Source organism: Humulus lupulus, chromosome 6 (assembly GCF_963169125.1).
Source record: "Humulus lupulus chromosome 6, drHumLupu1.1, whole genome shotgun sequence".
Taxonomy (NCBI): Eukaryota; Viridiplantae; Streptophyta; class Magnoliopsida; order Rosales; family Cannabaceae; genus Humulus; species Humulus lupulus.
In genome coordinates this window covers 10,763,790-10,835,878 of record NC_084798.1, presented here as the reverse complement: position 1 = coordinate 10,835,878, position 72,089 = coordinate 10,763,790, and the positions used below count along the sequence as shown (strand labels likewise).

Here is a 72,089-nt window from a genome sequence, read left to right as displayed (position 1 = left end):
GATCACTCTTTAGCATTATGAGTGCACACTCGTTTGGTAATGATATAATGATGCGAGCCAATGGCTTAGTCTAGATATCATGTTTGAATGGATCCATATTGGGAGTTATCGCCATGCTTTGTGAATCTCCAATGTCTCGTTATGTATCATATTTGTATGCTATCGATACGATATGATACATAATTGGTTTTATAGACATTTGTGGTTCTTGAGATTCTTGTGTATAGACACTATTGTTCAATGAGCACTTGGTTTAATTATGTAGTCTAAGTGGGAGAATGCTAGAATATTTTATATGGATTGACATAATTATACGTTGCTCACGTAGTGTCGTGATTAACACGTAAGGATAACTATATAATCGGTATTGCATGCTATTACCATCGGGCCATAATGGGATGGACATAATATACTGACACGCTCGGGGCCCATGGACACACTCTCAATGTCTTTAGGCCAGCCCATTGGGCCAGGACAACTAATCCTCTCATTGGGTATCTAGGCCCAATAAGCCCATTATGTTTTATAAAAGGGGGTTACACCTTTATTATGTGAAGGTAGACAATGGGTGTTTAGAGAAAAAAGAGAGAAAGAGGGTAGTGTTCATTCACACCCCAAGCGTCTATTTGATCTTTGATGTGCATGTGGGTGAATTGTGATGAGCATAATTATGGAGAATGATAGTTCATAGACTTGATCACAAAGGTATGTAAAGCTTTTCATCTTATTGTGTTTGATGCCTTAAATAAGATGATTCCATTATGCAATATTGAGCATGAATATGCTTGATCAATTATTGATTATTATTTGATGCTTAATTAATTTTCATCACTTGTTTAATGTTGGTTCAATGTATTCAAAATGATATATTTTTATACTTTTTTTTTGCTGTAAATATACTTAATATTTACAAAATTTTAGACTTTTATACCCAAATTTTATTTCGGTAAATGTACTTAATGTTTTTAAAATATTGTATTTTTATTTCCAAATTTTGTTTCGATAAATGTACTTAATATTTTTAAAATATTGTACTTTTATACCTATTTTTTATTATTTTGAGAAATAATAAAAAAAGGAAGGAAAAATATAAGTTTTTAATTATTTTTAAAATTTTATTTTTTTTATTCTTTCCCAAAATAACTATTTTATATTAAAAATTAATAAAAAATGATTTGAAATAATTAAAAATTTATACATTACCATCAATTTAAAATGTATGTTTTAATTATTTTGATTAATTTGAAAATCTTCAATGATTTTTTTTTATTATTTTGAGAAAGATTAAAGAATTAAGGATAATTTAAAATTTTAAAAATAACTAAAAATTTATATTTTCTTTCACTTTTTTATTCTTTATCAAAATAAATATAAAAGAGCAACATTTTAAAAATATTGGAATTATTTACTGCCAAAAAGAATTGGGTATAAAACATTTTGAGAACATTAAGTATATTTACTGCGAATTTTTTTTAGATATAGAAGTGCAATCTTTTAAAAATATTATGGTTTTTAACCCCAATTTACTCTGACATTGGTTAATAGTGTGTAGTTTAACCATGGTAGAGGTAACAAAAACTGTATTCAAATGAGAAAGATGATATCCATGGTTTAAATAATTTTGTTAATAAAAACAACAATAACAGAGATATGTTGATGGTCCAATTTTATTTATTATATCCGTATCAATTAAAGTGTCTTCGAGAGTCAATAAGTGATTCTTCTAGTCAACATTTTCATTCCTTCTTTAATTAAACTTTATTAAAAGAGAATATATATATGAGAATTTTTTTATAGGGGCTTCACTTTAAGCCTTACCGGTAGAGTTCTCAGTGTTCTCAACCCGTTAACATTTTTCAGCGCGATTTTTTTTATGACCGTATATATTGTAGCTATTTAGAGCAACCTGCAAATTTTCAAAAAATTCTGAATAGTTTACGGTACCGAAAACTAGGTTCAAACATGTTGTTACACATGTGACTAATTTTTTTTATGCACATGGAAAACAACATGTTTGAACCTAGTTTTCGGTACTGTAAACTATTCGAAATTTTATGAAAATTTGCAAGATGCTCTAAATAGCTACAATATACATAGTCATAAAAAAAAAATCGCGCCGAAAACTGTTCACGGATTGAGAAACACTGAGAGTCCTACCGATAGGGCTTAAAGTGAAGCCCCTATAAAAAAATGTCCTATATATATTGTGGTGGGTCATGTCTTGATTGATTATAGTTTTCTTCGTTCTACATTTTCTCTTATATTATTTTATAATATAATATTATTGATTAAATAAATATTTATTTTGAAAGTGGGCATGTACATCCTAATAATATATAAAGGTTTCTATTAATTAAAAGAAATATATTTTTAAAAATTGTTGCATCAACCCAGTCATTGTAGTCCTCATGCACCTTTGTTGCTTTGGTATTTGGAAATTTGTCTCATTTTGCAATTTTAGGGTTTTACCAATTTGGAGCTTTTTGTTTATTTGGCATTGGAAATTTGTTTGTTATTTTTTGCAATGACTAGTAATAGAGATGTTCCCTTCAATTCATTAGTGTGAGGTTGGATGGGTGAAACTATTCGTATTGGACTTATGTGATGCAAATTTTTGTCAAAGGAAAAATATTTGGGGTTATGTTTATGGAATAGTGAATAAACATACAAGTGACAAAACTTATTATGTAACATCCCAAATTTTCTAATAGGGCTTAGTGCTTGGATTAGGGCCCGGGAGGCAATAATTGAGTTATTATGTGAATTATATTATAATATAATCATGCTTGTATGTTAGAGATATTAAATATGTGTATGTGGGCCCATTTCTTATAAGAAGGGTATACTAGTAATTTGAACCGTTTGGGGGTATAAATGAAAATATGTGTTTGTGTGATTGAGACCACATTATTATGTGGATATATTTGGGTTACTTGACGAGAGGCGATCCTGATGAGCAAGTTAGCAGAAAAGTCACAATAGGGTCTAAATACCCGGCTCGGGGTGAGCTTAGGGGTATTTTAGTAATTTAGTACATTATTGGGAATTAGGGGGTAATGAGAATTTATTGGTAACCGAGTGAGAATATTGGAAGCAGCGGGAATTGTAGAATGCAAATTGTGGATAGCGGGGTTTGAGGCAAAGGACAAAATTGCCCTTGTGAACATTTGAGGTATAAGCTAAGGGCAAGGGGGAAGATGGTCGTTTTCTCTTTACGTGTAAGGTAAGGTGAGCTGGGAATGTTTGAGAAGGTTAAGGAAATTGAAAAGAAAAGGATTCAGTAGCTCACTCTTGCTCTCTCACGTTCTCTTTATGCTTCATGAATGTTTGAGTGGTTTTTGGAAAAAGTGAAGAGTAAAGCTTGGGAAATCAAGGTGTTAGGCTTGGGGAAAATCAGAGGCTAGGTTCAAGAGTTTCATCACAGTTAAGGTAAGAGTTCTGAATTGAAATTGTTTGGTTAGCTTTACTGAATATTTAGAGTAAAGATGTCTATGCATGCTTGATAATTGAGAGGATGGGTTTGGTAAGTTTGATGAGTTTTATTGTGATAATTAGTTGAGTTTTATTGGTGAGAATGAGTGTATAAGTTGTGGGAATTGAATTGGAGGTGTGGGATGAATTTCGTTAAGTTTTGGCTAGGTTCGGTTGAAGAGAAACCTAGGAATTTTTGGGTTCCTGGTGGTGAGCCGTGGCCTGCAAGAGGAATTTCGAGCCAGCAGGGCTCGGAGGCAGGGGCGGCCCGTGGCGCCTCGGGGGCGCGCCGCGGTGCGCGTTGGATTCTAGGGAGGCCGAGCCTCTGGATTTAGAGGCGGGCCGCGGCTCGGGTGTGAGGGGTCGCAGCCCTTAAGGGGAATTTTGGCTTAAATGGGATTTTTAGATTGGGAACTTAACCATTTGGGCTCGGGATCGATCCTACTTCCTTGTTAAGTGGAATTCGATGTCCCAGAGGCTAAGATTTGGTTTGGAAGCTTTTATTTACCTGTGGTTAATGGAACTTCCTTATTACGGTTGTGACTCGGTTTACGCTAAAGGCTTGAATCGGGGATCGTACTCAGAGGGTTGTCGCTAATAACATGAATACAGACTAAAGGTAAGAAAACTGCACCTGCTATGTGAATGCATGTATAGAGCTTAGTCAAGGTGATGAACATGATTATAATTATGTTTGTGAATATCAGATTAGGTATGTTGTAACGTGCATAATTGTGATTGTGCTTATGACTGCTATGTGAATGTATTATAATGCATTGTGATTGTTGATAAGTATGCTATATGAAACATGTGACTATCTGTTATGACTGTGAAGCATAGTTTATAAACTAGAGTATTATTAGGATGTTGAGTGGGGATCAACTTATTAGTTGAGAATGTGATGGACTCTGGGAGACTCACCTTATAAGTTGAGTGTCCCAAAGTTTCAACTTATAAGTTGGAGGCACGTGGTGGCTTGACTTATAAGTCAAGGGTTTAAAGAACTTAGTTTATAAGCTAAGATTGGCACAATGCACGTGGAGTTTAGGCCACCTTGGCTGGGCCACCCTGGGAGTGCGACATATGCTCGACTAGCTCGGATGTCAACAACTTGAAAGAAAGTGTGACATGCACTTGTGTGACTCTATGGTCTCCAATTGGGTTTAATGAATGCACCGGTTTTAGTTATTACGGTTTGATGGTTGTTTATTCAGTGAACTATTGAATATGTTTTCTTGCTGAGTCTTCTGGCTCACAGGTGCTTTGTGGTGCAGGTAAAGGTAAAGAGAAGCTCAATGTAATGCCCTGGTTACCCCAGAACAGTTACGATGAACCAAAAATTTGACTCATTGCCCGAGTCCTTTGGTTAAAAACGTGTTCTAAGTGTTATTAACAGGCTAAGGTGAAAACCAATAAAAAGGAAATGATATGTTTTATTTGATACATAAAACTGTTCATGGGCCCACAAGAACATTTACAAGTTATTTACAACTTAAAAAGGTCATTACTGTTCCAAAATTACAAACCCGCCGACCTAAGCGGCAAAAATTAGGGTAAACCCCCTAGTTCCTCTGAGAATAATTAGGCTAATCGAGGTTTTAAGGCAAATGTGTAATAAAACCATAAACAGAGTCATAAACTTTGAAAATAATTCCATTTACTGAAAAATCATAAAATGTTTAACATTTGGGATCCCAAAATACTATTTATAAATATTTACAACTCAAAATATACTTTAAGTCGACTATACAACAAAATAGGGTTCTTTACGAACAACTTCCAAAAATACCCTTGGCCGTGGCAGCCAGGCAGACCAGACATGTACGCGCTGCGTCACGCTCTCCATACTCATGGTCGGTTGACTTTCTCCTTGCCCTTACTTGCACCACAGAGCACCTTGCACCACAGAGCACCCATGAGCTGAAGCCCAGCAAGAAAACTCCACATAAACAGTTAACATACGCATATGAACCATTTAGCATATAACCAATCTGTCAACAAGCTAAACACATACGGCCATGCCCTATCAGGCGCTTTACCAAGCCCTGAGTTGCAGTCTACACCCTAAGGGTATCCCAGGTATCCTTCAGGGCCTTACCCTGGCAGCTCGCGCTCCGCATGCTAAACGCTGCTCCCAGCCCCTTGCCGTTCTCGGCCTTTGCTGTTCCCGACCCTAGCTGATTTTTCACATATATGCATACATAGCATAATTAAAACGTAACTTAAACATATACTAACATAATCAATGGGCCACACCCAACACATAATCATATAGGGTTGTGCCCTGCAACACAACTATGGGGCCTCGCCCTCCTCTATGGGTACAACAGCTTTCTTACCTGTGTCCCGAGCTTCTTGAGCACTGAACCCTCAAGCACGGTCCTCTAATCCGAGCCTCACTGAGACTCTAGTCACAACACACACAAATAACACTCCCATTACTAATCATTTCAAAAACATCTTCCGGAACCAAACCCGAGCTCTCGGGACCTCCCGGATCCCCACACAAGGTGGCGGAAGCGTCCCCCGAGCCCCCTGGGCAAAAGCCTAAAAACTGAAATTTCCCCCTGCCCAGAAATGGCCTAGCGCCACAGCACTATCCCTTAAGGGCCGCGGCGCCCCTTCGTAAACCCAGAAATCTGGGTTTTTCCCCAACATTTTCCCGAGCCAAAACCCTCCCAAATCAATACCAATGCATACCTAAGTCCCAAATTCAATCCAAAATCCTATATAAACCATATAACAACTCAGAAACATCAACAACAAGCCTAAACACACAATCAAACCCATAATTCACAAATTGGTTTAAAACTTTATAAAACTTAAACCAGAACTTGTAAAACTTAAACCATCCCTCAGAATTCTTAAACCACACCAGCAATCAACCAAACAGAGATGCATGAAACCCTTACCTCAAGTACAAATTCGTCCCTGAGCCTCCTCCAAATCCAACTCCAAGCCAATTCCTCTTGTTCCCCAAACTGAATTCCCACACTAACCAGCCACAAACCAACTTTCAGCTTCCATTAACAATCTTTAAAAATTAAGCTTAGAAACTCAAAGAAACCAGAGATGAACTCTTTACCTCTGACCTTACCACACCTTTGAGCTAACTTTCCTAGCCACAGCAGCCAAATTCCTCCAATTCACTAGCCCAAAATCCTCAAAACTCAGCAAGTTCTCAATCACCAAGGAGAGAAAAGAGAAATCGCATGGGAGAGAGAGTGGCTGAGAAGTTCTATTTCTTTTCTTTCCTTTGCCTTTTCTAAACTGTTCCAACATTTCCTCAATCCCTATCTCTACATAACCAGCTGCCAAAAGACCCAATTACCCCTTAAGTTACCCCAAGTCCTCATATACCACCAAGGGCGATTTAGTCTTTTAACACATCCCGCTAAATCCTCAAGTGTGCCTAAAAATCCCCATTTTAATCCCGACATGTCTAAACTATTTCTATTGCTAATCGCTACTCAATAATTCCCGATCACTTAATAATATACCCAAAATACCCCTAGGCTCCTTCCAAGCCGAGTATTGGACCCCATTGAGACTTTCTCGCTAAACAGCTCCCTAGGACTGTCTCGGAACGTGCATCACAAATATATCACCATTATATCACATTTATGCCATCAACAGGCTAAAATTACAAATATGCCCCTGACAACCAGATGGGGCCCACATGCATATTTACTCACCTAAACATGCATTCTAACCACATATTCATTAAATTCACATAAATTAATACAGTATAACAATTATTGCCCTCCAGGCACACTAATCAAGGCTCCAAAACTTATTAGCAAATTTGGGTCGCTACATTTATATAGTTCATACTTTCATAAATCATCATACTATAAAGATATAATCATAATCATGCTCATAACAGTTTATACATGCATATAACCAAACATGTATCATGACCAAAACCAGATCATATCACTACACCAAAATACCCCTTTTGTGTCAATCAAATGCATTAATCAATGTAGTTAACTGACACGATTGACCGAGATTTAGCATTTGTGGTAGTTGGACACTGTCACAAATGAAATGGTATTTGCATCAGTTGTAACACTAGCGCGTTATTGGGGATCGTTTGCGTAAGCGGCCAAGTGCCGCTATTAAGGGGAGCGTTGGCGTTAGTGGGGCATGGTCATAAACCTCGTCATTTGCGTCAGTGCTCCACTAACACAAATGCATTTATATTAAAAAAATATGGGTCGAAGCCCATTTCATTTCTAACCTAATTTTGATATTCTCACATACTCAGTCGCCTCTTCTAATTTCTCTCTATCTCAACTTCTCTCTTTTCTCTCATTTTCCCATCTTTCTTCTCTCTTTCTCTCCCATGTCGTCTCTACCTCATGGCCTCTCTTTCTCACTAACGGTGGGGTTTCGGAAACCAAGCGAACGACTTGACGGCAGGGACAAAGTAATTTCTTTTTGATTGAATTGAGTGAAGAAATGAGTTCCAATAACTCCAATGAACAAAGTAAATATACCCAATACAAGAATAGGAAATAGCATAGTATTGTCTGACTCATAAGGATACGAAAAATTGTTTTTAGTACCAAAATTTGGAATAGTAGTAATAAAAGGCACCCCCATACGTCTTACATTCGTATTAATACAATATTTTTTTCATATATAAAAAAAGAAGTCTTTTCATTATCATTCATTGTTAATAAAGTAAAATATATCAATTAATTATTTGATTACATTTATATATATATATGGTTTCAAAAATAATTTATAATGTTTAATTAATAACATCGTTCTCAAGTAATGTTTTGGACTCGGATGTTCAAACAAATCCTTAAACATTCTCATTGTGTAGTATCCACATGCCACATTGTTTGGTTGGTGTGGACGCTAATTATTTAAAAGTATAACTAATTCATTATTAAAAAATGTGTACATATTATTCTACTTAGTAATTATAAAATTTCAATAATTTAAGTTGCAATTACTTATGTGAGGTTGCTTAATGCATAGATTATCAGGGATCTCGACATTAGGAAGGTTCATAGAGAAAAAAATATTGAAAGCATTGACGATCACTGATACAATCTCCTCACGATTATTAAGATACGAGTTCACCAAATCACAACAATAAGCGTGATATGTGCATAAAACTGTCGCATACATTTTTTTCTATGTGAATAACATGTAAATTGTGGCGTATAAGTAAGAAAGACCAATATTGAAATTCGAAGAAAATGGATTTCTTTTTATAACACTCTTTCGGCTCCTCCACAACCTTAGCCTTTCGACTATGTTTCATCTTTGTAAGTGTGCGAACTTTAGGCTTCCCTAACTTGAACCCAATTTTAGACATCTTCTCAAGTACTTGGATCCCATTGAAAGGCTTAGGAGCCTCCTCAAACTCTTGTTCACCATTGAATGCCTTTTTCCAAGTCCGAAGTTTATGCATATTAGGCTAGAACTTCCTATGTCCCATATAACATATTTTTCGAGATTGTTTTAAGTATTCAGAACATGTTTTTTCTTCACAAACGGGGCAAGCCTTATATCCTTTCACATTAAACCCAGATAAATTTTCATAAGCAGGAAAGTCATTAATTGTCTACAACAAGACTGCACTAAGATTAAATTATTCCTGCCTCCTCACTCCTTTTGGTGTACTTGGCAGAGTTGGAGCAATAGGAGCTATCTCCCCATGGTAATACCAAATTGTGTAACTCTTATCGATCTCATTGAAATATAAGTGTTCTTTGATCTTTTTAAGATTCATATTTTTAACATTTCCACACTTATGACATGGACAAGTAGTAAATTTTGGGTCTTTCACATTTTTCGAACAAAACTTCATGAACAAATCGACCCTGTTCCTATATTCTGCAGATAACCTATTCGCTAACATCCATTTTCTATCCATATATTCTCCTATGTCTATGAAAAATAAAAGAAACAACACTAAATAAGCACATGATAGAGCTTATGCCTATATAAAGCTAATTGTTTGTAAATTTGGGCAGCACTCCCCCTATATTATTAACCTAACCATCTATCGATTTAATTAAACCAATGAAGCAAGCACAACACAATTTAAATACAAGAAAATAATACATAATCCTTGATAAAATCGGGCAGCATTTCCCTTATAATAACGATCTAACCATCTGCATATGAATAGCAAAACAAACAATCCAAACAACATAAAATAAGTTTATTCCTTATAGCTCTGCAACACACAACCAAATTTCTCAGAACCTACTTCATTAAAACACACAAGTTATCACCGCAACACACAATTTTAATCTCAGAACCTACTTCACTATGGATGAATATTGAAGATATTTAAACTCCTCTTACATTTGTTCAATAATATTAAAAGTATAGGTAAGAGAATATATATGTACCTTTTGCAATTAATAATCCAAGCTAGCAAATTTACTTCACTTAGCAATCCACTTTGCTATTAAATCCAATTTATTTAGAAACTTAATTACTTCAAATGTGTGCTTAAGTAGAAATTTTGAGGCAAAAAGCACCCTAAAATCTCACTCCAACAAAGCCACAACCTACAACATTAAATTAATTAATATATAGAATATTACTAAACAAATATCACCAAACATTTAACAATAACTTATTCTTGTAATTTTAGAAACTTAATTACCTCAAATGTGAGTTTGAAATAGAAATTTTGAGGCATAAAATCTCACTCCAACAAAACATAAACCTACAAAATTAAAATTAGTTAATAAATAAATGATTACTAAACAAATAAAAAAAATCCAATGAGCCACTAATTAACCTAAACAAAAAATGTGGTATATATAGAGCTTACACTTATAAACTCTTTCAAAAACATACAACTTTTCATATATCTCTAATTTTTTAAATTATTTAATAAATTTATTTTAACATAACTATATATAATCCACTACAAAAATATTTAGTATATATTACATTAAAGAATAGCATATATTTAGAAGTGCTATTATTAAGTGGGAGATTAAAAGCACACGGATCTGAATAATGGGGGATTAAAAACACACAGATCTGAATAAGACATATTTTGGCGCCATATGACTAAAACTCAGGCGCCAAAATGAATTTCTGCCAAATTCCCTTTCTCTCAGCCTTTCTCTAAGTTACCCTTTCTCTCAGCCTCCATCTCTCACTCACGAAGTGTAGTGACCCACTAATCTAGACTCTTGGACCATTATCGAACTATACATACAAATTCTTACTAAAACATACATTTGCGAAAATACCATAATTTATTATAAACTTGTAGAAACAAAGGTTACTTTCATAAAATTAAGTAGGATATGGGTACCCATTGTCTTTAAAACAAAAATAACTTAAAGTGAAAAGAGTTACATAGAAAATGCGGAAAATACATGTAAAACCATAAAAAAAGGTAAAATGAGACTACATCCTCGAATTGAATAACGCTCGGCCCCTTGACTCCATTCACCATCGATACACATCCTCTAAGCGTCACGAATCTTACCGCCTCTAAAGCTATTTTCCTGCACATAAAACAGAAAGGAATGAGCCTAATGCCCAGCAAGGAAAATCTAACACATAATCATAAACATAAATTTCATAATAAACGGAAAGACATATCATAACACTTAATACATACACTTATTATAATGGCCATTATTACTTGGGGTCCCATAGACTAAACAAGCTTATGCCCATGAGATCAGTGGGGTCCTACTAGCTAAGTAGGCATATGCCCAAAATCTTTTTGGGGTCTTGTTAGTCAAATACGGCATAAGCCCAAGCCTACAAACATACACATTCATAACATATTCATAACATATCATATTTCATAACATAATACATAAGATAACATAAGCAATACACATATAGATTCTATCCTATTTTCCTTACCAAAGTTACCGGGATATGATGGACTGAGTTGGGACTTTTGGAACACTCCTAAAACCATATGAGAAAGAGTGAGTCTTATGAAGAAGAAGAAATGAAAATGAATAGGAAGACTAAACCATTGAGAAATATGCTTACCACAACTTATGTGCTTAAGAACTTGGATTCCCTAACCAAAATAAGAATGAGGTTAGGGGACTGAGTAGAAGGCTTTGAGAAAGAAAATAACATGAAACAAATGAAATAGAGTTTCGGGTTTACCTCAAAGACTTGCAAGACCAATCTAACCACAATCGAAATACTAAAGAACCTTACTTCCCAAAGTGTTTGATAAGCTAAAGATGATTAAGCTTATGAATTTCCCACCCAAGTGTTTAACTCTCACACTCTCCTAGCACTTGCAGCTTCTGAACTTAGAGTAAAAGGTGAATAATGGCTGGGTACTAGGTCCTATTTATAGAGTTTGGGAATGAAAGTATCTTGATTTTACTTGAATAAAAATAATGGCTTTTTAGGTGAAAATAATTTGAATAATCGTTCAGCAGAGGCTGAAGACTCGTTCAAAGGATGCTGGACTTATGAAGGAGTTTGAATGGCTGAAAGGAAATGAATTCAAAAACATTTGAAATTACACTGAAGGAGGCGATATATCGCCCCCTGTAGGCGATATATCGCCTGGGCCAGTATGCCCGAGGCTCCCGTGCATCATCTCGTGTTTTCCGTATCTACGTGCTGCGATATATCGCCCCCTATAGCTGCGATATATCGGCATACGCTGATTAATTAAACACGAAATTACACATTTTTAGCTAAGTTTGAATGGAGTAAACAGCCTTGACTAAGCCCTCAACGTATTCAAAGCTGCTGACTGACCCTATAACATTCAAACTTTACTCCTTATTAATTTTAATCCTCAAAAATACTTAATCCTTAATCACCATTCATAACATGTGCTTAAAATCCTATTGGTTGATATCTAAACCTTATAGTATAATAAATATAATCCTTAATATCAGTCACATTAATCAAACCTTAGGTTAACTTAATATTCTTAACTATAGATTAAACTTAGAAAATCTATAAGTACTACTATGAGTGTCCAAATAATTCCCGGTTTGAACCAAAAATCCACAGTAACAAAGATAATACTATACATACTATAATACTACTAAATAGTTAGCTAAGTAAAGTTCTTGGACTCTACACGAAGACTCACTCCGCCCTCTCCGCCCTCACCGCCCTCACGAAGTCTCTCCGCCCTCAACTCATCTCTGCCTCACGAAGACTCGCTCCAGAGTGGAGCTCTTTCTCCGCCTCACGAAGTCACGCTCCAGAGTGGAGCTTCTCTACCTCACGAGTTCTCTGACTCACGCCCACTATCTCAGGTTTGTTTCTCTCATCCCTGATAATACAAATTGTTGGCTGAATGTTGTAGATTGATATGATAAAAAACCCATCTTTGATAAAAACTAGATTGATATGCAATTTTAGATATTGTTATGTTCAATGTTCAAGAGAAACAGCTATGAAGATTATAAGTCAAGAGCTAAAAAAGATGTAGAGATCGAGTCATTTGAACTTGCAGTCTTGCAGGTCCCGTAGCTTGCTCTTGCAGGTCAGCCCTCTCTTTGTACCAAGTTCTCCTTTGCTCTATCAATGGAGGAGCCTCTTCTGTTATGAGAAATACCTCAAACCCACCAGCTGTTTCACTCATTCTCAGGTACACAAATTAGGCACCTTTACTGTTTTCATGTTTCTTTTGCTTAATTAACTTCTTTTATGTTTTTTTTTTTACTTTGTTCACATTTTTCTTTGGTGTTGTAAATCTTGTATATGATAGAATACAGTCTTACTTGAATGGAAAAAGAAATTGCACTCTTGTAAATGAATCAGGTGGTCTCAGAATTTAGTAGCGTGTCGTACTTGCTTTGCTATATGATGACTGATCATATGATGGTATTCTTAAATTAGGTTTTTCTTGTTTGACCTTTTTAAATCTGGTCTAGATGAAAAATGGTCTCTTTTCATTTCCAGATCATAATAAAATATTAAGATGTGATCTAACAATTCAGTCTTTTGCTAAAACAGGGGAAGGTTTATGCTTAAAGTATGTATTAAATCTGTGTTGGTACATGCACCTCATAAATGTATACATGATATTCTAGTGTAAGGCATGTGTGCATGGGTTCTTGGTTTCCTTTAAGTCTGATATCTACAACTAATCAATAATATTAATGACCACATAATGCCAACAAATGTATGCATAAACAATAACCAGGCAATTAAAATATAACTATATGCTCCTTGTGGTGTTATTATATAGGAAGGAACACTAGTCAATACCCATTTCTTGTTTTCTATTATTATGTTCTTCTCTATCCTTTGACCAGGTGGCTCTGGCTATTGCAAATACGGTTGGAGCAAGTATGCTGCTCCATCTGTGCGCTCTGCTACTTTCTTGGTCACCTTTTAACTACCAGCTTCAAAGTTTCATCATTCATTCATTCATTAACCACAACTGTGTGTAATCCCAATTGTCACTTTCTCATATGCAGGAATTTGGTAACATTGAGTCTCCAATGTATACCAGACTTAGACAGTTTTTTTCCACTATTTATAGCAGGTAGCTCTTCTCTTTTCTTTGCTTTGGCTTTAATGAAATGAACTTCTTTACTCACATATGTATATTTGATATGTCTTTTACAGGATGCAGGTAAGAGCACCATCACAACCAGTGGTTGTGTCTATACCAATATTGCATTATGATGGTTAGCTTCTATATATTCATTGCCTTTTCTGTAATTTAGATAGTTCAATTTTTTTTGAAGTTTGGTCGTGTAATTCCTTAGTGAGACACTTGAAAATTGTGTGTTTTTCTTGTTTGAGACACTTTTTGTCCTTATGATGTGGTTTCTGTCTTTTTATTGCAGATACTGAATTTGCAAAAGCATCAAGACGGCAACTCAAGGAAGCTATATATACAACACTATTTAACATGCATGTTCCTGCTGTTTGTACAATTAATCAGGTAAATTTCGCTAATCCTTAACTTGCCGCTGCTGTTTAATATTCTAAAATATTTAATACTAAAAGAAATAAGAGTAATTTTTTATTTTTTTAAAACTAGGATTCCGCTAACAATTGCTATGTAGGTATCCAAGAGAAACTTAAACCTCATACCTTGTGATATAGCAAGCCATATGCCTTATCATTTGAGCTACCCTTCTTTGGTAAAGAATTAAGATTAGTTTGTTTCATGCAAAAATGACATTTAGCATCGGATATAGATTTCGAGGCCTTGATCCAATTTTCATTCTTCATTTTCCTTTTGTAAAGAAAGCTTCTGTGACTTGAGTGGTTGACAATCCTGAACAGGCACCAAATTTACTTATTAACACTATGAGCTGAGATGCTTTATGTACTTATGCTTGTTTATGAGTAATTTGGACCTTTTGCTTTTGGCTTAAAATGTTCGATTGATTCTTTGATAGATGTTTTTTATTTGTAAGATCTTATCCATTTTCTGTTTTTGAAAATGTAGGCAACTTTAGCTTTGTATGCTGCTAGAAGAACTTCAGGAATTGTTGTAAATATTGTGTTTCAAGTCACATCAGTTGTTCCAAGTAAGGAGTGATAGTTTCTCTTTTTATCTTTTATATGCTTTATGCTTCCTTAAACTATCAACAAGGTTTCATTTACCTATGATATATACTGATTAGCCCTGCAGTATAAGTTACAGTTTTAACTTTCCATGCAGCCTTGCTGCTTTTATTCTTCTTTTTTCATTTTCATTCTATGGATTTTCCAGTGCTTTCTTTTATATCATATCTTGGTTGCATTCAATGTTTGGGGATCTGAAATATACTATTTTCTTTTCTTTTTCGGCTTCTAGTTTTACATGGTAAAGTAATGCGCAAAGTGGGTGTGGAGGTTGTGGGACTGGGAGCACTAAAACTTACCGGGTTTCTTAAGGAGTTGATGCAGCAGAACAATATTAGTTTTGAATCGCTGTACACCGTTCGCACTTTGAAAGAGGTACAAGTCTTGCTTGTTTCTTGAGTGCAGAATATTGTTGTTGAATGTTTATCCTCATTTTTCCTGACTGTAGTTATTCTGTTTTAATACTATCAGCTTTGCACCCTCAAAGAAAATATTTTGCTCATGGTACATTAAACTACTAATACCATTAGTATCCTGTGTTTTAGTGGAATGTTTCAATTTTGTTTTCTACTGCTCTTCTCTCTCATTTTTGTAAGGAGACCTTGCTGAAGCTGAGTTCTATTTATGACCTTATTTCTATACATAATCTATGTTATGTTGCCTATGATTATGAGGCTGAGCTACTCAAAGATACACGAGCATCATCTGACGCAGCTGGAGAAGGTCAGTTCACTCTTTCAAAAGAGCGGTTTCAAACAGGAGAAATCTTATTCCAGCCACGAATGGCAGGAGTGTAAGTTCTGGAACTTATAATATTTATTGCTTCACGAGCACTGTCAGGAAAGTTCCAACTGTGTGGATGCATGTGAGTGTGTGTGTGTGTGCTGCAAGGATATTAAAACTTCTACCATATAATTCATCGAAAAAGATGTCTAGAAATGCTTTATGTCTTGATTCTAGGCTTTAAAAATGTGACAAGAATACAGTTCTTCTAAGAGAATATAATTGAGACTTCATGAAAGTATAGTGTTTAAATTGTGAAAAACATATGAATAATATGCATATAATCAGGTAGTTGTTTCATTATTCTTCTGCAAATTTGGTACAGCTAATCTTGTTTTTCACTAGAATTGGAACTCTATAATATTGTAGTTTTTGTAAGTTACTATTATGTCTAGAATAAGGATAGTGGTATTTGTATATCTCATGTATTAATGACCACATAATGCCAACAAATGTATTCATAAATAATAACCTGGCAATTAAAATATAACAAGTTACAGGAGTCTACTTGACACATGTTTATCTTATAAACCAGAAGTACAGTTGATGAATTTATAAGTTACTAATTTTCTCTCGACAACCTTTTGTTTCTTGCTAACTTACATGCAGTAAAACACTTTACTTGAACCTGGTTAGGCCATTGTAACCCATGAACACTATTTATGTCTTCCCAAGTTGGTATCCTAGTGCAATATGAACCTTAATTTCAGGCCATCAAACAATGAAACCATTTGAACAATTTCATAAATTTCAAGTCAAATTCTTTAACTTAATTCCACCAAATAGAAAACCCAACATCATGATTGCTTCAGATCTCAGGAACCATGTAGAATAAACCAATAGCTATCTATACAAGCAAAATTTATAACTAAGAATTGAAACTCATTTAAAAAAAATATATACATATAGACAAATGCATATACCTGTTAAGGGTCATTGTAGCCAAGAAAAACTTGGAAAACATCACTGTCAAGAGGCATGTCTACTGTTTTATGACCTTTCCTAACAAAAGTGCTTGTTTCACTTCCATTACAGATCAAGGAACCAACAAAAAACTGGTACTAAAATAAAGTAACACACTATTGAAGAATATTGAGTATTATATTTTAAAATAAGAAGAATATTCAGCAAAATACGAATAAACAAAATTAAATATCAACAGCTTGAATGAAAGAGCTTACACTCTAATGTTCTACCAAGGCTATTGTTAGGGAAACTCTTTTATGTCATTAAAAAAAAAGAAAGAGAAGAAAAACTCTAGTATTTTTTAATCAGGTAAGTGATCAAATAATGATAGAATTTTTTAAATAACCCAATAAAAATGACAATACTGTCAAAGCATGTATATGGAAAGGTTCACAACACACCAACTTATAACTATCAAATTGATTCAAACGAACATTATTTGAAACTGGCATGATGGATGGTGAAATTGAAAGCATTTAATCATAACTTTTACAAATGAAAATGGGTGGTTAAAAGAAGACATTACACTGTAAAATAAGCATACAGACAAGCTCTGAAATAATTTGGTACCAAATAAATATAAAAGCTCCTCCTAGCTATGTTAAAAAGATAGTATTCTAATTATTTAAAACTAAGTATGTATTAGGATTATATTAATTTCATGACAGGTTGATAATGCAATTACAGAGCACATATAATCCAAAAACGTAGAAAATGCAGTACTTTCTCAAAACTTTTTTAATTAATATCATAAAAACTAAGAAAAGAATTAATGGACACCATGGTGCTTAAATATCTCACATACACATCACTTTGAGTAAATGAATAGTTTAGTTCAATAGTTGGCCATTATGTTTGTGTGTGTGTATATATATAAGCAAACCATAATGACATGGCCACTCTGAGCATATAACCATTGAATTCATCACTTTAATTTTTTGTCTACCGTTTTTGTCCATATAAATTGGCATAAAACAATTCAGTAAATGTTAGAGTCAGCACACTTGGAGCAAGCCAATGAAACCAATATATAATTAAGCAGCATCACAAAAGAGAATATACGTATATAACTAAGTTAGACTGAAACCAAATAAATTTAGGATGTTTATAACTAAGTTAGAGGTAACAAATAAAACCACTAACTAGATGAATCAATAGCACTAAGAAGAAACAGAAGAAAGGTTAGTCATAATATACCATAGATAGTACCTAGTCTCAATAGCACCATAAACTAGCAACCTGTCTTTCCAGACTTGTACAAGAATCCCAAAACACAACACTCAGCACAAACACTCAACATTTTGCTACTTTTCCCAGATCCCCATCCAAAGAACTAATAAAATAGAGAGGATAACTCCAAAAAAATTATAATTTTAATCTCATATAATGGCATGGAAGCCAGCTACTAATATATTCAAGAAAAATTATTTATTTGCTATGATTTTTCTTGAATATATTACACATTTTTATTTTTATATATAGGTCATTTGATCGTAAAAAAATCGTGTAACGACATTGTTTCTAAACCATGAATTATAATCTAATGTTTAAGATTAAAATATTCCTTTACTTCTTGAATAAATAAAAATTATTTATTTTTAGGCTTTAAATGATCTTCCTATATATATTGACAATAATAAATAAATGAGGAGCACTTGTTAATTTAAAACTCATTATAGCAACAGTGTATTCCATCTAGTATTACAATTTATTACTGACAAGTCTAAAAACCAGCAATCTTACCAAATAGAGTTGATAGGCTGAGGAAGTGGTAAAGGTCATGAAAAGTTAATACAAAATAATATGTATCTTTAATCTTAATTTATAGGAATGCTGATCTAGACTAAACCCAACTTTGGGTCTTTCTTTTTCTTTTTTTTAAGGGGAACCCAACTTTGGGTCTGCTTTACACTAAACATGTATAGAAATCATCCACTGAACAGTTTAAACAGTAAGAAAAATAGTAAGAAAAATCTCTTCAGATTCTGAAAACAGTAAGAAAAATAGAAAGCCCAATATTTCAATGCAATATCACTCTTGTAAAGTTTAAACCCATCCACTGAATAGTTAAGCCTTATTCTGATTGGTCATATTCCAACTTTTATTTTTGGTTGTTTGAGCTTGCTTGCCATGTTGTTTAGTTTTTTAGTTTATCATACATGCTTGTTTAATATCTATTGACAAATTTTAATTTTGTATTAATCTTTTAAGTAATGATTATATTCTTTAGGTTGGGGATTGAATTGGCAAGGAGCATTGCAAAGGTAATTTGCAAGAGGTACGGAATTTGTTCTTTTAACTCTTATTATTAATATCTTTAAAATGTTAGAGGAGTTTGAATATCTTAAATATCCATCAATAGAGAAGTAGGTTCTGAGATTAAAATTGTGTGCTGCGGTGATAACGGAAGGTTGAAAACTTGTGTGTATTAGAGAAGTAGGTTCTGGAAAATTTGTTTGTGCGCTGCGGTGATATAAGGAATAAAACTTATTGTGTGTTGTTTGAATTTTTTGACTTGGTATTGATAGATGGTTAGGTAAGCTTTTATATGTATAGATTAGATTTTTCATTATATGTATAGATTAAATTTTTCATTTAGTCATATTGTTTTCATTATTTCCATATGTATAGATTAGATTTAATTGCCACAACCCAAGCTAAAATCTTGTCTTTGATCCAAACCCAATTAGTTAGTGGCTACCATTTTAGAATCTGATTTTTAAATTAAAAACAACACTAGAATCTCTTGAAAGCTTAATGAAACTAAAGTACTAGAAATCAGTAATAGATTTAGACCAAGAAATCTTTAGTGGGACTAAGAATCATGGTACTAGAAAATCAAGTAACTGCTATAACATACAATTAAAAATCTCAGCACTAGAACAATCAAAACCATTTGAGCAATAAGGAATGAATTTTAATAGGTAAAAAAAGAAAAAGAGAATATATAAACTTTAGAATGAATGAATCACTAAGATGATCTTATCATTGATTCACTATAGCATCTGGTTATCATTATAGCATATATATAATTAGTCATCATGATTTGTCCTACACGTGATGCATAAATTAAAGCAAGGATTTTGGAATGATTATTCATTGGAATTTAGAGTGTCCCACTAAAACAATTCCAATTAGTACTAATATTCTAAGAAAAAATTTACATTCTCGATTTCATCCCTAAGAACATCATGCTTAAGTGAATGGCTGAGGTTGTGGTGCCACTTAACTACATTGAAAAGAAATGGTGCTTCGAAACAAAACAAAATAGCCCAACTCAACATAATATAAAAACAACATTTAACTTTTATTAATTCTTTGATCATTGAACCGCCAAAAAATTCAACCCATAAAAAAGGTAAAAAGCGAATTAGCACATAAGCACTTAATCATATCATCTCATGGTTCGACCATTTTACAATTTGTGCTTTTAGTCACTTCAATCTTACAGTTAAGCATGATATATAATTGATGGGGGATGCCAATTTTAGAGTGAAACTGCCAATATGATATGATAACTCAGTTCGAAGTTTTGTCTTCTACTATATAACCTAAATCTTTATTTTTTTAAGGTGTCATTTTAAAGAGATAGCTTTAAGGTGGTCTGTAACTTCAACAACAGTAGTCATCACAATTTAAAACTGGTTTCCAAATGAAACATTAATAATAAAACACTTGGTTTATTCAAAAGAAAAAAAAAACACTTGGGATGTGTCTCCAGGTCTAGGTGTTGGGTTGCATGTGGTAACCCTAATAGAAACAATAAAACATAATATACATTTATATTAGAAATTGAATATTGTAAAATTTGTCATTAATTTAAAAATTCTAAGCATTTTTTGGAGGAAAAAAAATGCAATATGCACTGTTTGATGTTTTTGGAAAAAAAATGAATTAATTTATAAATTCTAAGATTTATTTGCATTTTTTGGTTGAAAATGGAGTGATTATGTAACAGAATTAACGAACTAAGATGAGTACTTCTTCTAAACTCTTAAACACACCCAGTAAAGCTAAACTGGTCACAAACAACCTCAACTATCGAATGAATCCCTCGGCCTAGTGAAAACTGAATTCTGTCTTCTCTTTGATGTAGAAGAGAAGAAAAGAGAAGAGGAAAACATAGTGTTTCTTGACTTTTCTTTGTCAGTTTTTCTTTTTTTAATTTTCCTCCCAATTTTTAATGACTAAATAAATGAGTTTGGAGAAAACCTCTTCCGTAGAAGATTTCATTATTTTTTTTCTCACTATTTTTTATATTTTTTTCAACACTATTTATATTGCCACATTAGCTTTAATAGTTGATCATAAAACACATAAAATACTTTTCTTAACAAAATATTTCTAAAGAGTAATAAGTGTAATTTGACTCGTAATAATTAGCATCAAAATAGGCAAATTCTACTCGTTCTAAATTTGTTTAACGATTTATTGGTTGACAAATTTTGTTTTGTTTTAAAGGTTAAAAACAGAGTAACAAAGTAGGTGTTATTGTACTATTGTATACGTATTAGTACTTGTTAGAAAAAAAAAATCATATAATTCAAAAAGTGATATATGTTATAACACTATTTATCATTTTTAATTGTTTACTGGCCCACTTATGGTACTATATTTGAAAGACAAAATGCAACACATGGAGCAACTCATTGTTTCTTTAATGAAAAATCAAGTAAGTATTTTGATGCTGAAACTATATTTTCATGTGGCTGAATTGCAATAATAACTAAGATTCATGTTTAATTTTTTGGTTAGTCTTTACTTTTGTATTTTTTTTAATTTTGATGTTGAATTCATGTCTTTCTATCTTACTTGTAAATAGAATACATCTACTCAGAGTGAGGAGCAATCAAATGTCAATGTTCAATCAAATTCTCATGTTCATTCCACTCAGGTAATTATGATACTAATTATATGAAAATGATAAAATCTAAAACATATAATATTCAATATAAAATCATTTACTGCTGCTGAATTTGTTATATTGATATATTGTTAGAGTGTCAAGAACCACACATTTGGCTCAAAATGTAAAATATTAGATTGGATTGGATCTGGAAAAATTATTACAGAAGGTTATTTTATCTCAAGTGACCCAAAGGATGAGGTTCACCATGTTCCTCTTGGGCCTAGTGCTATGAAAGTGGGGATAGATCTTGTGAGAAAGAATGATGCATTTCTGTGGAGGCCTTCAACAATTATGTCTACTATAGAAGATGCTGTAGGTAGTATAATTGCATGGCCAGCTGATAAAGTTATAATTAGGTAATTAACTTTTTTTATGTACTCTTTTAGTTTACTATAAATTTAAGTTGAAGCATTACTTATTTAAATTTTGTTGTAGTTAAACAAATGAACTCACAACAAAGACAAGTGCACAAAGGATGATGAATTGAAGGATGGAGCAAGTTTTACGCATGGTTTACTTTTGTGTATCTTGTAATGTTTCTATTTTTCATTTTTGAAGTAAAAATTATTCAAGATTATAAAACTTTATTATGTTATGCTTTCAAACTTAAGTTAGAACTAAGATCTCATGAAGTAGACACATTCATGGTTTGAATTAGTTATTGTTTAATGTAATACTTATGGTTTATCAATCTATTGAGAATTACATTTTATGATTAATTTTGAATTTTTTTTTATCAAAATACAATAATGAAAATCTTTTAATTAAAAAAAAAACCATATAAGTATGCTTGTCAAAATAAAATTTAAAGTTTTATTACTATATGTTATGATTTAAAAACATATTATAAGTGTAAAAAATCGTTATGGTTTATATAATATAACAAACTAAAAATGTTATCAAAATAATCAAATGTAACAGTTGAAAAGTGTTATGAAAAAAGTACAAATTAAACCTCAAATTATAACCAAAAACTCTATCTAAATGTTATTATTTGAATATTATAGCACCTAAAAATGTGTTATTGAATAGTTTAAGACAACACCGAACATAACATTCAAAAACTGTTATAGAAAAGACTGGACTTTTAATAACAGGGGCTATGCTAGCATTTTCAGAAGTGCTATCAATAGTCCCGGTTAGAAGTTTTTAAGTGTTATGAATACTGTTTTTTCTTGTAGTGATCAACCTAGCTAGAATGTTAATAAAAAAATTAATATATATATGCAAATATACATATATATACTTGAATCAAATCTATATAATGTGATATGTAAAATTAAAATTATTTTCTACATTGTCAACCAAGTTATTTTCTAAGAAACACACTCAAAATCTACTAATAATCAAAACTAATAAAGAATAATCTCACTAAATATCATTTTAACAATGATTTATACTTATAATTTTAAAATTTTGCCTCAAATGTGTGCTTCAAATTGAAATTTTGAATCAAAATCTCAAGTTGCACCATATATTCTCACTCCAAGAAAATCCAATAAATCCATTGAAAAAACTCATAATCATAAAAACCTTGCACAAAATCGCATATATATATATCATCTTGACACTAAACCCATGGTTATTGTTTTCAAGAAAAATTACCTCAAAACCTTGAAAATGGAGTGAATGTCGTAACTTTAAAGCCCTAAAATCGCCTGATTTTGCCCCAAAATCATCTCTCTGTAATCAAGGATGAAGAAGAGAAGAGAGAAGCTAAGGTGGCTCAGGTAAATACAGTGAGGAGATCCAACGTCTCCCACTGGGAGATGTGTCAGGTGTCCCACGTCTCCCAATGGGAGACGTTGGAAGTAATGTACTTCTAATGTCTCCCATTGGGAGGTGTGGGACACCTGGTATGTCTCCTAGTGAGAGCATTGGATCTCCTCCCTGCACCCGTGTTAGACCCTCATTTTTCAACGTCTTCCCACTGTTTTAATGAATTTAAGGTTCTCCTCCCTACACATGTGTTAGTCATTAATAAAAAATTCAATGTCTTCCACCATAAGACATTGAAAACACCTCCTAATTTTTAACATCTTAAATTTGTTGTAGTGACTTTTAGGTAGAGTGAGAGAAAGAAAAGAACATTTGGCAATTCAAAAAGAATATTGGAAGCCTTATTTATAGGAAAACTTTGAGTTACTATACTAAATAGTAACATGATAAAAATATCTAAAATATCAAGCATAGTAACTTGTTGAAGTCATCACTGCATCAGCATGTGAGAACCATGGGGTGGACCCCGTTGTGGGACCCTTGTGGACCCCACTATAGGACCCACTATGAATAGTGCCATGAATTGTCCCCGGTGAATGGTAACCAAAAAAATGAAAACTTCCCAATTTCTTATTTTATTTGGTTCAACATTTTTGGCTCACAAACCTTTCTAAAAGCATTTCTCGAACATCCATAAATTAATTATTCTCATATGTTAGTTACTTCAACAACTTAGCTGATAGAATATTGTTTACAACAGCTATATCCCCAACGGCTAGATTACTATTTCCAACAGTCGAATCACTCTTCAACAACGGCCATAAACGACTAGCTTTTTTGTCCTATAAATACTTGACCCTTCAACCATTTACTTGCAACAACTTCTTCATCTCTTACTCTTCTATATATATTCATCCTCCAATCATGAATATCTTTTTATTGCTCATAACTTTAGTGATTATTTGCTTGTACTTTGTATCATTCTATGGGCGTATTTTACTAATGAAGTGCCCATAGATATAATAATTGCGTTTTCATTAGTTATTCTTCAACTCTGCTTAATAGCTCTATCATTCGATTAAACATTGTATTGTACTCAAATGTATGAATAAAATAGCTTCTTTTTTTTATTTTATTGTTATAATGCATTTGTAGAAAGGAGTGAAAGTTACATAATTAGTCAAGCGCAAGAAACCATTTCAAATAAAATTCATATTAATAATTTTTCTCAAATTATTAAAATAGTGGAGGAAAAAAAATAAAATAATCAAAATATAACACCACAAAGGAGCGACCACTCAATCGATTACTTTTGTCTATCTGATAACACTACAAAAAACAAGGCCTATACCGAGAACAAATGTCATCGGTATAAGCCCAAATGTTCTCGGTATAGCCTATACCGAGACCATGTCGTAGGCAGAAAGTCCTCGGTACAGCCGCGTCGGTAGAACAAAACTTCTACCGACGACAATCAAGATGTTGTCGGTATAGGTTGTACCGAGGACAATGTCCTTGGTATAGAGTGAAAAATGTCCTCGGCACAACCACACCCAATTTGTCATCTTGATGGTATATAATGGTATATACTGAGGACAATGTCCTCGGTGTAGACTAAAGCAGAATTTTTTTTTATTTGTAATATTTATTCCCTTATTTATTTATTTAATTTAAATTAAATATAAAAAAATAGAATAAATTAAAACACTTATATTAAACATATAAATAAAAAAACATAAGAGTATGTTTGCTGAATCAAAATAAAGAGTTGTCTTAAACATGATAATGTAACAGTCCATTGTAATAAAATTCATACATAACTCCTACTGAGTCGGTGCTCCAACATCGGGATCATCGGGTGGTGGTGAGATCCCGGGGTGATACAATGAGTCCGGACATGCTCCTCTAACTGTCGAAGACGCTCTCTCATCTCAGACATCTCTTCATCTCTAGTTTGTGAAGGACGAAAATCAAATGGAGTTCGGTCCCTTATGTTAAGGATACGTCCATATCCTTTCTGGTGGCCCCGTCATTTTCCGAAGACAGTTTGTACCAAAGATATGTCTTCATCTTCAGGCGCACTCGAAACTGGTGTGGAACTCTCAGTATCAGTTGTCTATGTCTGCTGTGTGTCGCGATATGCACGCAATTCCTCCTATGATACAATGTATAATGTAATTATGTTTTGTAAACAAACAATTAAAATTTTGAAAAATGTTTAAAAAAACTTAACGTACCCAAGTATTTTTGGCTGTCTCTGTCACCCACCCTGTGCCTGATTTATGGTGAGTATCTATCCAGCTATCCGGGATGGGCTCAAGTTCCCCAGTCTCTAAATTGCTCTGTCACATACATATATTTTTATAAAATTAATAATTAAACATAAATAAGAAAAACAAATTAAAAAATAATTAATTAACTAACTTTTTTATAGCGCAGGGCTGGGATTGACTGAGAACCTCCATAGCTAAGCTCTTTCAGTTTCTTCCTATTTTCCTTGTTGACCACACAACGTTTCTGCAAAAAGTTATCGTTAGTAATATATTTAATTAAGATAGTTAAGTTTAGCAAGAAATTAATACCGTAATTTCTGGGCGTCGGAAAAATTCAATGGCTTTTTGCCACTGCGTATCCGTGCAACCACCATAACGATTTTGTGGACCATTAATCGTCAAATGCTCTTTAATATCGTACTTCCAGTCATAATACTTTTTAGCACACGAAGTATCAATGCCTCTCAAGATCCCAGGCATATGCCCTTCTCTATATCTAGTACGCCCAATATCAAACAAATCATCCTAATTTACAAACATTTATTAGTAAATATGATATATAACATAAAATGAGAATTAACATAAAAATACATAAACTACTTACTTCCAAATGTGCAAGTATTCTTTCTTTCGAGGCATTTGGTACTTTTGACCATTGAGGACAGTTCAGATCTGTGTACTGTCGAACAAGTAATCCGAGCTCTCTTGAGAAATTTGAGCTGTAATCTCCGATCTCTTTATATGTTCTCCCCCGCACATCCCACTTGAGAGGGAGAGGACGCCCCAACTGTTCCCTTTTTTCCCGCGTGTTCAATCCTTTATGGCGTCCACGTTTTTTTGGAGGCGCTATTGTATGCAAATTCAATATTTTAAAATTTATATGGATTAATTGTTAAAATTTAAGGAGTATATCAATGTGTAAAGTATTACCTCGTTCACAATCAGCTGGGATATCTGACGGTCCACGTGGAGGATCGCATCCTCCACCATCACCCCCGTGAGATCGAGCAATAACATCAGCCATATCTGTTAAATTAATCGATATTAAAATTACATTTATCGGTTAAAAATGACTATATAAAATTATTTATTGTTAAAAATAATTACTTCAACATATTATAAAATTACCACTTAATTATCACTATAATAATCTTCACTATCATCATCGGTTTCTATGTGTTCATCTTCCTCTTCATCATCTTCATATTCAACTTCCTCCTCCTCCACTTCCTCTTCCTCCTCCTCCTCTTCTTCTTCTTCCATTTCCTCCTCCCTCTCCTCCTCAATTGCAACATTATCTATCTCAACAAATTGTAATGGAGCCCCCATACGTTCAAAGATGATTTGTGGCAACGATCCAAGATCAACGAATAATTGGAAATTAGAGGAACTAGTGTCGTGCATAACATCTCCTTCTACATCCTCCGCTTGTTCTTCAACTAGTGGGATGTCCCACACATTTCTGTGATGCACTTCTTGGACGACTTTCCAATGAGATTTATTTTTAAGGTCTTCAATGTAGAAAACTTGGTTTGCCTGAGTTGCTAAGATAAATTTATCATCTTTGAAGGCCTTCGAACTGGTTTTGATACTCGTTATGTTTTGCTCAAACTTTAATCTTGAAGACCGATTAGTGTCAAACCATTTGCACTTAAATAATACAACAGAACAACCAGAAAGATATGACATCACTAAAACTTCTTCCAACTGGCCGTAATAAGTACCATTTTCGACACCCGCTACGGAGACTCCACTATTTTGAGTTTTGCGATTCTTGTCCCTGTCATAACACAAAAATATTTCTCCATTTACAACACACCCAGGGTACGACGCAACACGAGTTGAAGAACCGTTTGCTAAAGAGATTAATTCTTCATGTACTTCCAAAGATCCTGTTTGTCGAAGATGATAAATCTTATTATAAAACCAATTAGGAAATTCCTCTCTATGTAATTGGTCTAGGTTTTCAACACCTCTAGTCTGTAGAATTTCCCTATGCTCTCTGCAACAAACAAAAACAACCAATTTAAGAGCTACTAATAAGTGTTATAATAAATATGCAATGAAATGATGAACTACTTTAATTACTTACCGAAGATATGGCAAGATCTCATTGGAGTTGTTTAGAATATACCAATCCGCTTTTTTCTTCACTTCATCTTCCAAAATTTTCAAGGATTTCTTACCAATTGGACGGCCCTGAGATCGAAAGACTGACGTCTTTTTAAGTGATGGACCAACATCTACATTTCGGTCTGGACGATTGAACTTTGTCTCAACACCTTTCAAGTACATGGAGCAAAATGTTAATGCCTCATCAACCACATGTCCTTCTGCTATTGACCCCTCTGGACGTGCTTTATTACGGACATAATTCTTCAATTTTTTCATATACCTTTCAAAAGGATACATCCACCTCATGTGAACCGGTCCTCCAAGTATTGCTTCTTCCGATAAATGTATTAGTAGATGGACCATGATATCGAAAAAAGCAAGTGGGAAAATATTTTCTAACTTGCAAACAATCTCAACTATTGAAGTTTTGACTTTTTCTAAATCTGAGACTTTTAGAGTTCTCGCACAAATGAGCTTGAAGAAAGTGCATAACTCAATAATAGTTGTACTCATCGATTTCTCTAGGAATGCATGCACACCAACTGGCAAAAGGCGTTGCATAATGATGTGACAATCATGCGATTTCAAACCAGTGATCTTATTGTCATTATCAATCACATTTTTCCTTAGGTTAGATCCAAAACCATCTGGAAACTTCACTGATTTAAGAAATCGACAAAACTTTTGGCGATCTTCAACAGTGAAAGTGAATTTGGCCGCAGGCTTTTGTATCCGACCATTCAACTTCCTCAGCTGTAACTCTGGTCTCATTTTCATCTTCTCTAAGTCTTCTTTGGCACTAACTGTGTCTTTGGTCTTATTCTCCAGCCCAACTATTGTGCCTACTAAACTGTCGCACACATTTTTCTCAACATGCATAACATCTAGATTGTGTCGCAACATTATGTTGGCCCAATATGGGAGCTCAAAAAATATACTTTTTTTCCGCCAACCTACTTGCTCTTTTGTACGCTTTCTTTTTTGGCAGCCATAACTGACATGCTTACCAGGAAGAGAATCGGGTATAAAACTCATTTGTGTGAACATTTCTTGCATGGTTAATGGCTTTGGTGGTAATCTTTTTTCAACGACACCATATGTCTTCTTGTCCCTTCTAATGGCATGTTTGATTGGTAAAAAATGTCTATGACCATAAAAAGCAACCTTCTTTTGTAAACGAATAGATGGTGTTGCCACATTGCAAGTAGAGCAAGCATGATAACCATGGCCAGTCCATCCAGAAAGGCTACTCCTTGCTGGGTAATCGTTTATAGTCCACATCAAAGCTGCCCGAAGAGTGAAGAAACTGCCATCGACTGCATCTCGAGTCTGTACACCAGTCACCCATAATTCTTTTAACTCATCAATCAATGGTCTTAAGAAAACATCAAAATCTTTTCCTGGCGAATGAGGTCTCGAAATTAATAAGCTCAACATGAAATTAGTTTCTCTCATGCACAACCATGGTGGCAAGTTATATGTCGTCAACACTACCGGCCACATACTATAAGAAAGACTCATATTACCAAAGGGATTGAATCCATCTGTAGCCAATCCAAGCCGCACATTCCTGGGTTCCATTGCAAATGTTGGATTATTTCGGTCAAAGTCCTTCCAAGCTTTCCCATCAGCAGGATGACGCACTACAACAATATTTAGTATATATTACATTAAAGAATAGCATATATTTAGAAGTGCTATTATTGGTGGGGATTAAAAACACATGGAAGACATATTTTGGCGCCATATGAATAAAACTCAGGTGCCAAAATGAATTTTGTTTTGTTAGTCTCTCCCTAAATCTAAGTTACCCGAAAGATTTCTCTCAGCCTCCACCTCCGCCCTCTCCGCTCTCACGAAGACTCACTCCGCCCTCTCCGCCCTCACGAAGTCTCTCTCTCATCTCGTCTCTCCGCCCTCTCCGCCTCATGAAGTCTCTCTTTCGTCTCGTCTCTCCGCCTCACGAAGTCTTCTCAACTCATCTCTGCCTCACAAAGACTCGCTCCAGAGTGGAGCTCTTTCTCTGCCTCACGAAGTCACGCTCCAGAGTGGAGCTTCTCTACCTCACGCCCACTATCTCAGGTTCGTTTCTCTCATCCCTGATAATACAAATTGTTGGCTGAATGTTGTAGTTGGAGCTCAATTCTTTTCTTATTCATTCATGTTCTGCTTTTGTAATTTATCTATTAAGAAAACAAAAGGTGGGAAACTAAAGATCAATATTTTCTATATTTGTATTATGTATATGTGTATATATAAAATGACAACAAGGGGTTTAATTTGTGTGTCTGTTCTTCCTCTTTTTTAATAAATAATTTCTTTCGTTTGCCGTTGTTGTTGCAAGTGATATAACATTGGATTTTGTTTTCTTCCCACGATTCCAGTAAATATTTATACAGAACCAAAATGATTTGTGAGCTACAAGTTATAGGAAATTCAATTTCGATAGATCTATGTTACAAAGAGATAAGAGCTGTGTCTCATTTAATATTGACTTAATAAAAGTGTCAAGTTGTAATATTTCGTTGCAATGTATTGCCAATTGATTTTGTTTTTGCTGGGGGTACACACACCTTAAGCAATATATAGCTACATTCTACAAATTGAAATTTTCGTTGCTATGTAAAAAGACTTTGCGGTGAAATTCGATCTATTTCCTTATAAAGCTGCAAAGAAATTTTAGTTTCGGATAACATTACTGATCAACTATATAATGGGACTGGGTAATCATTTGTTTGTCAATAGGTACTTTATGTTAATACTTTGTGATGAAACTCTATCTAGATTTCTCATTTGAAGCTTAAGAGAGGCTTTAGTTTTTGACAAAATGATTCAGAATGTTATTTATTTTGAAGAAGATGGAACTTCAAAAGAAACTGGATATTTTGAAAGCATGAGCGGCTGGACAGTTGTGTCCTTTTCTGAAGTTGAGAGACTTGGTAAAGCATGTCCCATTCCACCAAGCCTACCCTCTAAGAATGAAGTTGCTGTTGTTATGTACACAAGTGGCAGTACAGGTCTGCCAAAGGTTGGTTTCCTGCTATTTGTTTCTTTTGTTATGTTTCCTGTTCTTTTGCTTGAGCAATAGTTAGTACTGATCCAAATGTATATTGAATGTTAGATTGTACAAATACATTGTATCTTAGTGCAACATGCATATTAATATTAATTTGTCTATGTGTGTGAATAAATATCTATCTAAATATATAGGGAGCTAGTTCGGCAGGGGTGTTTTCCCTATTGGCAGGGGTCAATTTTTTGTATGAAAAATGGTATTTGTTATTTATTTGACATTGATGCTTTATCGATAAAGTGATTTATTATGACTATTAGATTTAAATAAAATGGTCAAAATTGGTTTTCCTATTAATAGTGATAAAATAAAATTTCAATATGTAATGATTCCATATGTTTGTCTTTATCCATTGAAGAAGGCTTCTTTTGAGAAACTTGGTTGGAAGTGAATAATTACTGTACATTTTAGTTCAAGTAAAAATGTAATTTGGAGTTCTTCTTTACAAGTATATATTATGAATTGAATACCTGTTCAATCATCTTCTGAAAGTATTGAAACTTGAGCAATTAATTTGTAATGTCCAAGATTGCATGATGACATTTTTTGGTGTGACTGTCTAGGGTGTTATCATAACACATGGAAACATTGTAGCAACTGCTGCAGCAGTTATAACAGTCATTCCATAACTAAATAGCCAAGATGTCAATATCTGCATGGGGTAATTATTTCATATTCTTGAGATTTACAATAATTGAATTTGAGGTTTAACCTTGTTATTTAATACGATTAAAAGGTTAAATTATTGGATTGCAAACTCTACTAGATTAGTGTGTCCACATGTGAAGTTATATGTCATACTTATATGCACGCAATCACTCGTCCAAATTCATTTAGATGCTAATACTTCCATATTTAGTTCCATGCTAGACTAACTATGCACTGTGAAATTCTTGCAATGGGTCGTGTTATTTTTCATTTCATGTGTATCTATTGCTTATTATTGCATACTTTTCTTTTTGGTTGATTATGCTTAAATAGGGTTCCATGAATAACTTTTTTCTATACAAAAATTTGCTGTAAAATGAGATTGAGAATAATGGAAATCATCCATGATTTGATTGAGTTTGTGGTAATTCAAATATGCAACTTTATATATATTAAGAAGAGTGCAATCATTCTAATCCAATTGAGATTCTATGTTAAAACTCACTTCACACAAATCCTGACAAAGTAGTGACTTAAAACAATGTCTGCAATATTCTAATTTTTAGTTGTACTGTAGCGTATGTATTACATTTTAGTTGAGTCTCTCAATATAAGTAAGGTATAACTTTTCAATCTTCTTGAATTGATTCTAGTAATTGATGAATATTGAATCAGGTTTCTTGGCGATGCTAAAATATTCTGAATATTATTGAAATTTTATATTTCTTACTTCCTCTGTTTGCACTAAAGGGTGCTCAGCAAGAACCAACTTTCTGGATCAATTCTTAAGGAAATTGGGGAGCTCAGGGAGCTAGAGCTGTTGGATTTGAGGGATAACAACTTCAATGGAACAATTCCTGCTGAAATAGGCATGATGCAATCACTGAAATACTTGTGAGTGAGCTACTGCTTCTTTGGTCTGTCTTTTTTATGTACTTTATAGGTCACTGGAGCAATTTTGTTTTGTATCCTAGGTTTCTTTCTGACAATAGATTTGAAGGCAGCATTCCTCTAGATATTGGTAGGCTCAGCATGCTCTCTGAATTTGAGTTTGATGACTACCACCAATTCAAAGACTTTCCTGGAATTGACTACATGAACAGAAAGTTGGGACACTGGTAATACTCCATTTGTTTTTCTAATCTTTATTCTCCCGATAGCGACATAAATCTTTGGGCCAACTGATGACAGTCTTTTATTCTTGTTATGCAATAACAACAAATTTGGTTTCAATTTCCAACTAGTGCAGTCTTTAGCGTAGATACATGTGTATAATAATGGTGTTGCATGTCTGGGGTTTATGAAGCTTTCGCAGTACACTTTATTTATCATTCAGAATAGTAGACGAAAATAAGGATAGATTGATGATAGTTAATGTCATTTGCAGCTGCAAATAAAGGAAAATAGAGTACTAATCACATCCAAAGACATGAAAGTAAACTTTCATTGTAATTGAAGAGCCAAAAAAATTGAAGGTGACTTAAATGTAAAATGTGTTTAGTTCCATGGAACATCAAGTGTACTTGGATCTAGAAGAAAATATAGGTTTTTATGTCTTTGATGCCTTGATGTGATCTTAGGAGATAACTTCAATAATTTATGGGGTAGGGTGATGATTTTATATATAACTAACACCATTTTACTTGTATTAGTTTCTGATGCTTTTATGTATTTTATGAGCAGCATTTTCAAGAGACATTCCAACCACAACAATTTGGCTTCTTCTTTATTTAGTCCAATCAAAGTAGCTGTGACGCATTATCTGAATTTGCTAGAACTTCCATTGTATGGATTTCATATTATTTGTAACATCCTCATTTTGTATCTACATTGCTGTCATCAGTGCATTGAAATATTTGCTTTTTCTTTAAAGGTTTAATTCCGAAAAGGACTCTTTGCATAGCAGTATATCAGTTTCCTCCAAGTCTCATGCACTCCAAATTGGTCAGAAGTTTCTCAGTTTTGCACGCCGCAAGCTACTGGACCAAGCTAGTAATCTCCCAGCTGCACCTGCAGTTGGTGTTTCACCTCCTAGAAAAATCATTGCTCTTCCATTCACCCGAAGTAGTGGGGCTTTCCCAGCTGTACCGAAAGGAAAGAGGAAACGATTTCATGCCCCTGCACCACTTCCTTTGCCACCTACTCCTCCAATACACAATCCTTCGAATCCTTGAGGACATCATTCAAAACATGCAAATGAATTCCCCTTAAATTCAACAAATCATCCTTTGTCAGATGATTCTGAAAGCATTTGGAAGTATATAACTATTGCTGGAGGTCTGGCTGTCTTGCTTATTGTTGCTGCAGCAATGCTCTGCATGTGGCAAAGCAAAGCTGTGAAAACCATTGGTCCTTGGAAAACTGGACTTAGTGGACAGCTGCAGAAAGCATTTGTAACAGGTAGTTTTGCTATATTTTTATGTCAAAATTTTCTCTGTTTTTGACAAAATTTTACAAGATGGTGTTTGTGAGGCAGATGAAACTATATTTGGTGCGGTTTGCATACATATTCAATTATATTGAATTTGATCAGCCAGATCTTACATTAACCTTACATTTGGTATTTTTTATGCTCTGCAACTAGTTTTGTTTTATGTTTTTATGCTCTACATTTTTTATGCTTTTTATGCTCTTCAAAAATTAGAGTAAGCTAATCTCAACAGTATGGCTGTCTTCACCTTTCTGTGTCCTCACTGTAAGGTTGTCCCAAAGCTTCCCTTATCCATTATGTGGAAAAGTACTTTAATTTTCATATATAAGGCAATCCGTTTATGCGAGTATGTGATTTAGTAAAAGCAATGAACAGGCAAAGAACAAATGGAGAGATTGGATTTCTAGCAGAAGCAATGGATTACTGTCACATATATATTATGTTGTTAGCTGCTGTAGTGTACTGCATTTGGAGGAATTGAAATGGCTGTGTTTTTTATCATTGCTCTCGGTTTGCTTCTAGTTTAGCTGCTGAAGTTAAACTTTTATTGCATCATAGGCTTATCAGTATTAGCAAAAAGAAACTTTCTGCCCAGGATAATCGTTTACTAGCTCAGTTCACTATGTAATTGTTTAGAGTTCTGCTCTGTTTTTCCTTGTATTGGTTTTTCTTTTAGCTTACTGTGAGTTGTTTTTTGAGGCTTGCTGTTAGCCGTTGGTTGTTTGAGTTGGTTTAGTGTGTATCTTTGCTTGTTTGATTAATGAAGTTCATCCTTTCTTCTTGATAAAAAAAAAAGCATTGTAGTTCATCCTTTTTTGAGGCTTGCTGTTAGCCGTTGGTTGTTTGTTGCCCTTACTTCTTTTTTTTACAAATGGAACATGGTCTCTCTCTCTCTCTCTCTCTCTCTCTCTCTCTCTCTCTCTCTCTAAATATATGTATATAAATATATCTATCTCATCATATATCGTTCAAGATTCATCATCCTAGCCCTAGTCCTAACTCTTCATATGAGATTTTCTTTTATATATTTATTTTAGAGGTGACATTATTTTAGTGAAAGAATCCACTTTTACTATGCTCTTTATATGTCTGATACAGAAAACTCTCATGTTGGCTATGCTCATCTAAAAAATTGCTCGAATTGATTATCCAGTAGAATGGTGAGTTTTTTTTTTGCCTTCTAGGTCTGTTATTGGTTTTCTTCTTGTAACTGTGATGTTTGTTGAAACTATGCTGTTTCAATAAAAATGCCTGCTTTCATAAAGACTAAGATATATAATTTTCTATGTGTTCCTTTTTCTGTTTAGAGTTTTTATAGCTAATGTGCTACTACAGTATTTGGAAAGGAACCTATTTTGATTTCTTAACTCACTTTTATAATAAAGTATTCTAAGTAATCTATGTATAAATATATATCATAGGCTGCTGGAGTTGAATTCCCACCTCGAGAAGAGAGCAGTGTACCATTCTTTACTCCACCCCAGACCCAGCCAATAATTTCTCCGTTACTGAATACAATGATGCTGCTATTGAGGCCTCTTTACAGTCTGATGCTTCAGGCCTCAGGTACTGTCTCGACGACAACTGACTTTTGTTTGTCATAAACATTTATTCAAATTCTTGGTACTTATTAGGTTTTATTTTCTTATATTAAACACAAGATAGATGCAAAATAAATTTCTAGCAAAGACTAGTTTTTTTCTTATTAATAAATTGGGATATGATTCTCCTTCCACCCATGTTTTCCTGGACATGTTCAATCACCACCAAAGTATTACCTCATTAAATTATCATATTTTTTTCTTAGTTATTTAAATTAAGGGTGAGGAAATACCATTATATCACTACCACATCAAAAGTTGACGATTTTTTTATCTCAGTTGTAAACTTGAAAAACTTGGTTATGCATCTTGTGATCACTGCAAAATTGTTCCGTGCAATTAGCTTCCTATTCATTATCAAAGAATTCATATTGTAGCACTTTTTTTAAATTATCTTTATGAACATAGCTTAGCTATTAGACGAATTTATGTAATCGAGAGTTTTATTGTGGGTCAAATTTATATAATTCACGGCTCAAGTAAATGTCTGGGTGCATTGCACAAAAGAGAAAAAGTTAACTTTTCATTCCCCTGTGAGAAGTAAATGGCTGTTTCTATTTATTTCTTTCTCAATTTAGTTTTTCTGCTGCTTTTGCTGCCTCTTGTCGTTGTATTTAAGAGTTTTGTTGTTCTTTTTATTTTGTGAGCTCTAGTTTCCAAGGACTCTATAGTGGGTTTGGATAGTTTCTTGGTTGTAAGAGTTGTAATTTTTTTTAATGATGACTCCTAATTAAAGGTCGAATGATGTTGATAGTTTATTAATTGGTATGTAATTTTGCTTTCATTTTAGTGGCTTCATTGGATTTCAAATTGGAAGGAACTTTATTTGCAGCAGTTTGCAAGAGGTATGTTCTCTTTTATTTTTGTTAAAGTATTTTGCAAATGTTAGAGGAGTTTGAATATCTTAGATATTCATCCATAGTGAAGTAGGTCCTGAGATTATTATTATTGTGTGCTGCGGTGATAACGGAAGGTTGAGAACTTGTGTGTCTTAGTGAAGTAGGTTCTGAGAAATTTGTGTGCTGCAGCGAGATAAGGAAGAAAACTTGTGTGTTGTTTGAATATTTTGAATTGATAATGATTGATGGTTGGTTAATAAATATGGCTGAAATGTTTTCTGATTTTCTGTTAGTTATTTGATGTATATCTAATAAACTTCAAAAACTCACAGAAATTTGAAAGTAGAATCCAAACCCATGTGGGGAAATGTACTAGAATAATTATAAAAATAGCTTCTTGCAATTCAAAAACTTGGGTAATAAAATGTAAAACATTTTTTAGTGCAAGTCCAGTACATAAAATTTTTTAGTTTGAATATATACATCAAAAACCAAATACAAAAGAAAGAGTAACATCCCATTAACAAAAGAACTATTTATGAGAAAAGGAAAAAGAAAAAAAAACTCAATTGGAATATGATATAGGTTCTAGGAAACATGTAATTAGTAATAACCCCAAAAAAATTATACTACTCCTCTCAAGATGTATTGTAACTCACATGATATAGACAACAAAATTCTGAAACCTCAATGAAAAACATAATAACACCTTTAATATGCATATTTTTTAGGCAAACTTCCCCTTTTAACATTAGATGGATTTCTCCTCTTTACTCTACAAGAATGCTAGCCATTATGGGGAGAAAACATCTGACGCTGTTGTTTTCAGTGAAAAGAAAGAAACAGTTGCTTTGCCACTTCATTGAACTTCCAATGGAAAAAATAATAATTTCAAACTTTTAAACATGAAAAATGCAGCAGCAAAGTGTGTCTTGACTTTGCTGTGCTGACACCAATTAGCTAACTTAGTAGTTACTAATTTGATCGTTTCTGGCCAACAGAAATACAGCAGAATATTCCTAAAGAAAAGAAAGAATAGAATACAAAATTGAGTTTACAAGAACCTGTGCAATCATGTCCAAGAGAAAAGTCACTCAGTAATGATTTTAACACTAACTTATTTTTACACACCATTAAGACACAATGGCTCCAATATTCACATGTTATTAACTCTTATCGAAACCCCATGAGCACAGAAGATTAAAAAGTATCCCAAAAATCAGAATTTCCCTTAATTTTTGGGAAAAGTGGGGTAACAATGGCACACTTAAAAACTATGTTGTTGTAGAACCTAAACTCACCCTAGTTTAATAACCTGTAGCAATATGGAAGCACAGCCACAAATGGACTGAGCTTGAGACGCTCCGAAAGCAGCTCAGATAGATATCTGACACCACAAAACAAAAACAAAAACAGAGTTAAGATCGAGCTTTATATACAAAAATCATCATAACTCATACGATTCCCAATTAAATTATGCAAAACAAACAAACATTAATACTATATCAAAAAAAATATTATTAAGAATATAATATTTATATAACTAAATAGAAAGATTAGAGAGAGTCTCATAATAAATATATTTCTTCTATATAAAAAGTATACAAATAACTGAAGTTTTTTATTGTAGTTTTCCCCTGGTCAAGACAAGTCATTTTCACATGGTAGTTTAATGTTCTGTTTGTATCCCAGGAAACTAAACTTTTTATGGTATTCCAGTTTTTTTTTCCAATAAAATCTATGAAGAGAAGAGAATAAATGTTAGTGAACTGGTGTCATGGAATTTGGTTATGAGGTTGTTACCTTTGGAGTAAGATAATGAATAAGTTGCATTTTCAGCCCCATTTCGTATGGACAGATAGGAGCTTTTCTCAGTAATATTATATTTCTGTCTTATCTCTCTCTCTATATACTCATCAATGGGTTCTTACTCCTCAAACTACTACTCATCGTAAAACAATTAACGGTGTGGCCCATTAGCTCAAACTTTAACTTGATCTTCAATACATGTGCATAACAAGTATTGAGTGCAAATGGATCAAAATGATTATGACTATAATCATCTCTGCTGATAGTGTTGTGAATCCTTAATCAAATACAATTGATCAAATAGCTTAAGAATAATCTTATAGAACTTTAGACAAAGAAAATTAAAAAACAGAGGTGAGAAGAAGAAGAGAATTTGAATGAAATAGCCACTTTCTTTATTGTTGAATATCAATCCACATTACAATCTTGAAAGCCTTCTATATCAATTTGTTTACAAGATTACAGAGCTAATACAATGTAAATTGTCATTAAAAGTAACCTGTACAATGTAATGTCTATTTATAGACAATTATACTTAACTAACATTACTAAGAAGAGTAAAACAGTTAAGTTGTTAGTGACTGAAATGAACAGGTCACCATAGCTGACCGAACCAATTCCTACAGATAGTATTAGTAATTTTTAGAATAACCAGATACTGCAACATGTAGCAGCTTAAACTTTTCCTATATAGTAGTTCCTAGATGTTGCAATAGATCATTTCAATTATCAAGTGTAATTGCTCTGATACATGGGCATATGTTATTTGCAGTGCATATAAGTAGACTATTATGGATTTAATAAAAAGAAACCCATTATAATTCATATACATCTTAACCACTACAGTTGCATCACACCTTATATAGTCAGCTGCTAAAATACTAAAACCAAACTAAATCACACCTTTATAGTTCAGCAGAATATTCATCCATAGAAGAGAATCATCTGAGAGTCAAAGTAGAGTCCAAGCCTCACTATATTTAGGCACAAAGGAAAGAAAGAGAAAAACTGATAGTCACAATAGAATTAGAAATTTATATTAGAAAATAGAATCAAAATTATGATCCAAAAACATAAACATGAAGGAAACTGTCTGTCTATAACTGTGTACAAAAACCATTATCCCTTCTAATAGTACAAAGACTAGAACCAATATATAAAATGGTTCTGAACTGAACCGAGCATCTTGCTCTTTAAGAAACTTGTCTCCAAGCATCCGAGCAAGATTCAAGCCTGAAGAAGAGGCAAAAAGTGACTACTTCTTTACTTAAGATTATGGTAGTCCAAAAACAAAAAAATGAAGTTTAAGTACCGCATAGTCGTGTTTCCCCATCTCTCAGTGGCTCTCCTCTTTCTTCCATTCTCAGTCTTTCAGTATGACTAGCTACTCTATGGTCCTCCGTCATCTTAATCAGTTTCCCATTGGCATTGCTACAATTAAACATATTCAGTATAAATTATCATGCTGCTGGTATAAATTACAATGCAGGTACTTCTATAATTATATTTGGACCACATCTAATAAGAATTAAACAATAATAATTTTACAGAGATATATTTAAGGAAGACAAAAATAACATGATACGTGAAAGTAGTTACTAAACTGTATTAAAACATCATAAGTTCATTGTCATGATCATGTGTGCGTTAATGTGTTTCATCAATTGCTTAAGTTTATTTTGTCTGAGTTTGTGATTTATTTGAATTTCATTACTGGTTGGGTTGGTTCATGATATTTTAATTTTACAGAGATATATTTAAGGAAGACAAAAATAACATGATACGTACTTCATAACGCATGCCGAGTCCCCCACATTTGCACATTGTGCAAAGAAATTTTCAGCACCATCAGTCCATACCAGAAGCACTGTTGCAGTACAACCCTGGGTAAAACTAGTTATATTAGCACAAACTATAGCATTATCAACATTCTTCACTACACAAAATTATCAAAAAGATATCAAGTGGATATATGAATACACCATATATGTAATAATATATATTTATGTTTTTTTTATTTTCTGATTTTCTTGCTTGCTGTGCACATTTATAGGGGCGGTGACTTTCTTTTTAAATATAATTTGTACACACTAAAACAAGAGTTTCAAATAATAATAACAATACTAAAACGTATACATACATATGTATATGCTGCTAACATTGTCTTATCTTCTTCTCTGTTTTTCAAATAATAATAATAATGCAATACAGTTTTATGAGATTAGTTAATAGTAGTTTGAGTAGACAATTATTAAAAAAAAAAAATTAGAGCTCGGGTTGATTGTCTAAAAATTTGGATTTGTGAAATGTTTTATTCAATATCTATGTGTCTTTATGTGAAGCCCAATTAGTTGTGTTTCTTTTGGTTTGTGTGAATGAAGTTTATTTTTTCTTTATAGTGGTTATAGTTTAGGTATTTATTAAGATCTATTTGATATTTGATATTTTATTAACTAAAAATACCCAACTATTGTTGAAGCCATGTGAGTGTCATGGCCATTTTAATCTCTTGGGGATAAATATTCCCCTGTATTGGTTCTGTTTATATTTTTATCTCGTGAATTTACTTATGAATCTGTGAGCACCAATAATTTTTGTGTTGTAGATTGTATGGTTAACCTCATCTCTTTCTTGGCAGGTACCTCTCTATTATGATGGGATTGGGGGCATACGTTTGTCATTAAAACTTTCTGACTCTAGCCAAACACCTATAGAGGTATGGATTAGTTTGAGTTGTAGTATCAATTATAGTTGTTATTTCACTAATATCTGCATTAAAATCAATGGCTCTAGATGCAAAATATTAGATTGGATTGGATCTGGAGAAATTGTTGCAGAAGGTTATTTTATTTCAAGTGACCCAAAGGATGAGGTTCACCATGTTCCTCTTGGGCCTAGTGCTATGAAAGTAGGGATAGATCTTGTGAGAAAGAATGATGCATTTCTGTGGAGGCCTTCAACAGTTATGTCTACTATAGAAGATGCTATAGGTAGTATAATTGCATGGCCAGCTGATAAAGTTATAATTAGGTAATTAACTTTTTTTATGTACTCTTTTAGTTTACTATAACTTTAAGTTGAAGCATTAATTATTTAAATTTTGTTGTAGCTAAGCAAATGAACTCACAACAAAGACAAGTGCACAAAGGATGATGAATTGAAGGATGGAGCAAGTTTTACGCATGGTTTACTTTTGTGTATCTTGTAATGTTTCTATTTTTCATTTTTGAAGTAAAAATTGTTCAAGATTATATAACTTTATTATGTTATGCTTTCAAACTTAAGTTAGAACTAAGATCTCATGAAGTAGACACATTCATGGTTTGAATTAGTTATTGTTTAATGTAATACTTATGGTTTATCAATCTATTGAGAATTACATTTTATGATTAATTTTGAAGTTTTTTTTATCAAAATACAATAATGAAAATCTTTTAATTAAAAAAAAACCATATAAGTATACTTATCAAAATAAAATTTAAAATTTTATTACTATATGTTATGATTTAAAAACATATTATAAGCGTAAAAAATCGTTATGGTTTATATAATATAACAAACTAAAAATGTTATAAAAATAATCAAATGTAACAGTTGAAAAGTGTTATGAAAAAAGTATAAGATTAAACTTTAAATTTATAACCAAAAAATCTATCTAAATGTTATTATTTGAATATTATAGCACCTAAAAATGTGTTATTGAATAGTTTAAGATAACACTGAACATAACATTCAAATACTGTTATAGAAAACACTGGACTTTTAATAACAGGGGCAATGTTAGCATTTTCAGAAGTGTTATCAATAGTCCCGGTTAGCAGTTTTTAAGTGTTATGAATACTATTTTTTCTTGTAGTGACGCAATACACCATCTTCTTTTATACGTTGCTCGTGATGCCATCTCATATGTTGAGCAATGTGCCTCGATGCATATTTTCGCATTAACCTAGGGGTTAAAGGAAAATAACGCATCACTTTATGAGGCACTTTCTTTCTCTTGGTGTTCTTGTCCACCCATCGATCCTCCCCACAAACAGGACATTTGCTTTTTCCAGCATGTTCTTTCCAAAACAGTGCGCAATCATGCTTGCAGACATGGATTGACTCGTAGCCCAATCCAAGTTTCCGCAACAACCTTTTTGCTGCATAATGCGATTTTGGAAGCTTATTTGGGGCTGGAAATGCATCATGTAACAATCCAGCATTCCATCAAATGCTTCGATCTCAGCAAACAAATCGTTATAATGTTGCCCACCCCTGTAGTCTGTTGTAGGTATCTCTTGATCGCGCTCATTCTCTTCATATTCGTCATTGTCATTTTGCATAAGATCATTGAGAACATCCATCATTTCATCTTCATCATTTTGATCTATCACTTTCCTCATTGGTATTATTTCATCCTCTCTATGCCAATGCCAATTGGTATATTTTCGTAGAAAACCATTTACAAAGAGATGATTTTCTAATACATCAATCGTCTGAAATTCAACGTTGACACACCTCCTACACGGACATTTCACCAATCCCCTTGAGTCAACGCACTGCCGAGCTCTCTGGAGAAAATCAATCACACCAGCCTCATACTCATCGGATAATCGATCTATCAAATTAATCAAGCTCTTGTCGATCGACATTGTATGAATGTAGCACTGCACGGAACACTAATCATCAAACTTACAATCAATTTGTGTGTGTGTCCTAATTCAGAGAGAGGCAAATGTAAGAGTCTTCAATGACTCACCCTCTCTGAACGGGTCTAAGGCTTCTTGTGATGAACACTAAAAAAATATAATATTATCACTAGGTGATAATAATACTATCATATCTTTGGTAATAATTTCTTATTACCAAAGAAAAAAGCAAATAAAATTAAATATGTTTTTTTTAATGTCTTATGCTCTTTGAAGTTAATTATGTTGTTTTATGATATCTAACTATAATATATTTCAGTGTAAATATTATTAAAATTATTTAAATTTGACTTATTTTTTTCTAACTTCAAATATTAATTTTAATTTTAATAATGATTAACATTGTGTTTAAAATTGGTTTCCTAATAATATAATTGTTAATTTTATTTTTACATATTAATTCAGTATTTATTAAATAACATATTTTACTTATGCTTTATTGAATAGTTTTATAAATTTACACAAATTTTTTAAGATTTGTTTAAATCGTTAGAATTACTTTAAGATTTATTACTTATTTAAATAAAATTTCAAGATTAATGTTTATTTTTATTAAAATTTGGTTGCATAATGTTATTGTTAATTTTATTTAATCATAATTAAAAATATATTATACAACTTATCAATTCACTATTTCTTAAATTAGAAATTTTATTGAGTACTTTTAATTCTATAAAAAAATTGGGCAGTATAACGACAGTATTTTCATATATCCCAAAATTTAAAAACCTGCAAATAACACATAAAAAAATATCTAGTCGCAGAACATACACAAAGCAATACAAATACATTGTAAATGACTATATAATTTCTAATTATTACGCTAAATTTTATTAATTATTCAATTTTCTATTTAAAATATCATAATTCTACTAAAAATTAACAACAAAAACAAAGCATCAATATTCATCAACACTAAGAATAAAAAATTAACAGCAACAACAAAATTCAAATTAAATAAACAAAACTCACTCTAATAATCAAAATTTATTAACCAAATCTAATAATCTAACACTAAAATTATTTAACCCAATTTAAAAAACAAACACTCAAATATTATATTTTCATACAAACATATTTTTATAACTAAAAGTCAAATTATATACCTAAAAAATAAACTATTAAATTAATAAATTTTCATACTAATAAATCAATTATTTATCCATATGATTACACTAACTAAATACTAAAACTATATATGTATTTTACTAAAATACTACACAACATTATTTCCTCTAAATTGGATATCACTAAACTTTTAACTAATTTTCATTACTAATTATTATTCTTACCTATTTTAAATACATAATCAGAAATTATATATATAATATGACAAATAACAATATATTAACAATATTAAACAAATTATACATAAAACCCCAAATATATTTATGCAAAAAATATAAAAAAAAACCAAAAAATTACAAAGAAAATGCGAAATACTTGTAAAACCGCTTGTAAACAATGCAAAACCTGAAAATAAACAAACAAAAATCCCATTATAGAAGACCAAAACAGAAAGAAAAAAAATTGATAAATTTATACACAAAAAAAACTGAAATATATGTAAATGCTTACCTTAATAGACCTTATAGCTACCTAAATCTTCTTTGGAAGGGAAGATTTGACCAAAACCAAAGCTTTTGGGGGCCGAAATACCGAAAAAATGAAAAAGGGGGCGGAGAAAACGGAGGGTTTTTTTTTTTCTGTTTTAGAGAGAATGAGCTCTCTGTTTGGGGAAGATGAAGATTATAAAGACCCTATACCGAGAACATATTCTCGGTATAGGGTCCTCGGTACAGAAACTAAAATGAAAATACCGCGTAAATATGGTGCGGTTCTAAATTATCTATACCGAGAACGTGTTCTCGGTATAGTGTTATCGGTATATCTTTTTTTTTTTTTGTAGTGTAATTTAAACGAAAGAAAGAAAGAAAGAAAAACTGCCAAAAATCAGTGTTTGATGATGTATGTTTAAAGCAAAATTAAGTATGAAGCCATCAATTAATTCAAGACACTTGTGGCATCTTGTATTTTTTTTTTTTTAAAGTTGAATTAATTAAGTTGATATGCTCCCATATATAATATATATTCCAGTATTATTTCAAATTGATTAATATACAATAATATATATTCCCTACATATTAAAAACCACAAAACTCTACAACCACCCTCATCTAGATACAACTTGTAATCTAGTTTTAGTGGATTAGACTTAGGCATTGCTGCTTAGCCTTGGATGTAGGATCAACCAATTTGATTGTATCTGAACCAAGTATTCTCGATATTCTTTCTTTTGTGTTTTATTTTTTATTATTTTGGGTTTGTTTAATTGTCTATTACTTATTCTTCTTTATTGCTATTCTTTGTGCACTGTATTGATTATGTTGTGCAGGTCCTAATCCCCAACACAACCAAATTATAAAATCCCTTAATTACAATAATGGTCTTTCTATACATCACCTTATGTCATCCATGCTTATTTTTATTGATGTGACATAGTGGTATTAGCGCAAATTAATATGGATTTCATATTTTATCTTCAAATATTGATGAGAAATAAACAACTTTATTTGTTAATTTTAACAATCTTAAATCATAAGAGTCTTGCTATATATATATCCTATATATATAGATACGAATAGTATTATAGATTTATCATGGAATTTGATCAATAAGCAACGCAGCAACACTATCTTTGGCCACTTTTCCAACTTGTGTATAGCTATCACCATTTTTGTAGAAAAGATCCATAAACTTGGAAAAATTAAGAACACGGACTAATATAGGTGAAGCTACACCAGTTGGCTTTATAAGCTCTTCGTTTATTTCTTTCCATGCATTAGCTATTCGCTTGTTAAGTTCATCGTATGCTTCTTCTTCGGAAACTCCATATTGCTTCATGTAGCATTCCACTGCAGCTGGTTCATCATTTTTTTCTTGCTCAAACTGTGTTAACAAATAATTAGTTAACAAATCAAATATGCATATAAGTACTATACATTGGTGAAAATGGCGTAATTTTACTGATTCTAATTTTGATAATTTTTGCAAAATGGACTCTGTCTAAAATTTCGACCAACTGTCGAGAGTGTCGAATGTCGTTTTACAAAAAATTATCAAAACTAGGTAAACGTGCAAAATAACTTTAAAAACATAAAAGTATGATTGGTAGTGAATCCAAATTCAATTTTATGATTTCTAAAACTAAAAAATAGTAGGGCCCACATGAATACTTGATTGGTTGCTTGTTTTCAAATTCTCAATTCAAATACTGATTCTAACTTTAAGCTACAAAATAGAAAACGCTATTTTCACGTTTTCTCCAAATCCAAATCATTATATCATAATATTATTCTCTACCAATCACATATTCAGCTCTTTAAAATTCAAAAACAGTTTACGAATTCCAAACCAAGAGATATCACATTTTAAAAAACATGTGTTAAGACTAATAAATCTAGATTTTCATTTTAGAAACACACTTTTTAAAAATACAGTTTTTCAATCACGAACCAATCAAAACCTTAAATTAATTAGTGTGGTTTGTGTGTATTTATTATGTTATACCTTGTGTTCGGCTATGTCATCCATGAATCTACAAATAGTCGAGGATGCCCTAACAATCTTGCGGTCCATAGAGAACCACTCGAAAACTTCTTTTGTTACAATGCTACTTTTCATTCCAATTAAAGAGTTCACTATCAACATGTGGTAACCACAAGTAATCAAAGAAAATTTCAAATACTCGTCGAAACTTGGAACACGTCCTTCTTTCAACCACCAAGCGTCTTCCAGATGAGATCGAAGGAATTCTTTAAACTGTTAATAATAATTTAAATAGTGAGAATTATCATGTCAAGTTTGTAACTAGCAAGATCTTATAATAAAAACTATTTGATATTCAATTTATATATATATACTAGTATAAACGTTACGAACCCGTTCTTTTGCATAATGAACTCTGTAAGTTTCTTCCTTTGGAAGCTCTTGCTCAAATTCTTCATAAGAGTTCAAAAGTTCCTTATAAAATGTTTGCAAATACTCTGGATTGAGTTTATCAATAATATTTATGTCCCACCTAAAACATATGTACTAATTAGTGTATATATATATATATATAAAGAGAAGACAATATATATAAAATATAGGGTTTATACTTTTTTGGACCATGTGTTTTATCTCATTACTTGTTTGGACCCTGTGTTTTGACAAATTACTTTTTGGACCCTATGTTTTGTAAAATGGTTAAAATAGAACCCTAAACTCAATTTTGATAAAAAAAAATTGAATATAATAACACAGTTTTTAAGAAGAATGATTTTATTTTTGCTCTGAATTGTTATAGTTTGTAAATTATTTGTGATTTTAGTTGAGAAATCATTGACCAAAATCGGGTTTAGGGTTCTATTTTAACAATTTTACAAAACATATGGTCCAAAAAGTAATTTATCAAAATACAGGGTCCAAACAAGTAATAAAACAAAATACAGAGTCCAAAAAAGTATAAACCCTATATATAATATATCAAAATTAATCAAACCTTTCAACTGCTTCAGTAAGGAGCTCAAGTTCTTCAAATGTACCATATGCATCGTAAATATCATCAGCAATTGAGGTAAATGCACTAATTTTGGTTAAAATATTTCTTGCCAAAGAGTATTGGGGTTCATGATAGACTGCTAATATCCAGAGGTATAGTTCCACAATCCTATCTCTTGCAAAAGGGAATTTGTGTACAAAGTCTGATTCTTTCCACCACTAGTTATATATATATATACATATATATATATATATGCAAGTCAGAGATATGATTAGCTAGGCTTTAGTAGATCAATCATGCTTCATTAAAATTAAATACCAAATACGAAATTTACTCTTTTGATATCATGTGTTTTTGCTTATATGATACCTTGTATTTTAAAATCACACATATTGTCATGACGCAAATTTGATAAATAAAATTTTGTTAATATGACCAAACAACTATCAGTTATATGTAATTAAGTAATTAAATAAACATCTTGTAAACACAAAGTACCAAAATAATATTTTACAAAAACACATATTAAGTTACCTACCCTACCAAATATATAAATATATATATATATTTATATTTGTGTGTGTTTATATACCTGGAGATTTCACTAAGCTCCTTTCTGTGCATGGATTGTAATAGATTGAAATCTAACTTTGCAAGTTGTAGCAATACTTTGTTATAGGAGGTCTCATTTTCATATATTGAAATGAAATGCCTAGCATCCAGCCTCTCAAGGCTCTTTCTCAATGGCCTCTCTAAAGCTTGGGATATTTCTTTCGATAATGGATCATCATGTTCTTTTTTATTTGCCAAGAACTCAGTTAGGTGTGTGGTCGTGAAAGCAAGGGCTTCATCTAATATATTTTCCCCAACACAGCTCAAATGTGAGGCCTCATATAAGCTATGCAAACCAATGGTGTCGGATACCAAGCATTCTTTAAAGTTTCCATCCTCGTCTTTAAACTTTTCAAATATATCTGCGTGCATATACATAATTCATATATAGAATAGTACTGATCATATATTAAATCAAGAACAAAATAAGTGATGAAAGTACAACAATTTTAAATTTCATTGTGCCAAATGACCTTTATATATATATATATATATATTACAAAATGGTCTCCACACTGAGTATCATCCAAGGTGTCAATTGTATTTGGACTGCTATATATTGCATTTTTCAAAACACACATATATATTGGATTTTTTTTTTTGTAGGGGCTAAAAAAGAGGCGTACTGGTGGGCCTTTTTTGTGTTCTCTATCGTGAATAGTTTTCGGCGTTATTTTTTTTATAATCTTCTTTATTCTGGTTATTTAGAACATCTTACAAAATTTCGAGAAATTCTGAATAATTTACTGTGCCGAAAACAAGGTTCAAACAAGTTGTACACGTGACTAATTTTTTTTTATGTGCGTGGAAAACAACACGTTCAAACCTAATTTTCGATACTGTAAATCATTCGAAATTTTCTGAAAATTTTGGACGATGTTATAAATATGTAACTACAATAGATACGGTTATTAAAAAAATCACGCCGAAAATTGTTCACGATAGGAGAACAGAAAAGAGGTGCACCGGTGCACCTCTTTTTCTAGCCCCTACCATTGAAACACCATATATATATATATAAATATATAGGACAATTCTCCTATAGGGGCTCCGCTTTAAGCCCTACCGGTAGGGCTTTCAGTGTTCTCGGCCTTTGAACAATTTTCAGCGCAATTTTTTTTATGACCGTATATATTGTAACTGTTTAGAGCATCAACACGATTTTTAGAAAATTCTGAATAATTTAGAGTACCGAAAACTAGGTTCACACACGTGACTAATTTTTTTAAGCGCGTGGAAATCAACATGTTTGAACCTAGTTTTCGGTACTGTAGAATATTATGAAGTTTTTGAAAATTTGCAGGATGCTCTAAACAGTTAAGGTATATATGGTCACAAAAAAAAAATTCGCGCTGAAAACATTGAAGAGCCCCACCGGTAAAGCTTAAAGTGGAACCCCTATAAGAGAATTGTCCTAAATATACATATATATATATAAATAAATATCATTGTATTATATACTTACCTGCAGAAGAAACCCTAAATCCATGTTGTCGTAGAAGTCTAAACCGAAGGGAAGCATCATGTAAATTCTCATCTTTCAAAATGTAATTTTGATCAATACTTTTATTATAAATGCGTTCTAGCTCATTTTCTATTTCACTTTCAAAATGATAGGACAATCCCAAACGTTCGACGACGTTGATTAACTTCAATTGATGAGAAACATCATATGCAGATTCTCCAAATATTTCTTTTTTTACCACTGCTTTTAGCTCCTCAACTTCCTGTTGTTTATAACGCTGAGACATTGCATATAATACAATCAATACATATCTTCATGATTATATATTTAAATAAATATAAGTGAAAAAATTAAGTTTTGCAGGCACATTCACTCAAAAATAAAACAATTAATATAATCATATACTTTTATTACATACTCTATTATAGAATAGATCAATTAGAATGATATTACTTACTGTTGACGCCGTTTTTCGTCAACAGATAAAAGAAGAGAGCACGTAAACAATTAAAGACAATGGCTAAAAGAAACAAACGAATCAGACACACGGTTTTTACGTGGTTCAGCAGTTAAATCTGCCTAGTCCACGAGTCTCTGTTATTAATCTTAAGATTATCTCTGAAAATTCCTTAGCATGAATTCTTCAGAGTTTTCTCTCAAGGATCAGAATTTTTGGTCCTTTACAATGGTGCATGACTTCTCTATTTATAGAGAAGGATGCAGAATACTATCCCACATATTTTGGGTAGTTACTCTTTTGTGAATAAAAATAAATGGCTTTAAATGCCAACAATCAGATATAAAAGGAAACGTTCCCCAAAGATCAGGAAATGCATAACTGACTAAATAATATCCCATGATTCTTGGGGATTTACATCAATAAATGAGGATTACATCCCATATCTACAATACTTGTAGATATTCAAGGTGATCATAGCGTATCTCCAAGGCTTCAGCATCTAAGATTTCACGTCATTGTGCGAGCCACTGACATCTCCCGAGCTAACATTGCTTTCGAGATAGCATATCGAGCTCGAGATCCCTGCTCCGAAGTTGTTCCTGAAGATGAGGGGCTCTCAGAGCTATCCTTCGAGATCGAGATCATTTCGAGGTCACCATATTCGAGGTCTGTATCATACTTTGCAGGCTCCGATTTACAATCATAGAGCATACCCTAACCCTCACGAGACCATTTAATGCGAACTCAGCTTTGAGGTCATATTTGCTATGGCTCGAAATCTGGGTATAACATTTTGCCCCCTCAAAAGTATTTGTTCGAATCCTAAGAGAAGGAAACTTTTGAACTACTCTTTTCGGGAACCATACCGTCACACTCTTAAAAACGGACACGTGCCAGATGGGTATTGCTCACTTTAAGTACTTGAGTACCTTGGGAACACGCCCACGATTGTTCGTCTGACAACTTTTCGGTGTCATCTCATCACCGATTCCCCTCCATTCGATCTGTTGAGGATTTTAACCAACGCTCCTGATCGATTTCAGTTTTCCCACCTATATATATAAGATCTCCTCTTCGTCTTCTTCTTTACGTTTGTTCATTGTAAACCAGAAAGAAAAGAAAAAACAAGAAAGCCAGAAACTTTCTTAAGAAACTTCCATCCTGTGCATGTTTTCTCGACCCAAAAGACAAAGGAACCCTGGTCTGTTCGAGTCAGTGAGTTCTTTCTTGCAACCTCTTCTCCACTCGACGATTTCGCTGCACTCACCATCACTGTGTAAGTACGCCATTTTCGTTGTTCTTTTTATACTGTGCTTGCTGTGTACGTTAGTATGTGTTCTTAGCATAATGCGATAGGAGGTTTTGAACCGATAGGTTTTCAGGCTTTCTGGACTTCCACTCTGGATGTTCATCTCTGGTTTATACCCAGTTTCGACGTTTGAATGTGGTTCCCATTTTCTGGGTTTTGAAGTTCTTAGGCGGCGTTTCTTGTTCATTAAGCTTTTGGATAAAAACATGGGTTTTGACAAATACACGAAAACCAAAAACGCTTTTCCTGGCTAACCGCCACTCTCCTTTCCCTTGAATTTCGGGATTTTCAAAAAGAAATCATCCACGCTCCTTTTTCTTTCCTGTGGAAGCCACGCTCTGACTCTTTAGCAAGGGTCTAAATACTTGATTTCTTGTCCTTAGATATCCGAGCTCATCCTATCGAGTTCGTGATCTTTGCATGCATGGCCCTCACCATTTTTTCTTTCTCGTTAGATGTCACAGAATCTGGAAAAACGGTGGGGGTCATTACGAGCAATCCCTTACGAGCCCAAATCTCCGAGCCCGGAATCGGTCTTTGTCCGGAACCAACGTCGGATTAAAGAGTACGAGATCGCACGCGAGCAAGAAGACATTCGAGCCCACTATCGCCGCCAGATTGACGAGGTCATCGAAAAGAAGAGAAGGGTCCTTCGGGAAGCCATCTGTAACGCCCTGGATAGCCAGGACCGCTACACTGTGTGTTTATAAAGTGCCAGACTCGCTAATCAAGTCATTAAAGTAAAAACGTGTTATTGAAATAGTAGAGGAACTAGGGTTAAAAGCGTTTTGGTCTCAAAAGATACATTTTCGTTACTAAACATTGTTTATGTACGTGGGATCCCAAAAATGACAGTTTAAAAGCCATTTACAAAAGTTACAAAGTCTAAATACATTATCAGCCATACTAAGGCAAAATGAGCAGTTAGGTGATCTCTGTCCTGACACACTCCTCGATCATGGTGATCGAACGGCTGGCTATGTACATTTCACCTCGGAGCTCTCCACCTCAGGCCTGGTCCAACTTGCCCTTGCCTTTACCTGCACCACGTAGCACCCGTGAGCCAAGGCCCAGCAAGAACACACATCAATAAAAGAGCATGCACATTTAGCTGTCAAGTCAATTTCTCATATAGCATCTCATAAACTCAAGCATATCAATAGTCAAGTATTTCATATTCTAAGCATATCAATAGTCAAGTATTTCATATACAAAGCATATCAGCTCATATAACACAATGCACAGATGATAACCAGGGCTAGCGCTCACAAGCCGCTCCCTCTGTTATCTTTTCGTTTCTGGCTCCCAGTGGCCAATTCGCGTCCCATGCGCTAAATTCATGAACGGTACTCTTAGACCGCTTACACGTGTCCCTTGGCGTAATACCAACGATGACACAAACAATTCTCGGGAGCACTTAGTCCCATCACAATCATACACTCGGGTGCAGTGTTCTTACCTTTCAGTTCACTGGTTTTCGATGCCACGACACCTTGAGCACGATCCCACTCGAGCCCTAGCGCTTACCTAAACACAATCATGGCCAAAGTCAACATCAACCCTCAAGTTCAAAACCTAGCCCCGGGGCTAATCCCGAGCCCCCGGGATGTCCTAGTTCCACCAAACAAGGTGGTGGAACCAAACCCCAAACCTTAGGTCAAAAACCCTTGCAAATTACCCTAAAATCCCCTTCAGAAGGCAGGGTAGCGCTACAACTCTCTTGGGAGGGCGCTATAGCGCTACAAACAGAACCAAAACCCTTCCAGCATATGGGCCTAGCGCTACAGCGCCCAAAGGCTAGCGCTGTAGCGCTAGTCACAGGCAGCCCAACACCAAAATTCCCCTTGTGCGATTTCTCTCGAGCCAACCTCAACCAAACCTCTTCCAACTCTTACCCAAACTTAAAAACAACCTCATGACCACACTCCACTCATCCCAAGCACCCTAAACCTCTAAACTCCAAGCACATGCAATCACTAACTCAAAATTCACCATAGCCACCTCCAAACTTCAGAACCCAACATAAACCAGCTGAACATCAGAACTAGAGTTTAGAATTCATACCTTTGATAGAATTTCGCCCACAAGCTAACCCTAGGCTCCCTTGGCTTGCTGCTCCTCAGCCCTAAGCCTGAATTCCCTAAAGTTCCATTCAATTCCATTCAATTCAACACAAGTACCACAGCTTAAAAACCAGAAACAGAAATGGATGAACTCTAGAATCTTACCTCAAGTATTGGTGATACCCTGCTAAACCTCTGTCAATTCCTTAGTCTTAGATCAAAGTCCTTGATGTTTGGTTATCCCAGCTCTCCTCTAAGCTTTACCCCAGAAATTCACAAGAAACAGGTGAAGGAAAGTGTAAACCGACACAAAGAAACTCTCTCTGTTTTCCCTCCTTCTTTTCCCTTCTTTTCAGACCCTTTTGATATTCTATAAATTCCACTATCTTAAAACCTCAGTAATACTCTTCCTTAAAGTCAAATGACCTTTATGCCCTCACAGTTAACTCTAATCCTTTAGTCCTCTTAAGGGTATTTTAGTCATTTTACCCAATTCCCGCTACTTCCTCGAGTGTCCCTATTATTTCCCGCTTAGTTCCCAATACCTTTCTAATCACCAATAGCCTTCCTCAATATCATAATAATCTCCAGCTTATCCACTAAATTCCCATTTACACCCCTGAGCTCACCCCGAGCCGGGTATAAATCCCCGCTATGACTTTTACGCTACTTTGCTCACTAGGATCGTCTCGAGTCACAGATCACAGATATATCCACATAATAATGTGGTCTCAACAATTATCACATATATCAAAGTAGTTATGCCCATAATGGCTAAAATTACGATTATGCCCTTCTAACCTAATCTGGGCCTATATGCACACTAACACACATAGTCATGCATCTCAAGTACTCAAGTAATCATATAACATGCTTAAATCATAATCATGCATCTAAATCATAATAATCACACATAATTCACATCATGCCCTCCTGGCACACTAATCAAGGCCCTTAAGCCCTATTAGTGAATTTGGGTTGTTACACCATCTATCCGGAGCCTAACCCCGGACCTAGGCCAGTTCCCCTCGACCGCGCGTTAAAAGTCACGGTAGCATACCTCCCGGGGGAACTTCAGTTTTCCTTAATGGCGGAGCCTTCGTCTTCGCAGCCTAGGAGGGAGATGTTTGAAGCCGAATTCTACCAGAGCTCGGTTACCACCTCCGACCAGATAACTGACATCCTGGCCATTCATGGCCTTAGCTCGCTAGACACGCTGAAGTGTCGAGCTCCGACAAGGCATGAACGGAGCTGTTTCGCTCCTGGGGGCCGCGATTCCAGTGTGAAATACGCGGCCTGGAGCCAGGAACACCTAAAGGCAGGAGCTTTGCTGCCCCTGAAGTCCTTTTTCAGAGACTTCACTGATTTCGTTGGGTTGGCTCCATTCCAACTCAACACCAACTCATATAGGGTGCTGTCTGCCCTGAGGTCCTTATTCCACGAACTGGGGTGGATAGGACCTTCACCCCAAGAGATTTTATATCTCTTTTGTTTGAAGAGTAATCCCTCCCGAGCTCGGGGAGGAGATGGTTTCTACTATCTTTCGAGCTACCCCAAAGAGACAAAAATCTTTGAAGACCTTCCGAACCATCCTCCTGACTTCAAGAGGGCTTTTTTCTGGACAGACGGTCTGTTCCCGTCTCGACATCGTTCGTTTAGGCGAATTCGTAAGTATTCTCGTTACTTTCTATTTTTGAGCTCGAATCTTTAGCCCTTGAATCCATGTTTAGTTTAAGTGTATCTCGCCTTTCAGCTAACTTTCAGCGTCCCACCCCTGACGAGACAATGAAGGAGCACAGAGAGAGCCTGCTCCGACTCCCTTATGGCAGGAGGTCTCTCTCATTTCTGCTACATGAGGACAAGCTACGAGCTTGTGGGTTGTTGGGACAGGGCCAGTCAACCTCTGACTGGTCCAGTAACAAATATGAACGCTGGGAGGAAGTGCCTCTGCCCACAGGCATCCTTCCTCCGAGGAGGGAAAGGAAAACATCTCTCCCAATTCGCTCGAGAAGTCCGCGGTCGGGGAACGAGGCCAATGATGAAGCCTCGAGTTCGGACTCCGATGGAGGTAAAACCCTTCCTACTTCGCGAATGTGGTCCCCCACTTTATTAAAACACAGGCCCAATAGACTAGTCTCGTGCCCACAGGATAGATACCACTTCTACATATGGAGTTGGGTAGATGATTGTGTCCATAGGTTTGATAGTGGGCTCGGGAAATACGACACTATGTATACCACGGACGAGATGTGGAATGGGATAGCTGTGCAGTATGGGACCAATGATTATAGGGACCTTTCGAGGTTATCACCAACTTATAGGGAAGGCCCTCCCCCCGCCTCTTCTGAAGACGGGGGAATTTCATGGTCCCCAAGCTCAAGCTCGGGGGAAAGTTCCAGTTAGGTTTTTTTTTCCACCACTCTATATATAGTGTTGAGGTAACTTGTATTTCTTTTACTGACTCACTGTGATGACTTGTGCAGGCGATATGGACTCCGACCTCGACGCCCTTATCGACAATGCGGGTGCCAAGAGGAGCAAACGCCCCAGGGCAGGGGGACTGAAAACCAGCCAGCCTGGGAAAAGCTCCAAGAGATCTAAGAAAACAACTCCTCCTCCCTCGCCGGCTTCGAGCTCTGCTGCTGCGTCGACTGGCCAGACTAACGCCCCCACGACGATACCACCCTCGCAGGCCGTCGTCTCTGTGGTGGCGTCGGCCTCGCAGACTGGTATCGCTGCCGTGGTCGAATCCCAACCTCCTGTGGCGGGTCAAATGCCTTCTACCCAGCTCGCCAAAAGACCTTCTGCTTCCCAAGCTCAGAAGCTAACCATTTCCACCCATATGGATTCGTATGTGGTGGATAATGCTGCCGGTCCTCTCGGATCTACGCTGATCTCAGATGTAATGTCCCGGATCGGCCAGAGCTACGGCAATTTCGAGGCTCCTCAGTGGCAGTGTCTAACTAGCACTCGGAACCGCACTGTCCTGTACGAGAAGAGTATCGAGCAAACTGCCACGGTAAGTATCCTATATTCCCTTTGCTTACATTCATACTGTCTCGAGGCTAATGATGGTTTCTTCCTTTTTTCAGGCTCTTGCTTTCACTGCCCAGCTCAATTACGAGCTGAACAACGAGGTCCATTCGAGCATGACCCTCGCCCAAGAGGAGAGGGACCTCCACTTTAGAGCGAATGATGACCTGAAGGCGGCGAACATTAAGCTCGAGGCAGTGGTTAAGGAGCGTGAGGAAATGGCCAAGGAGCTTGGGAAGCTGAAAAATGAACTCGAGGAGCAAAAGAGAGATAACATCCAGCTTCGGGAGACCAATAAGAAGCTCGAGGAAGACAAGGCCGTCACCCTCGACCTCATGGAGGATATCAAAACCCGCCTTACTGCCGAGTTCAAAGAAAAGAAGGAAGCGGCGGTCGATTCAGCCATGTACCGGATGTGGGCCTATAATGAAGAACTGGACACCAGTTTTTTGGGTCCCCTCGAGGCGTCCTTCCTCGAACGATGGAATGCTCGGCTCGAGAAGGAAGAGGCTGAGCAGCTCGAGAAGGATAAAGCTGCTCCGAGTACCGTTTCGGAGGGAGCTCAGGAGGATAGTCATGCTATTCGTCCTGAGGGGTCCGGTGCCACTGATGCTGAGAAGGCCAAGGAGACTCTTCTTCTTTGAATCTGACCTCGGGGAGATCAGTTTTCGGGGCTGCGTCCCATTATTTCTGTAATTATTTTAACTTATGCCCACGAGGCTGATACAATTCCCTTTACTATTCTTTTATATGCTTACATTTCTTGGCTCGAAATATTTTGCATATTTTTATAATTGATGGACCGGTTATGTTTATTTATGCATACAAACATAGTTTGGATTTAGGCTCGAAATTCGATGCATTCATGCATAGTTTATTCGAATTATCCGTTTCCAACCTCGTTATTTATCAAGGTCGTACATTACTTTAACCATGAACTGAAAAGTACTTATATGGCATGTAATATGAATGATTTGGTTAATCTTTTAGTCACTTTTCCTCATCCTTAGTATCTTAGCTCCGAGGTTATGAGTTCGAAACTATGTTAAGATGTTCCAGCCTCGATCTCGACATATTTCGTGATGGGTTTAGGCTCCCATTTATCATCGATCGATAATTTGGCTGGTTTGTTCCAAACCTGTTATGCTTGCACATCTGGTTAACTCCAAACGTTTTTGGTTTTTGGTAGTTCGGTAATGTCCGAACTATCTAAGCCCGCGTACTTGGTTATTTCCAAATACTTAATTTTTTTGATAACTCGGTTAAGTCCGAACTATCTAAGCTCGCGTATTTGGTTATATCCAAATAATTTTTGGTTTTTGGTAGTTCGGTAATGTCCGAACTATCTAAGCCCGCGTACTTGGTTATTTCCAAATACTTAATGTTTTTGATAACTCGGTTAAGTCCGAACTATCTAAGCTCGCTCGGTTAAGTCCGAACTATCTAAGCTCGCGTATTTGGTTATATCCAAATACTTTTTTGTTTTTGATAACTCGGTTAAGTCCGAACTATCTAAGCTCGCGTACTTGGTTATATCCAAATACTTTATATATTTTTTATTTTTTTAAGCTGGAGGTATGTATACCAATGATGCCCCCTTAATATCCTATGAGTGTGACCATAGGTTATTAAATTAAGAGAGATTGCAAAAATAAAAATAAATTACATGTGAAACAAAGTAGACATTTTATTTGATGAAATTCAAAAACAAACTAACGTGGATAGAAAATCATGGCTACAGGCAACACTTTTCCTATACTATTGATAATAAGGTCTAAGGTGTTCGCCATTCCATGCTCGTGGTATGAGGCTCCCATCTAATCTCGCAAGTTTGTATACGCCAGGGCGGATGACTGATTCTATCTGGTATGGTCCTTCCCAGTTTGGCCCGAGTACTCCTGCTGCTGGATCTCGGGTTGCTAAGAATACGCGTCTCAATACTAGATCTCCTACTCCGAACTTTCGACTTCGAACCCTTTTATTGAAATATCTTGTTGTTCGTTGCTGGTAAGCAGCATTTCTCAGCTGAGCCTCCTCCCTTTTTTCTTCGATCAAGTCTAGGGTTTCTTCGAGCTGAGTATGATTGGAACTTTGGTCGTAAATCTGAGTTCGAATCGTTGGAATTTCGACCTTAATGGGCAACATTTCCTCGTAGCCGTATGCTAGGGAAAATGGGGTATGTCCAGTTGATGTCCGAGCTGTAGTTCTATATCCCCAAAGGACTTGGGGTAATTCCTCAGGCCATCGTCCCTTTGCTTCTTCCAACTTTTTCTTCAAGGAACTCTTGAGAGTTTTATTAACGGCTTCGACCTGACCGTTCGCCTGAGGGTGAGCCACTGACGAAAAGCTCTTTATTATACCGTTCTTGTTACAAAAGTTGGTAAATAAATCGCAGTCAAACTGGGTTCCGTTGTCAGACACAATCTTTCTTGGCACTCCATATCGGCATACGATGTTCTTTACCACGAAATCTAGGATCTTCTTCGAAGTTATGGTCGCCAATGGTTCAGCCTCCGTCCATTTTGTGAAGTAATCAACCGCGACCACAGCATATTTTACTCCTCCTTTGCCAGTTGGGAGTGAGCCTATGAGGTCGATGCCCCATACCGCAAAAGGCCATGGGGATGTCAACATGGTTAGTTCGGAAGGTGGAGCTCGGGGTATCGTGGCGAATCTCTGGCACTTGTCGCACTTTTTCACGAACTCGAAAGAATCCGTTTTAATGGTTGGCCAGAAATATCCTTGGCGTATAATCTTCTTGGATAGGCTATGCCCCCCGGTATGATCTCCGCAGAACCCTTCATGAATTTCTTCAATAATCTTCTTTGCCTCGGGGGGAGTCACACACCTGAGCAATGGCATGGAATACCCTCTTCTGTATAGCCTTCCGTCCAGGGTGGTGTAACGGGGAAGTTGATACATTAGTTTCCGAGCCTGATTTCGATCTTTCGGAAGAATTCCATTTTCGAGGTACTCAACTATCGGGCTCATCCAGGTCGGCTCTGTCTCGATCATACTCACATCTTCCTCGTCAGGCTTAGTTATGCTGGGCATTGACAGGTGCTCTACGGGTACAACATTCAGCTCCTCATTTTCGGCGGAGGTGGCGAGGCGAGCTAAGGCATCTGCGTTTGAGTTTTGTTCTCGGGGAACCTGTTCGATTGCATAAAACTCAAAAAACTCCAATGCGTACTTTGCCTTCTCCAGATAAGCTGCCATTTTTGTGCCACGAGCCTGGTACTCTCCCAAGATTTGATTAACTACGAGCTGAGAATCGCTGTAACAATGTATAGCTTTGGCCTTGAGTTCCTTTGCTATTCGTAGTCCCGCCAGTAAAGCCTCGTACTCAGCTTCATTATTAGATGCTTTAAAGTCAAACCTTAATGCAGAGTGAAATTTTCTCCCCGCAGGAGTGATCAAAATAACTCCTGCCCCCGCTCCATTTTCATTTGACGACCCGTCGACGTAAAGTTTCCACAGCTCGTGGGCCGTGGTTGTTACCTCGTCATCAGCGACGCTGGTGCACTCCACTATGAAATCCGCCAATGCTTGTGCCTTGATGGTCGTCCTCGGATGGTAGGTGACCTCGAATTGTCCGAGTTCAACAGCCCACTTTAGGAGTCGACCAGACGCCTCTGGTTTAGACAAGACTTGCCTTAGTGGTTGATCTGTTAATACATGGATAGGATGTGCCTGAAAGTAAGGGCGGAGCTTTCGAGATGAGTGGATCAGACTGAGGGCGAGCTTCTCCATCAGTGGATACCTTGATTCTGCCCCCAGTAATCTTTTACTGATATAGTAGACGGGTTTCTGTATTCTCTCTTCCTCTCGGACGAGCACCGCGCTTATCGCGTGTTCGGTAGTTGAGAGGTACAGGAACAGTACTTCTCCCGTCTCAGGCTTTGATAGGATGGGCGGTTCGGCTAGGTGCTTTTTGAGCTCCTGAAAGGCTAGCTCGCACTCATCTGTCCATTCGAACTTCTTACTTCCTTTCAATAAGTTGAAGAATGGGAGACCGCGGTCTGTTGACTTCGAGATGAACCTGCTCAGAGCTGCCATCCTGCCAGTCAGGCTTTGAACATCTTTATGCTTCCGAGGTGAAGGCATATCGATGAGGGCCTTTATCTTGTCGGGATTAGCCTCGATCCCACTAGAATTGACAATGAAACCCAAGAATTTTCCTGAAGACACCCCAAAAGTGCACTTCTGAGGATTCAACTTCATGTTGTACTTTCTGAGCACGCCAAAGCACTCTTCGAGGTCATCAACATGGTTCTTGTTAAGTTGAGACTTTACAAGCATGTCGTCAACATAAACTTCCATGTTGTTCCCTATTTGCTCTGAGAACATCATGTTTACGAGCCGCTGGTACGTGGCTCCGACATTCTTGAGTCCGAATGGCATGACATTGTAGCAGTAGAGCCCTTTGTCTGTAATGAAGCTCGTATGCTCTTGGTCGGGGGCATGCATGGGAATCTGGTTATATCCAGAATAGGCATCCATGAACGACATCAAACCATGCCCTGCCGTGGCATCTACGAGCTGATCAATTCTCGGCAGGGGAAAACAGTCTTTCGGGCAGGCCTTGTTGAGGTCCGAGTAGTCAATGCACGTCCTCCATGTCCCATTGGGTTTTGGGACCAACACTGGATTGGCCACCCAATCAGGGTAAAAAGCGTCCCTTATAAAATTATTTGCTTTCAGCCTGTCCACCTCCTCCTTTAGTGCTTTCTTTCTGTCTTCATCCAGCTGCCTTCGCTTTTGCTGCTTCGGGGGAAAGCTTTTGTCTATATTCAATGCGTGGCTCGCTACATTAGGGCTTATTCCCACCATGTCAGAGTGTGACCACGCGAAGACATCCTGGTTTTTCTTCAGAAAGCAGATTAATTGCTATTTTGATTCGTCTTGGAGGTGTTTCCCGACCTTCACCTTCTTTGAGGGATCAGATTCATCGAGCTGAACCTCTTCGAGCTCTTCCAAAGGTTGGAGGTCAACCTTCTCCTCAATCCTTGGATCGATCTCCTCATCAATTTCTAAAACTGTCCCATCTTTATTCTGTATGACAACGAGTGCTTGCGCGCTTGTTTGTTTCTTTCCCCTTAAGGAAATGCTGTAGCACTCCCTTCCTGCCAATTGATCTCCTTTCAATGTTCCGACCCCGCTTGGAGTTGGGAACTTAAGGGCTAGATGCCTTACAGATGAAACTGCCCCCAGCCCGACCAGGGCGGGTCTCCCGAGCAGTACATTGTAGGCAGATGGTAACTCTACCACCACGAACTCCATCATCTTGGTCACCGAGACTGGATAGTCTCCCAAGGTCACAGGGAGTTCAATGGACCCCATACAGGCGGTTCCTTCTCCAGAAAAGCCGTACAAAGTGGTTGCACAAGCCTTCAGGTCGCGAAGGGAGAGTCCCATTTTCTCTAGTGTCGCTTTATAAAGAATGTTAACTGAGCTCCCATTGTCTATGAGAACTCGGCGCACTCTTTTGTTGGCAAGCTGTAGGGTGATGACGAGTGGATCATGATGAGGGAACTGGACATGGGAGGCATCCTCCTCGGTGAAGGTTATAGGCTGAGTCTCAACCCTTTGGCTTTTTGGTGCCCTTGGTTCAGGTTCGTATGGAGACCCGTCCCCTGTCTTCAGCTCATTCACATATCGTTTTTGAGCATTTCTGCCCCCTCCTGCGAGATGAGGACCTCCCGAGATGGTTATTACGTCCTCTCCATCTATCGGCGGAGGCCTGTCCTCATCCCGAGATTGGGAGTTATTATTCTGTGCTGCCGGAAGCGCGGCTACTCTCTGGCTAGCAGTAGCCTGTCCAGTATTCTGGTTTTTGACGTACTGCCGGAAATAACCTCTCGAGATCAACCCTTCGATCTCGTCCTTCAGCTGTCGGCACTCATCAGTTGTATGGCCGGTGTCCCTATGAAATCGACAGTATTTGTTGGAATCCCTCTTGGACTTTTGATTCCTCATAGGGTCCGGACGCCTGAAGGGGACCTGGTTTTCATTAGCCAGGTATATGTTTTCCCGAGACTCGTTGAGCTCGGTGTGCACTTTATATACGGAGAAATACCTTTCTCCTTTTTTCTTCTTTCCTCCATCAACCTCGGGATTATTTCCCTCGCTCTTTTTCCTCTTGGAGGGAATCTCCGAGGTAGGCTGTGTAGCTGCTGGGTCAACCGAGGTTGAGGCGGAGTTAATGTTTATCGTTGTAGTTTCGGTCTGCGAGGTCGCCTTGAGTGTTGACCTCGCCTCCTCTACATTGAAAAATCTCTGCGCCCGTCTGTTAAACTCGGTTATCGACCTCACCGGTTTCCCTTGCATGTCATCCCAAAGGGCACTCCCGGGTAAAACACCAGCTCGGATGGCCATCAAATGCCCACTGTCATCCACGTCTCGAGCTCGGGCGACCTCTAGATTAAATCTTGTCAGGTAGCTCTTCAGTGTTTCGCCCGGTTGTTGTCGGACGTTAGTCAAAGTGGATGCTTCGGGTCTGACTCCCATCATAGCTCGGAACTGCTTCTTGAAGTCTCTAGACAATTGATCCCACGAAGTTATAGAATGTCTCTTGTACTTCTCGAACCAACTCTTGGCAGGCCCGGCCAATGATGTCGGAAACAACATACATCTGAGCTCGTAACCCACGTTACTAGCTCTCATGATAGTGTTGAATGTACTCAGATGGCTGCATGGGTCGGTTTTTCCTTCAAACGTTGGGACGTGAGGAATCCGGAACCCTTGGGGGAACTGAGTGTTAGAAATATTGGGAGCAAATGGCTCGAGCTCCTCATCAGAGTCCTCATATCGACCGTTCCCTCGTTCATTCTTCAAAAGCCTAAAGGCTTTTTCGAGCTGATCGATCCTTTCTTGTACTGGGTCCTTAGGCGGTGTTTGGAATTGATAGTCATTAATCGCGATCCCAGGCTCGCGTCTCCGTGAGGGATCTCTACGCCCATTCAGATGATTCCTAAGATCCGGATTTGTCTGATCTCCCTTTCCCCTGCTCTGATTCAGATGATTGCGCAGGTCGGGATGGCTCTTGTGATTTCCAGTATTTTTACGACCCCGGTCGTGTTTACTGACAGACCTAGTTTCTCCGGACTCATCACTGGTGAAACTCATCGATCGGTCATTTCGTGGTGGATCCTTTCTACGTCGCCTTGTCTCTGCAGTGCGAGATCGGGACGTCTGACTTCTCTCGGATGGCGCGCCTTTCGGCCCCCGGAACGTCTCCCTGTCCCCTTGTCTTTCCCCTGTACGCCCTTGATCCTGATCTCGACCAGGTTGAGCGTTCCTGCGGGGAGGTGAAGGATATCTTATGGGAGACGGAGGAAACCGTATAGGTGACGGTGGTTGCCGTCCTTGCCTCGGCCTGGAGGGTCCAGAATTTGCCCGAGATGGGCCAGTTGCGTTCGGTGCACTACCAGGAACCTGAGTCCGAGCCTCGGCAGGAGCTCGGTTGTTCTCAGTTCCTGCAGGCACTTCCACAGGTGGATTAGGCGGGACCCGAGCTCGGGTACTCCTCTGAGGCCTAGAAGGAGCAGATGGCTCTGTTGGTGCTGGAGGTTGTGCTGGCCTCCTTGTGGTAGCATTTTTTCGTGGACGCCCACGGGGCCTCCGGGGAGGAACGTGCACGTCCCTTGGAGGAGGGACTTGGTCTTCGCGCGGAAGTGGGGGCTGAGCCACCTGCGCCTCCGCGGCTATCCTAGTCAACTCCTCGTTACGTTTGTTGGCATCTGCCAGCAGTTGTTTTAGCTGCCGATTCTCCAATTCTACAATAGGGACATAACGCTCAGGGTTATAATACATGTCCTCATCCCTTGGTTGTGGAGGTGGTCCCCGGGAATCAGAGGACCCACTCCTTTCTTCAGCGTCCGGGTTCTCCATTGGTTGTTTTCCAAGACGCCTTGGGTAATTTTCTTCAGGAGTGTTCTGATTGTTTGCAGCCATGAATCTCTCTGGGATGGATGCTTGAGGCTCTCAACGAGAGCACCAAACTGTTGACGCCGTTTTTCGTCAACAGATAAAAGAAGAAAGCACATAAACAATTAACGACAATGGCTAAAAGAAACAAACGAATCAGACACACGGTTTTTACGTGGTTCAGCAGTTAAATCTGCCTAGTCCACGAGTCTCTGTTATTAATCTTAAGATTATCTCTGAAAATTCCTTAGCATGAATTCTTCAGAGTTTTCTCTCAAGGATCAGAATTTTTGGTCCTTTACAATGGTGCATGACTTCTCTATTTATAGAGAAGGATGCAGAATACTATCCCACATATTTTGGGTAGTTACTCTTTTGTGAATAAAAATAAATGGCTTTAAATGCCAACAATCAGATATAAAAGGAAACGTTCCCCAAAGATCAGGAAATGCATAACTGACTAAATAATATCCCATGATTCTTGGGGATTTACATCAATAAATGAGGATTACATCCCATATCTACAATACTTGTAGATATTCAAGGTGATCATAGCGTATCTTCAAGGCTTCAGCATCTAAGATTTCACGTCATTGTGCGAGCCACTGACATCTCCCGAGCTAACATTGCTTTCGAGATAGCATATCGAGCTCGAGATCCCTGCTCCGAAGTTGTTCCTGAAGATGAGGGGCTCTCAGAACTATCCTTCGAGATCGAGATCATTTCGAGGTCACCATATTCGAGGTCTGTATCATACTTTGCAGGCTCCGATTTACAATCGTAGAGCATACCCTAACCCTCACGAGACCATTTAATGCGAACTCAGCTTTCGAGGTCATATTTGCTATGGCTCGAAATCTGGGTATAACACTTACCAATTCTTGTTCTGAAATATTGTAATGTAAGAATCGCTCACCCCAAACAGATGGTTGAAGTTTTTTTGTTGGCCGAAGAATTTTATGTATTTTTTCATTTTGAGATGATGATGCTAAGATTTGAGTGGACATGATTAGTAATTTGGCTTGGCTTGCTTAAGAAAATATATGAAGGAAAATTATTGATGAACCAAATGTTGGAAAATGGCATTTATATATACAACAAAGATAAAAAAATAATAATAAGAAGAAGAAGAAGAAAGAAGTCTATGTGTAAGTACGTAGGCTTGGTAAGTAAGCATGAATTGATTCAATAGCATAGGGTATAGAAAGAGCCTCCAACGTTGTAGTACCTCATTAACAAAGCACCACTTCTATTAATTGTTCACTTTGAAATAAAATTATTAACTTATGATGCTATTTGGTAACCATTAAAAAAATAGTTTTTCATTTAATTAATTAAGAATTTGACAATTAAACATAAAATAGTTTTTGATAACTCTATTTTTATTTATTATAAAATTTTAAACAAAATTTATTAAATTTTGAAAATAGAAAATTTTCACTTTCAAATTTTTTTAAACCGTTTTTCACTTTTAGTTTCTTTTTTTTTTTCTTCTTTTCTTCAAATTAGCACCTCATTTTATATTCTTAAACAAATCATAAAAATAGAATTTATCAAATGCATTTATTATTTTTGTTTTTTTAAAAAAAAAAACAAAAATAATTATCAAACATATTTTTATTTTTTTAAAATAAATAAACAAAAATAAAAATAATATTTCCATTTTTGTGTTTAAAAAATTTAAAAACAAAAATTTTACCAAACACAACCTATATTTAGGTAATTTAGTGGCCTTTAAAAAAGTCACAAATTCTTTATAATCTGAAAATAAAGGAACATGCATAGATATAAATATATACATATATATGTATATTTTAAGGCTTAAGATGAACCGGAATTCTAGCAAAACCTTGATGGATTTTTAATTTTTTCCTCCTCATCATCACTACAAAAAAGATGGTTTCTACCGACTACAAATGTCGTCGGTAGAACACGAAGTATCGCCAGTAGATGATTTTCCGACAATATGTTGTCGGTAAAATGTTGTCGATTGGTAGAACTTTGTCGGTAGAAGTCCACTTTCTATGTGGGACACAATAATCTAATATCCTCTCGAGATGGTAGCTCATTTTTTCAGCTCACTTACTTTTTTTTTTTTTGATCTCAATTGTCTTTTCGCATTATGCTAGGGAATACAAGAATCACGGGGCTCCAACTATAAGCCAATTAATAATTAGCAAAGTTACACATATTCTTATTAATGACTCAATATTCTTATATTTATTCTATCTGAAACACAATATTCTATCTGGGACACTTGATCCATAAATAAAGCAGGCAATGGGAAATGGGTTAATAATGGTTTCCTTTATCTAATAAGTGTGTGAAAAAGCTTTAGAATTGAACTCAGAACATACCCTGTATTTTCCTAGAAATCTAAAGCTAATAGAACATATATCATCACACATATAATTATTAGTCAGGCAAATGATATAATAATAAACTCAACCAAAATAATAATAATAATAAAATACAAAACAAACAAACCTTGTTGATGAAAAGCTCTTCATCGAAAACATCTTCAAGAGACCAAGAAAACAGTGTTTCAGTAAAACGGTCAGCAACAGATGATGTCTTATTATTCATCATCATAACTCACTCAATCACTCTCTCTATCCCTTATAATAACTTTCTAACTCAAACAACTAATAACAATTCAAACCTCAATTCTACAATTTCTTACACCACTTTATCATATTCAGCCTCACATAGTATTATAATAAACTAAAAGACTTAGCATATAATCTGTAAGTAAAAGGTAGATTCTCATTCATGCCAACTTTGTTTCTCATTTTATAAGAGAGAGAAAAAAGATAAAACTTTAACGATATTCTATCATCAAATTCGTCTGACTTTAAAGTCATTATTCAAGAATATAGCATCGTATTCTTTTTTTTGCTGGAATTTTTTTTCCCGTAGTTGCTGGAATAGTATTGTATTCTTTTTTTTTTTTTTATGATTTTTTCAGTAGTGTATTTTTAGTTTGTTATTGGTCCTAAAAGGAACACTTCTAACACACACTCTTACCTTTGTATTTTCTTTATCAATTTCTCCCTTTATTTTGATATAATTTTTTTTCTTTTTTGATTAATTTTGGAAGATTAATCCCATCCAATTTTGATTTTTTAATAATAATAAAAATAGGGAGAATCTTATAAGGAGTTTTTATGGTGCTCCTTCCCAAAATGGCTTTTGGAGTACCGATGCACCTCTTATTGTTTTTGGCATGTGAATAGTTATTTTTTTTTTGTATAACAATGTGCATTGTAGTTATTTAGAATATTCTGTAAATTTTCATACAAAAAATTATAATTATAACTATTCATGTATTGAAAAGACAGAGGAGGTGCATTAGGGTTAGGGATGTAAATGGGGCGGGTCGGCCCCACCCCGCTAAAGATCTGCCCCGACCTGCTAAGTGCCTGCCCCGATCCAACCTGTCCCGTTAAGCCTTTTGACGCGGGTCGGGTCGGACCCGCTCCGAATGTGATGGGGTAGGTCTGACCTGACTCGGTAAGGGTTTTTTTTTTCTTTAATAAAAGAAAAACTATTTTTTTTAAACAAATAACAATATAAAAAAATGGTTCAAAAATTTGTCATACTAGAAAGAAATGATTTGCCCAAGAAATTTTTATAAATGACCTTTGTTAGGTTCTATAACGCCCTACGTCACTATGACAGTTTCCTGAAATGACGACTGCCCCTACAAACCAACACGAGTCTTTCCAGTGTGCTTTGTCCTCACTCGCACGCTTCTTGGGAAAACTTCCCAGGAGGTCACCCATCTTGAGATTATTCCAGGTCAAGCACGCTTAACTTTGGAGTTCTCAAGTGATGAGCTATCGAAAAAAAGATGCATCTTGTTGATATAGGTAGTACCCATCAATCCATTTAAGTCATCTTCAACTGTGTAGTCCTATACCTACACAGTCTTAGAATCATCACACTTGACCTTCCCCAGGCAGTGTGGGATTGCACAGCTTTACCCGGTCTTTCCCCTTACGGATCACGGGATTCTGACTGTCACATGTTCATTTTAGGTTTGTTTTATAAATTGTGTTTATGTTATGTTTTTAGTTATTTAGGATTGTTTAGTGCAGATTTATGCTTGTTTTTGTTCTTGTTTCAGGTTTTAATGGTCAATTACATAATATGGAGTGAAATAAGAAGAAACATGTTAAATATGATGGATTTAGTGTTTATTGTGAGTTTCAAGACATTATGTGTGGAAAATACTACATTAAAGATGTTCAACACACGTCGTTTATGCTCTATAACGCAAGTCTAAGACTTCAAGCCGCATTTTGACCATAATTTCTTCACTTTTTGGAAACACTTCTAGAAATAGAAGTTGTAGATATTTCTCTTAACTTTCCACATATTTTTGAATTATTCAATTCGAAGTTATATCGAAGGAGTTATGATTGAAATACGATGAGATGACCTGCAGGCTGTTCAAGACGAGTTCAGTTTTATTCTGAATAAAGTAGCGCCCCAGCGCTGTCGAGAAACATAGAGCATGATTTAATGTAGGTTGTAGTGCCTAGGCGCTACATTTCAGCGCCCCAGCGCTATCAATTTTCCAGAAGCGTGTTTTGAGACTTAATTACAGCGCCCCAGCACTGTCTCGTGGTGCCCCAGCACTAGGGTCCGTACATATAAACGGAATTTAGGGGAATTTTTAGGGGCAATTTTGTCTTTTCATGAAAAAATAAATTAGGGTCTATAAAAGCTTCCTTAATGACGTTTTTAAGAGGAGGAGATCAGATTAAGCAACAAGGAGGCTAGAGAAATAAACAAAAACCTAGAGTTCTTTTTCTTTTTCTTTTGATTTAGAATATGTTAAATTCTATGTTTATGTTTGATGTAGTCATGTTCATGAACTAAATTCTATTTAGGGTTTTTAATTGAATCTCTTGAAGCTTTATTATGAATTAATGCAAGTTTTATATTTCTTCTTCATCTAAGATCTATTCAATTTGTGTTTATTGTGTATGTGATTGATTGCGCACCAATTATATGTTATTTATGAATTTGAATCAAAACCTGAGAAGTGAGATTTGGATATGCTAAAATTGAATAGATATAGATTTCAATTTAAAACGAGAGTATCAAATTGGTCTATGTGATTTAGGGCTGAGTTCATTGCTTCCTATTGTTTAAATTTCTCATAGAAATATAGAGAATTTGCATTAGGTCGAGTTTTATATTTCTTAACCCAAATATTTAACAATTTTGCATGTCTTTCATCTTAGTGAGAAGAATTATCTTTGTTATTGCATTAATGAACAATAAAGTGGATAGTAGAGGAGAATAGAATCCCTAATTTCTTATTTATATATTTGCATCAAGTTTATTGCAAGTTTATTATTCTTTGTAGTTCTTCATTTAATTTTGTTATTTATTATTTTTTATTTTTAGAAAAAAAAAATTCCAATTTCGATTACTAAATAGAAAATAAAATAGGCTATTGGTACTTGATAATCAGTCTCTGTGGGAACGATATCGATCTTACCGAAATAAACTACAAAAGCGATTATGTATACTTGCATAGCTTTAAATTTTCGCGACAACCTTGCATACTAAAATAAAAATAAAATTTAATATACTTCAAAACTAAACATCAATTTTCTCATCTATCTCTCTCATATATATTATGTCTTATTATATATATTTGGATCGTGGATCACCTAAATAATAGTAGTAATTGATTTTTTTTAAAAAAATTATAATTACAAAAAAAAAAAAACCGGATCAGATTGTGATCTGACCTGCTTCAAGTATCTCTAGCAGATTGGGTTGGATCTCGACCCACTTTGTTTTCGTCCTGTTAATATTCTGATTGGGGGTTGCCTCGTTGGGTCGAGGCTCAGACCCACCCTGATTCGCTAGATTTTTTTGCCATCCCTAGTTGGGGTAAGCGTCGAGTACCGGCAAATATCCCCAACTTGTGATGAAGTGGGTAGAAAAAGTAAAGGAAAAAAAAAAGAAAGGTATTGAGATAAAACATACCGCAAGATATATAATTTTTACCGAACAAAACCAGATTTTAAAACTAATATTAACACCTTATTTAACCTTAATGGATAAATCAGGCATGTTTCGTTCAGGTCTACGGATTAGAAAACATAAGCAATACGATATAGATCATGTGTTCATATGCTATCTTACATGTGTTCAAGGACGCACTATATGATTATTGTGAATCAAATGATAGTGGTGGCACAAGGAGAATAAAACAATGTGGAATCCGCTTGGTATATAGGGAAGATGCAGAGGAGTCTGATGCAGAGGAAGATGTAGAGGAGTTTGATCATTTTCATGCAGAACCGCATGCTAAGAGAACTAAAATATCAAAATTTACGTAAGCATTTTTCTTTAATTTGAATACATCATTAATTGTTATGCATACAATCACTTATACACAAAACATATATATATATATAAATACTAGATACAAACGATGTGCAATGCACGTTTTTGTAGTTTTATTTATAAAATTTATTAAATTTATATTAATGTCATATAAATTTCAAATAAATATCATGTTTTAATTAAATAACAATTTTTTTTTAAGTTTATGTTTGTTCTAGTTTTTGAATTTGGAAGTAATAACAAGAGATTATATATTATATGTTTAATGTAATATTAAGTATTATACGTGGATTTTAAATTTAAGTTTCTTGCTAGTTTTTTTAAAAATAATTTCTTGCTAATTGACAGTAAAATATATTATATGTATAATATAATATTATTCTAATAAGTGAGTCTAAGTTTAATTAAATTTTATTTGAGTTATAAAATGTATGATTTTATTATTTTTAAATAATTATTATTGTAAAATATCTCAAAAATATTATTTTAATTTGTTTAATTATTTATTATTGTAAAATAATTATTATTGTAACATATCTCCAAAATATTATATATTAATTGGTTTAATTATTTATTATTTTAAAATAATTATCATTGTAAAATATCTCAAAAATATCATATTTTAATTTTTTTTAATTATTTAAGTTTAAGTATTTATAAACTATTATTAAATATAAGAATATTTTATTAAATATAAGAATATTTTATTAAATATAAGAATATTCCATTAAATTTAATATTAAAAAAAATAAAATACCGCTAAAATTCAGAATTTTCATTATTTATACACTTATTATACAAAAGAAATATTTGTTAACACGTCTATTATATCCACAGTCACAAATCTGATCAACTCAATATATTATTATTATTACTACTATTTGAAATTTAATTATAGTAAGTATTGTATGTATATTTATTGAATATACCAATAATTTTCTCGATACATACTCATATACACACAACACAACATAAATATATGAATATATATGTATATATGTTTGATAAGACATCTATATGTCCACAGTAACAAGTTTTAACAATTATTATTCCTTAGAAATTATTACTTGCATTTTTTTTTGTTAGTGTTTAAGAATATTTAGTAATGTACATATAGACATGTATATGATTTTCACTCTATTCTTCGTTATTCAACAATTAAAAAAAAATGATTTATTCTTAATGACTAATCATCGTGTTATTACAATGATTTTATTTTGGCAAAATTGTATGTATTCATATTTGTGTTGTACTTTGGCTTTGTATTTTGGTGTATCTAGAGTATACTTTATTTTTTTCTTAATATATTGGATGGAATTCTTCTTTTTTATATATATATTTTTTTAATATATATTTTTTCTGATTATTTGTTTAAATTCTGTGTTTTAAAAAATTTATTTTTGGATCCTACATTTTGTAAAATGGTTCAAATAAACCTCT

The 72,089-nt window shown here is 35.1% G+C and overlaps 1 protein-coding gene, 2 long non-coding RNA genes and 1 pseudogene across 3 annotated transcripts; 2 read left to right on the top strand and 2 right to left on the bottom strand.

Annotated features, from left to right (window-relative positions):
- The first annotated feature begins 13,227 nt into the window (after nucleotides 1–13,227).
- LOC133784686 (actin-related protein 8-like) lies at nucleotides 13,228–15,866 on the top strand (annotated as a pseudogene).
- A 10,557-nt stretch (nucleotides 15,867–26,423) lies between these two features.
- LOC133783785 (uncharacterized) lies at nucleotides 26,424–26,909 on the bottom strand. Its single transcript, XR_009870959.1, has 3 exons — nucleotides 26,782–26,909; nucleotides 26,584–26,679; nucleotides 26,424–26,499 (listed from the first exon to the last, which is right to left on the bottom strand). It is a non-coding gene; the product is annotated as an uncharacterized LOC133783785 (long non-coding RNA).
- A 9,159-nt stretch (nucleotides 26,910–36,068) lies between these two features.
- LOC133783784 (uncharacterized) lies at nucleotides 36,069–41,197 on the top strand. Its single transcript, XR_009870958.1, has 3 exons — nucleotides 36,069–36,366; nucleotides 40,808–40,885; nucleotides 40,977–41,197. It is a non-coding gene; the product is annotated as an uncharacterized LOC133783784 (long non-coding RNA).
- Nucleotides 41,198–45,492: 4,295 nt separating this feature from the next.
- LOC133781637 (alpha-humulene synthase-like) lies at nucleotides 45,493–65,354 on the bottom strand. The gene is made up of 8 exons (XM_062220692.1): nucleotides 65,150–65,354; nucleotides 49,481–49,757; nucleotides 47,996–48,377; nucleotide 47,942; nucleotides 47,404–47,621; nucleotides 46,803–46,941; nucleotides 46,431–46,682; nucleotides 45,493–45,809 (listed from the first exon to the last, which is right to left on the bottom strand). The coding sequence occupies exons 1-8, from the start codon at nucleotides 65,279–65,281 to the stop codon at nucleotides 45,519–45,521; spliced, it is 1,692 nt and encodes a 563-aa protein (XP_062076676.1). The 5' UTR covers nucleotides 65,282–65,354; the 3' UTR covers nucleotides 45,493–45,518.
- Nucleotides 65,355–72,089: the final 6,735 nt, after the last annotated feature.

Coding starts and splice junctions, on each gene's coding strand:
- LOC133781637 (XM_062220692.1), bottom strand. CDS start 65,281: ATGTCCACTCAAATCTTAGCATCATCATCTCAAAATGAAAAAATACAT. Junction 49,758..65,149: donor ATATTTCAGAACAAGAATTG/GTAAGTGTTATA, acceptor GCAATGTCTCAG/CGTTATAAACAACAGGAAGT. Junction 46,942..47,403: donor CTTACTGAAGCAGTTGAAAG/GTTTGATTAATT, acceptor CATATGTTTTAG/GTGGGACATAAATATTATTG.